The sequence below is a fragment of the Rattus norvegicus genome, chromosome 9 (assembly GCF_036323735.1).
Source record: "Rattus norvegicus strain BN/NHsdMcwi chromosome 9, GRCr8, whole genome shotgun sequence".
In the NCBI taxonomy this organism is placed as follows: Eukaryota; Metazoa; Chordata; class Mammalia; order Rodentia; family Muridae; genus Rattus; species Rattus norvegicus.
The window spans coordinates 48,653,870-48,725,958 of NC_086027.1; the positions used below are offsets into that span (position 1 = coordinate 48,653,870).

Here is a 72,089-nt window from a genome sequence, read left to right on the forward strand (position 1 = left end):
CCCGCTCCATGAGATGGAACCCATGCCTGCTGCTGCTTGGGTGACCAAGAACCTGAGATTAGATAGCCCAGGGACCTACAGAACAACCAGACATTAGCGTTCTACAAAAGGAATGTAGCGATAAAATGAGACATTCTGCTGCACTCATAGATCATTGTCCTGCTCAGTCATCTTCAGAGAAGCTTCCGGCTGCAGCCGATGGGAACAGAGACCCCTAGGGACCCACAGCCCAGCATTATGCAGAATGAGTGACCTTGGAACATTCAGCCCTAAATGGGATCAGGGAACCCTGTGAAAGAGTGTGTGAACCAGAGGGGACAGAGGACACTGAGAAATCCAAACCTTCCGAATACAGCAGGACCCTCACGGGTACGAGCTCACAGAGACTGGGGCAGCATGCGCAAGGCCTGCACCGGTCTGTAACAGATGGGGCCCTAGGCAGAAAGAAGTTAACATTCCTAACCCAGAAGCTATCTCTAACTGATAACCACTTGTAAATGAAAAATTAGTTTCCTCCAAGGCAGTCTCACTGGGGAAACAAAGTACGGTCAAGGGTAGACAGCAGCCCGGCAGGAGATGCCGACAAAAAATGAACTCAACGCCCTCTTTGGAGCTGCCTTGTCCCACAATGTCATGTCAGAGAGTTTACGCTTTTTCGTATTCTTCTTCTTCTTTTTTTTTTTTTTTTAACCCTACAAGCTTTGCGTGCACATTATAGCTTTCAGGTTTGTGTTCTTATGGGATTCCTAAATATGCAAATGAAGATTTTTGGCCGTTTTCCCTTTCCTTCCTCTTGTCCTATTGCGATTTATTCATTTTTGTTATCTTTTTATATTTTTATATCTTAGAAACCTGTTTGTTTTCTAACAGGGGACAGAAGTGGGTGAGGGGCAGGGAGGAGGAGCTGGAAAGAGAGGAAGGAGGAGAAACTGTAACCAGAATTATTATATGAAAAAATTATCTATTTTTAATAAGAGAATCAAAAATCAATCAAAAGAACAAATACATTTAAGAGCTTTTAAAGTCGTTAGTATAAGTTTTTTAAGTGCATAAACAAAGATAGAACTACACTGGCCTATTTGTTTTGAGATTTGGGCAGACATTAGCCTGCATGGACCAGATGTATCAACTTTACAGGGGATCATCTCTCTCTGATTTTATATCCTTAGAATGCCAAATCTCAAGTATGAAGTTTCAGGTGAATACTACATAGACAAGATGGGGGTTTGGGTCTGGATAGTTTCTATTTTTAGGGGCAAAAACATGACCCCTAAACCCTAGAGGTTTTTTTATTTACATGATACTAAATACCCATGTATTAAAAATATTTTAAGGGCTGGAGAGATGGCTCATTGGTTAAGAGCACTGACTGCTCTTCCAGAGGTCCTGAGTTCAATTCCCAGCAACCACATGGTGGCTCACAGCCATCTGTAATAGGATCCGATGCCCTCTTCTGGTGTGGCTGAAGACAGTGACAGTGTACTCACATATATAAAAATAAATAATCCTTAAAAAATTATATTTCGGTTGGGGATTTAGCTCAGTGGTAGAGCGCTTGCCTAGCAAGCGCAAGGCCCTGGGTTCGGTCCCCAGCTCCGGAAAAAAAAAAAGAAAAAAGAAAAAGAAAAGAAAAAAAATTATATTTCAAATATTTTTCTCTTTCCAATGTTACCTGAATACAAAATGCTTCCTTCAGCCTGATGAACTTTAGAGTATGATAAACAATGAATAAAAATCATTTTGGGGGTTGGGGATTTAGCTCAGCGGTAGAGCGCTTGCCAAGCGAGCGCAAGGCCCTGGGTTCGGTCCCCAGCTCCGAAAAAAAAAATCATGTTGATTTGGGGATGTTTTAAGTTCCCTCTGTTTCCCCGTCATGGGTCTTAGGCGTTGAGATGCACAGACAAAGTGTATTCTAGTCCTCAGGGAACTAGGAGATCAGTAAAGCCGGAACTTAACCTGGCTGGAGACGATGGCTGACTGTAAAGTAGGACCTCTCAGAAGATCATGGAAATTATTGGGGGGGCAGTAGGATGAGAGGTTGTTCCTAACTACCGTTACTGTTTTGTTAATTGTGGTTATGATGATCACACAGCAGTATGATCATCTAATGCATATTTGTGTTTTAAAATATGACAGCCAATAAATATGAAGTAACCTGGGGGGGGAGGAATCCCAAAATAAAAGCAGACAAGGAGGTTAGAAGAAGATACAGGCTGCGTCAGGTGGGAAGGGAAGAGAGAACATTCAGGTGGGCGGAGACAGTGTCAGCCAATGGGAGAGGCAGGCTGCTTCTTCCACCAACCGGCTTTGTGGGATTTGACCGTCAGATTCTGAAATAAATCTTTCTGAGGATGCCTGCTCTTCAGTTAGATGGGAATATGCCACCCGGAAACATATGACTGCAGGAGATTGCACTACCCTGCTCCAAAATAAGCCTCATTTGCGTAGAGAATATTTTGAGCTAATTATTCTGGGAAACGGTAATCACAACGGATGCTCTTAAAACAGCAGTTATCTCTGTATAAGAGAAATTCACATTAATACAGGAAATATTCGTGTGTAAGAGAGTGTCTGCAGCCAGGAGAAAGGATGCGTAAAGCAACTAACCAGAATCTCTTCCTGACCCACGCCTAGGAAAACATTGCATTTCTTGGGCTTCTTCCCATAGCCAAGTCCTCATAACCAGCCTTCTTGGGATCTAAACTATCTATCTGAGATTTACTCACTTTCCCAGGTACCTCCTTGTACAGAGGGATTAGTGCATAATGTATTAGTGCATTGGTAGTGCTATAACAAAATACCCAGGAACAAGGAAACTAATAAGGAAGGGAAATATTTTTCACACATTGTCTGGCAAGGCCAGCTCTCTGCATTAGCACCTTTACGCTTCTAGAGGTGGGAAGCCCTGCGTCTTTACATGGATGACAGGGCAAGAGACAATTCTCCATGAACCACAAGCCCTTCAGTAAAGAGGCTAATCCAAACCCACCATTTAATACTTTTGTTACATGGATTTTGTTTGAACATGAACTAAGCTGTTCGAATATGAATTTTTAAAAAGTGACACCGTCATTAAAATCATAATGCCATGTCACAAAACTTCGACTTGCTTTTCTTTGGTTGATTTGTCAATCTTTCTTCATAGGTGTCTTTCTGTCCTAACTAGGCGAAATTATTTTTTCTTTTTCCTCTCTTAATTACTTTACTTTGAACCAAAGGTAACTTAGCAAGTTACCTCAAGAACTCAGCAAGTTATACTTTGAACGCAGAAACTTATCATTGATTTACGAGTTAAAATTTTTACATCCTGCAGATTAAAGCCATTTCTTGAAAGCCTTTTGAGTTTTAATATTACAAACATTTATGAAGGAATCCAGTTTAATGTGAATCTTTCTTCCTTTAAGTTGTTTTAGTCGGATACTTTGTCATAGAGACAGGACAGAATCTCACATAACTAGTGGGGTACAGTTGTGACTCCATGAGTTCCAGATATGCCAGAAGAACCACTCCCCTTGGAGCCCAATCTATGTAAGGACTGCCCTCAGAGTCCCACCCATGTTGTAAGGCTTGCCCCATGGAGCCTAGCCCATGTTGTAAGGACCGCCCCCTGGAGTCCCAGCTCTTGCTGTAAGGACCGCCCCCTTGGAGCCCAGCCCATACGATAAGGACCGCCCCCTGGAGTCCCACCCATGCTGTAAGGACGGCTCCTGGAATCCCAGCCCATGTTGTAAGGACCGCCCCCTGGAGCCCAGCCCAAGTTGCTGACACGATTATTTAGATGGCTTGCTTCTGTTTGTATCAGAAGCTGATACCAGAGCGTGTAGAGTGCAGTTTTTAAAATAATTTGTCTTTATTAGTTATGCTATTAAGGACTTACTCCATTAACGCATACAGAACCTACTTAGTCTCTTAAAGAGCTGCACATGTCAATTAATTTATGATTTTGTCTGTGATGTGCAATTCATCCTCCATGTGATTATCAGGATCTTTGGGAACTCCTAATACTTATATATCTCATGCCTGCCTCACATTAATTATGTAACCCCGATTAATTTTAAGTTTTGCTAAAGAGCAATTTTTCAGAGGTCAGGCAGCTTCAATAAAAGACTCAAGCTGAGTTCCCAGCACCCATGTTGGGCAGCTGAAAAGCAAAGTGTAAATCTAACTCCAAGGGATCCAAACCCCTCCTCTGGTCTCCACAGACACAAGTCCAAGGACAATTTCTAGTCAGTTTGCCCTCCAGCCCATGTGAAGCAGGGACCCTCTCACTGTTGGCAGCCATGCTGAGTGCTTCAGCTGGGCTGGCTCATAAACTTCTGAAGGATGCTTTGGTCTCCATCTCCCAAATCACTGTAGGAGCTCATGGATTGAAGACATATGCCTCACACACCACCTTTTTAAAGAAAAATAAATAAAAACGTGACTTCTGAATGCAATTCATCAGTTTTGATCAGCACATCCTTTTTAGCAGCTAAGCATGTCCCTGGTCCCACCCCCATTTTCTAACATAAGATTTTATACATGTGTCCACACATCTCTGTCTTTTCTATTTTCTTTTTCCAGCTCAGGGTTGCATGCATGCTAGCCAAGCACCACGCCGTTGAGACACACTCGCAGCCTTTATATTCTCTGAAGTGCTAGTCAGTGAGGGAGGCCTCGAGAGACGATAGGACAAAACAAAGGTTACACAAAGTTTTGGGTCAGCAAGATGACTTGGAGGCTAAAGATGCTTGCTGTCAAACCTGATAACCCAAGTTCGATCTTGGGGCCTGCATGGATGAAGGGCAGAAGCTGCAAGTTGTCCTTTGATTTCCCACACATGTGTGTGGCACATAGACACAGACTCTCTCTTTCTCTGTCCGTCTCTCTCATAGATACAAAGGGAAAATAATTTAAATAAAGTTTATCTTACAAACAATACCAAACATGACTTTTTTGTTAGTTTATGATCATATAAAAGCAACCCATGTCCAATAGAAACTAACTCTTAGTTTGAGTTTTGATCCTTTCCTGAGCTAGCAGTATGCTGGACACTGATAGACATGACTCCCTGTCACCCTAAAGGGTGTGCAGTTGCCAATCCAGGATGTCTGGTAGGTTGGGTATGCCAAACACATTTTCAACTTATGTGATTTTTAACCCCATCCTAGCCAACATATATCTGTACTTACCTGCCCTAGATACAAGAGGCATGCTCTTCCACAAAGGAGCATGTGCAAAGACACCAGCGTGGACAGGAAGCAGAATGTAGAGATGAAGGTAAATCTGAAGCTAATGTCTTCTCTGGGGCCTCTGAGAAAAGGCAAGGCAGAACTGTTGAGAGGCACAGGGCACCAGAGTTTAGGAAATAGTGGTACCTCCTGCATGTCTGCTACATCCCTCTGGAATGCTGAAGACAGAGCATTCTCTGCAGCGTGTTGAGACCAGATGGAGTAGGACCGAATACTTATGAGCTCTAGATTGTTAGTTTGTACATGAAAGGCACTTGTTAGTCAGTTTTCCATTCAGCAACAATGTAGCATGAAGTTTTTGTTACCCTGCTTTAAGCTCCAGGTGGACCAAGCTACCAATCCCGCCAGGTTCCCTCCCATCAGCGGATCACACACATACCCCCCCCCAACACACGCACGCATGCACGCACGCTTAGTTTGTTTTTTAACCTGCCTTATTGGTTCAGTTGCTGGGTGCTTCTAATCTCCTCTAATCTCCCACGACTAGCGTGCCATTCCCAATACTCTTAGCTCAGCACCCTAAATCTGCCCTTAACTTTATTTGCTCAGTTTCCTTCTCCTTCTTCAGCAATCCAAAACTGCCCTCAACTTAGTCGCATTTCTAATCTCCCAAGATCTCACATGCCTGGTCACCTTTTCTCCCTCGAAAGCATGGTGAAATCCCCCTTTCTCTTCCTATGTCTCTTAGCCTGCCTGTGGGGACCTGAAAGTCCCTCCTCTTTCCTTCCACCCAATAATTGGCCCATGCCATCTTTATTGTTTGATGAAGAACTAATTAGCGTCAGAACTGCCCCCTACACAAAATAGCCAAGATCAACAACCAAAAATAAGGCTAGCTTGGCCCCATTCCTTTGAGGGTATGGTATAAGAAAATGTTTACCTCCAAGAGACCAGGATCTAAAAAGACAGGAAAGAGCCTCTGATTTCCTCTTCAAGGACAGACTCCCAATGGCCTGACTTCTTTTTATTAGAGTCCATCTCCTAAAGTGTCCACCACCTTGCAGTATTGCCATAGGCTAGGAATCAAGCCAACAAGTCATGGGTCCTTGGGAAAGGAGACATTGCAGATCTAAGCTGCAGCAGGCTGGCTCCTGGCTGAGTCCTTGTGACATTTGGGAATTGGGAGCCATGGGAAGAGGGCTCTCCAGACATAACGTTGGGGTTTTAATTTATCTTTTAATTTTTGTTATGCTGGGTAAGTACCTTGTCACGGAGCTGTACCACAACTCCTGAAGAGGTTCTGAATGTATCAGTCAGCATAACGTACAGAAAATAGAGAGGCGTTCACAGTATTTGTGTGTGTATGTGTGCATGCACACAAGCGCATGTCAGGTTTAGTTCATTAATGTGCTGAAATTTATAGCATGCAATAGAAAATGGGGTTTTGTTTTTGGAAAATAATTGGCCACTTGTCCATAACATCATTTACTTTGGCATTACCACAGATTTGGATGGTCACCTTTTCTCCATATTAAACTGATGAATGGTGCTTAAAGAGGCTCTATTCCACTTTATTACCTATTATTCGTGAGTAGAGCAATAACAAAATCACCCACAATGGCACAATTATTGCTACTTTGGAGTGCACTGGGACATTGGTAAAAGGTTGATTCTCCCCTTCCCAGCTCTGCTAAATGTTCATATATTTCTTTCCCAAATTAATTTTAGGAGTTTTAGAATTTGGTGAAACAACATTTTGAATTTTAACTAGGACTATGCTACCTTTCTAGATTACTTGTCATTCATAAAACCTCTGGTAGCATCAAATCTTTTAGAGTAAACACTCCTTCCGTTTTCACTCTCTCTTGCATGCCCTTCCACAAAGCCTTGCAGTTTTGTCAGTGTCCTTTACGTTCATCTTTCCACTTAGGCCTTGGTCTGTTGCTGATTTTAAAGCTATCTGTGGGCACTGGAGAAATGGCTCATTGGTTAAGAGCGCTCTTCTAGGAGATCTGAGTTTATTTCTCACTACCCAACCATCTGATGGCTCTCTGCCTGTAACTGCAGCTCCAGAAGATCCAGTGTCCTCTTCTGGGCTTTTAGGGTACTGCACTCATATCCTCTCTCTCTCTCTCTCTCTCTCTCTCTCTCTCTCTCTCTCTCCTCTCTCTCTCTCTCTCTCTCCTCTCTCTCTCTCCTCTCTCTCTCTCCTCTCTCTCTCCTCTCTCTCCTCTCTCTCCTCTCTCTCCTCTCCTCTCTCTCTCTCTCTCATACACATAGACTTGAAAAAAAAAACTATTTCATTTATTTGAAAGCTTACTTGCTCTCCTAAGAAAATTACACCTGAAATAGTTTTTTTTTTTAAATCTGATCATTTTGATGAGCTTTCAGTAATTTGCCAATTGATTTCTTTTACTTCCAGACAGTCACAATTTGGAAGCAGTATGAGAGTTTCTGATTTTAACTTCTTGATTTTACCCTTTTGTTGATTTAACTAGAAAATCCCTTTGTGTCTGCTTTCTTCTGCTTGAATTGCTATAATAAAACTCCATAGATTGGGGCCTTCAATAGAAGAAATCAATGTTTTCACAGCTACGCATGGTGGGTTTTTGGTAGGCTGCTCTCCTTGGCTTATGGCTGGATGATTTCTCTTCCCACAGTGGGCTCTCATAGCCTTTCCTATGCATGCTTGAAAGACTGAAGAGATCTTTTTTTTACAACTAACTCCATTTAACATTCTAGTGAAGGTTCCAGATCTCTGTACAGTTACACTGTGGCATAGACCAATATAAATCATGGAGGGCACACAGCCCATAGCAGAGTAGCAAGGAATGGTAGAAAAACTGCAATTTTTCTTACAACTTTATATTTCTGACTAACACTACGAGTGATAACTTACATCTTGTCTTGAATATCTGAGAACCAGTGTGGGCCAGATATGCACAGGCAAATCAGCAAAAGTCTGAGAATTAATATGGACAAAACATGTTGGTTTTTAATTATTCATCATAGTGGCTTATTTGGAAAAAAAATGGGTATCTTTTAGACACAGACCGGATGTCCAAGGAGCACCTGCTGATAGACAACAGAGCTGCCACAAATGTTTGTTGCTATGTGTGTGTGGAGTCTCAAGTGCTTGGAAGTGGTTTATGCCTAACCAGTACTTCATCATACCTGCCTTTCATTCAGCCAAGACTTTCCTTCAGGCAGTGATCATATTTTAATATAAGTGGCATGGTCCTATAACTCCCATTCTGTTATGAATGGAAACCCATTTGGAAAATGTGCCATTTAAAGACACAAGTAATTTCTTCTGGGCAATTCTCACTCAAAGTTATTTTTAAAAATAATATCTGTATTAAGTTTTTAAAAGAATTTCATAGAATGTATTTGGATTATACTGAACTTCAACGTCTCACTGTAACTCCAGCCAGATCCACACAGTATTAGTCAGGATTCTCTACAGAACAGAACTCACAGAATATCTATCTATCTATCTATCTATCTATCTATCTATCTATCTATCTATCTATCTATCTATCTATCAATCATCTATTATCCCTCTCGTGTGTGTACACACATAATTTATTAGAATGACTTGCAAACTCCGGTCCAGGTGCCAACAATGGAGAGCCCAAGACTCAAGGAGTGTTCAGTCCATAGGGCTGGATATCTCAGCTGGTCTTCAGGTCTGAGTCTTCAGTTCAGTGTGTCTTCCCACTTCACACCATTTAATCAAGAGAAAATACCTTGTAGGTGGGCCCCGTCATTTGGGTTTGGGGTAATTCTAAACATATCCAAGTTGACAATCAAGAATAGCCATCATACATCCCTACCTCCTTACCAACTTTGTGTTTGGTTTCTTTTTAAATAACCCAACAATTCTAATTTGTGCTTTCCACACACTGCTGGGTGTAGGGCCATCCACTGGAGCATACCTACCAGGAGCCACAACCTTAAAGAAAACGGATTCTCTGCCAGAAGTGGTCAACTCTCCATAGCGCCCTCGTGTGGTTGTGAACTAGAGTGCTGACTGGCTTGATCTTGTTTAGGCCTTATACAGGCCATCTCAGCTCATGAGCGCAGTGGTCCCGGATGGCACATTTTCAGCATGCTCCTCCCAACCTCTGGCTCTCACGGTCTTTCCCTCTCTTTCTCTGTGGTTCCTAAGTCTTCGGGGCCAGGAGATGATCCATTTGTGACTGAGCGTTGCACAGATACACATTCTCTGTATTTTGACCAGCCATGAGTGAGTCTCTGTGTTGACTGCCGACCACTGAATACGCTTCTGAGATGAAATCTGAGAACTGCACTGACTAGAATTGTTTTTTCTTTTCTTTTCTTTTCTTTTCTTTTCTTTTTCTTTTTCGGAGCTGGGGACCGAACCCAGGGCTAAATCCCCAACCCGAATTTTTTTTTTTTAATAAAGCTCATTCTTTTAAAATGAAATTGGGTACATTGAACTTTTAAAACAATTTTTAAAATTTAGAAAATGCATTCAAGAAAGATAAGTGTTAACACATTTGAGGTGTATCATAATGATCAATTGACTATCTTGTAACTTCTAGAAGGGTAAAATTATATATATATATATAGTGAAAAGACCCTATATATTGAATGACATATGTGTGATCCTGATCCTTCTAGCAAGAAGAAAAGATTTCACTAATTTACTTCTTTCTGTCTCATTTAAATCTCCACAGGATTCATTTTGGAAAAAGCAAATTACCAACCCAAATCCCATTGTCTATAGACTCACACACAGACTCAACTGCCCTTCCGGCCAGTTTCTTGCAGCAGCTGAGTGACCTCTGGTGAGTTCCTTAATAATTTCTAGCTCCAGTTCCCCCATTCATAAAACTAGAATAGCGTCTGCATACTGTGAGTTTTCTCTGTTAATTGTGAACTAACCTTCCTGCTGGTGGGAACCGCTCCCAGCGTGTACACACTCAGCACATAACACCAATTCATCTTCATTATTAAGTAACTGTGTTACCATGGTTTTAAATTATTGACTTAATTTGAAATATTAACTTGTCTGTAGAAATGAATCTAAAAATAATCTTAAAGAGGCAAATTTCTAACCATGACTATTTGTTTTATTTGGTTTTGAGACAAGGTCTCAATGTAGCCCTGGCTGGACTGGAATGCACAAGAGTTCCGCCTGTCTCTTGCCTCCCAAGTGCTGATATTAAAAGAGTGTTCTGTCACACTTGCCTGTGACTGTAGACAGTGGTATTTTGGTTGCTCAATTACTTTTCTTTTCTTTTTTTCAGAGCTGGGGACCGAACCCAGGGCCTTGCGCTTGCTAGGCAAGCACTCTACCACTGAGCTAAATCCCCAACCCTGCTCAATTACTTTTTAAACAATTATTTCTTTTACTTTTTGAATTCATAATACAATCAGACCATTCCCTCCTCTTTCCCACTCATCTGTCCACGCCATCCTTCAAATCCACGGCACCGCTTTTTAACTAAATGTGTATGTATGTATGTATATGTACATATATATATGTGTGTGTTTATATATACATATTTAAACACATAAAGAAAACCTCCTCCATCCATAGGTCATTTGTATGTATGTATTCAGGAGTAACCATTTAATATTGGATAATTAATTGTACTCTTCTCTGGGTCAGACTATTTCTCCCACTCTCCACCTTCCTTAGTTGCCCAGAGATCTTCGTGTAGGGTTGAGGACTCCGTGAGGTTTCCCCATCCGCATTAACATGCCTGTTGGTATCACCCTTGTTCAGCTCATGCTTAGGCAGTCATGTTGATGGACTACTTTTTTTTATATAAAAGAGCTTCCCATGAGTCAGACATTTGATAATGAAATATTCTCATTGAACTTTGGCCTCCTGCAATGTTATATCCAGAATTTGTTCTTAGATGCACCGAAAACCACAAGACGGCATTTGTCACTGTGAGAAAATAAACAGCTTCTTAGGAACGCATGTAAGGGTTTACAGCTTTATGTCCAGCTTTATGGTTTAGAAAGAAAGGAGAACAGGTCTTTCCTGAGTCAGAAGTTTTTCTCAGACCATTATAAAATAACAATTATGACTCTCCACTTCTTATTTGTATTGCTGGCTTGAAAAAGATGACTCTACAATGCTTACACTCGGTGGATATTATTCTACAAATAAGGGCCCAGCATGACATTTATGAGAAAGCCAGGGTCCTCCTGCGCAAAGCTGATTGGTGCTTAGCCAATGGGCTCTAGGATTCTGTCAATAAAGGTTCCTACTGCCCTGGGCTGGACAGATGCAGGGCGAGGGTCAGCTCTGCCTCTGGACCCTCGGGAAATGTTCATTACCTCTCTGAACAGTACTCATCTGTGGTCTGCAAAGAGAAGCCAGAGCTTGAAGATGAAACATCCGTTCCCTCAGTTCCCTCCAATCCTGGTCATCTACTGCTTCTGTATGCTACAGATCCCCTCCTCAGGTAAGGGGACTGAGTTCTGTCGAAGACTGAGGCAGATCTTTACCGTCAGGGTAGTTCTCAAAGGAGCTGAGCTTTCTTCCTTTACCTACCTTCACTTCTATCCTCTTGTTTTGAGGAGTGGCACTTGTGTCTAACCTTCTATTTCAGAGATACCGGAGAGGAGAACACAGGGAGGAAATCTGGGTTTAAAGTCCCCCAAACCGAAAGCTGATGGGTAGCTGAAGAGAGTGGAGAGCAACTGTGCAGACCTCGGACGCTGTCCGCGGTGCTGACCGAATGCTTCCTCTCTGATTTCTGGGCAGCAGTTTGTAGGAAGTCAGAAATGGGGGGAGGGTCTGAAGTCCCTGATCAGATCAGCACCTCCAGGGTGTTGCCATAGTGTGCAGAAAAGTAGGCTATTAGTGGAGCGCTTGGTTGGAAACAAGGACTATTTGCATTTTTCCATTAGAATTTTGGTTTAGAGGCATAGAGAACCTTGGGAAAATATAATGTGTTTGTTTTCTCCTAAAGAGTAATTGCAACACTTGGGCATTATGAGACATGATATCAGCTTAACATCCCCAGAGTGCCAGGTCTCCTCTACAGTTTCCCAGCTCGCCTTCTGGATTCTGTCCAGTTACTTTGTCTAACCTTCAGTTCATGGCCAGCCCCCCACAATTAGCGACTGGCCCTCTGGATTCCTAGAAAATCTTGTTTCATAGTTTGCTTTTGAAAAATTGGTTCTGATTTAATATTTATATCCACCTCCCTATTTTTCCTATTTGATTTTGTTTCCTGACGGTAGGGTCCTGTGGTCTTTATCTTTGTATTAACATGGATCTCTAAATAAGACCTCACGGGATTGGTTTGCAGTACCTTGCATTATCAAGAGATCACAATCACAAAAAATATCTTTATACTAAGCTGTAACATCCTAACATCTGACTTCAAATCAGGCGTTCTTGTTGGGATCTGCAGGTGTGATGATTTCTTACTTGTGGAAGTTCTCAAAATGATTAAAGGGACTTAACATAGACAACCTAATTTGTTTTCCTCAAGAAAACTATATGTACCTTTAATTCTACGTGGTCTGGTATTCTTTCAAGTCAGGTATTACTTATTGAGGCTTGGACACTGTTGTTAAAATATGCCAGAATATTGCTTCAGCTTTCTCTTGACTCATATTTCAGAGACCAAATAGCCAGCCCTGTGTGTGTGTGTGTGTGTTTATGCATGCATGTATGTATGTTTGTATATTCTTATTTTTTTTTGGTTCTTTTTTTCGGAGCTGGGGACCAAACCCAGGGCCTTGCGCTTCTTAGGCAAGCGCTCTACTGCTGAGCTAAATCCCCAACCCCTGTATATTCTTATTAAAGTAAATTTCTCTTGAGCCATATAGCCGCTGTCCCTCATTTTAAGATATACAACTTCAGGGCATTATGTGTATTTATTTAATCTTATTTTGTTGGTGTTGACCTACCTCATGGATTCAACTACATAAACGTCTGAGTGTTATATCATGTGTAAATGAAAAGATATGTTTGTTTACGTCAGAAGGGAGCTGGAAGGCTCCAACTCCATGCTAGTAGCAATTCTCTCCAGAACTCGGTTCTTCAGTGTGTGTGTGGGATGGGGGGTGTGGCTAATGGAACAGAGGCAGATCCCTGCATGTCCTTAAAGTCCTGACTAGATGCACATACTTTGTTGGAATTATTTTTTAATACTCAATCCTCACAAATTCCACCAACGTTAAACTTACTTGCCCCCTAAGTGTTTTCCCTTTCTTTCTTGATTTGCTAACAGACGAACTAGAAACTCCCATTTAATTGAACCCATGCAGTTTTAAAATAATGTTGCTACACATCGTGGATCTGAGTGTATTAGGTAGAGGTAGCCTTTCAGTTCCTCTTATGGTAACTTGTGTTATCTTCATTGTTTTTACCTTCTCAATGACTTCTTTTGCTCAGCACTGTGATGGATTCTATTAAAACCTCTGCATATTTTTTTTATGGCACGGGCACAGAAGCAAATGCTATGGCCTCTTTCTGGAGCTGATGTGTTGACTATCTTTTGTGATAGGAGCTTCTCCACCTTTAGCTGGTCCTCCTGATGGTTTGGATGCTGTGGACCCAGAGGTATGCTGTTATGCCACACTGTGAGCTCTGCATTTATTTCAAGCTTTGAAAATATCATGTGGTTAATGTTCACTTAAATAGCTTAAGGTCCGATATTTAGCTGCAGCAAAACCTCACTGCGGTTGCTGCATGGCCTCATTTATGCCATCCTGAGAGCCGAATTGAAATTTGCTGTGTTGCATGAGGAGACAATTCAAGGTTCACAAATGGAACAATTTTAGAGTTTTAAATATGCTGTAAGAGAAGTCTATGAATGAAAGAATTTATTCTTGTAATTGGTTTATTTTTCTCATTTTGTCTTTCAGCGACTGGCACACTTTCTGAACCAGAGGGAAACATGTTCTAACCAACCTAAGGTAATATATATATATATATATATATATATATATATATACATATATATATCACAACCTATTAATAGGTGATGCTTTAGCTGTCTACTAGAGAATGTTTTGCATGTGTGTTTGTGTGAGTATCAAATACAGTCTTAGGAAAAATCAAGTTTCTCTATTCAAAACAAATTACCACAAAATATTGGCACTTCATATGTATTCTTAAGATTATATTATCTAGGGCTAGAGAGATGGCTCAGTGGTTAACAACACTGACTGTTCTTCCAGAGTTCAAATCCCAGCCACCACATAGTGGCTCACAACCATCTGTAATGGGATCCGATGCCCTCTTCTGGTGTGTCTGAAGACTGGTGCTACAGTGTGCTTATATATAATAAATAAATACATCTTTTTAAAAAGATTATATTATCTATATTATAAATGTAATTATATGCCCATGACATGTATATAATAGATAGACGCATTATGGTGTAACAGTTCTCCAACACAGTGGATCTTGTGTAAAGGGCCATGTCTAACAGTAACTACAGTAATCACAATTAAAGGAGATCAGTGGATACAAAGTCAATGCTGACTAATGGAGGAGAGTGGGATAGCTCACAACTCTCAGTGTAGCCTATCGGTTTTCACTCTGAGCAACAATTCTCCCCAGGACACTTCCCCAAACCGCAGCACCACTCACTCCGGCCACACCCCCTCATCTCAGTGTTTCCCAAACACACCACACCCTTCACATCTTTAGATGGCCTCCTCTTCAGCCTCCCTCAGAGCTTGTAGCCACACCCCGGGCTCTCAGACTAAGATGTTCAACCCTGGCAGTGTCTTGATCGCTCTGCGCCTTAGTTGGCTTGCCTGGTCCGTGGGTATAATTGTTGCAACAACCCCAGTGATCCTGACTGAGTGCTTCAGCACCCGGGACATGCTTTCAGTCCCACAGCAGGGTATGTGATGGCCACTGGGTGCCTGTTGTTGCAGCTACTTCCCACTCGAAATCCAAGTGCCACCTTCTCTCTCATGACGTCTTCGTGAAGATACGAGGCTTGCATCTTGTTTTCAGTTTGCTACTGTGCATATGTTTGGGAATGATTACTAAAGCCATTTTTATTGTCCTGGTATCTAGACCAAGCCTGAAAGCGAGAGCTTGGCGTTCTCCACCTCTTTACTACCTCCCTGCCTCGCACCATCGTGGCTTCCATGTTCTTCACGTGAACACTGTGGTGTCCCCACATAAGCGAGGACAGTGGGCATGTAGCTGTCCCTGCCAGCTGTGGCATTCAAATGATTGTGGGGTTTCCAGATGCAAGGGCCTAGTTGGAAAGGATTGCCTTTTATGGTTTTTCATTTCCCCAACACCTACCTCACCTGTTATTTCTGGTTACAGAACAAGTAGTTTATGAATTAATGAGAATGCCAATATTATCGAATCATGAATAGAAAGGCAATGGCTCTTCTCGGCTTTATTGTTGTCCCAACTGTCCTGTGTCCTGAATGGGTTACTGGAGCTCCTCATGTACTCCCTCTCTGAACCCCCACAGACCAGGGCTGTGTCTTTAGGAGATGGCCATGATCACGCAACCTGGAAGTGGTTCTATTCAACAACAGATGTCACCTGCAGACACTCAGGCTCCACTTTTCTGGTTGCCGTCTGACATCAGGAGGACATTAGGCAGGAAAAGGCTAATAGGTTCTGGCTAGAGAGCCATTTATTCATTGACTCAGAAGAGATGCTTGAAGTCACAGCAGTGTCGGGTCCTGGGGATGGAGTAATGAGCCACACAAAACAAGCCTGCCTCAAGACGTATGTACCTTAGAGTTGGGGGAAATGGGTGAATGAGTAAAACTTGACAGTGATTTTTCTATGAACAGAAGAAAGTATGAAGGATACATATGAAATGTGGAGAAGGCTGGTTAGCATCTGGAAAAGAGTTGAACAGACTATTAATCTTTATGGAATACAGGAAAGGGTTTTCCTCCCTGAGACTGAAAGGATATAAAGAGATAAGCCGTAAAAGTCAACATCATCCCAAAAGCCTGTGCCAACTACAGTCTCAACTGGACTGTTTTATATTTGAGTAAATCCAGTTGGTCTCATGGCATGGCCTACACCAAAAACTTCATCAGATACCTGCTCGAGTGAAACTCCGTATCACCTTCCTTTCCGTTCTCTTCCAGGAAAGCCGGGATGTATACAAAAGGGTGAGGATCTTGTGGCATCTAAAACATTCTCTGTGTCATGTCTGGGGAAAGTGACACGTGGTGCTAACACACCTTTCCTTTTCCGTTCAGTTTTTATTTCACTACTCCCGAGCTTGGAAGTCGACACATCCAGTTAACTCCGAGGTCTGTGCTTTACGAACTTCCTGTAAAACCCACGTTCTTCTGTACACCTTCCATGCCTTCGGAACTCGTGCATACATAGCTGCATAAAGGCAGGAAACCCCTAGACACAGGTGCTCCCCTTCCCTGCTCAGGGCAGCAAGAGAACTGTCTCTTTCTCATCACATATCTTCACGAAGACATCCTAAGTGTGATGGGTGACAGACAGATCTGAAATGTTAGAGAAGGAACTGCAGAAAAAGGAAATGACCTAAGATACACGTGCCGTGTTTCATCAAAAAGAAAAGGGAGAACTGGGAAGATGTTTGGTAGAGTGAGGTATGGTGTGGGGAGAGTGAGAGAGCAAGAGAGTGAAACAGTAAGTGCAAGAGAGTGACAGAGCAAGAGAGTAAGAGAGTGAGAGAGCAAGAGAGAGGAAGGGGCAAGCAGGACCTTTTATAGTGAGTCAGGCACCTGGCTGTTGCCAGGTAACTGTGGGGCAGAGCCTAGAAGGACCGCTAACAATGTGTACTTGGAGCCAGAAGCACAAGAGCTTGGTAAGTACTACGCCCATTTCCACTGCTCCTTACAGCTTTCCACCTTTGTGTTTTGAAAAGTGCTGTGTGGCCTGTAGAGTGCTGCCTCCCGAGGTGAGCCTCTCCTCACCTGTGGCTGTCAGACACACAATGGGAACAAGAGCAATGATCTCTAACCTGTGCTTTCAGTGCTGGGGCTCAAATCCTAGTGCATGCGGAACGAGCACTGTATCATGATGCTACCTGCAAACCCTTTTTTTGACACAAGTTCTTACTATGTAGTCCAGGCTGGCCTTCCCCCTACCTCTGCTGCAAAAATCACAGATGGGCACCACCATACCCAACTAACTTGTTTAAAACTCTGAGTGACCCTCAGGAGCAGCTTGCCAGGGCAGATTTATGTAGGGCAGCATTTGAGAAACACTAGGAGAACTTTTTTGGGGGGGATCAGATGCACTATCACAATCTCCTGTGGGAATTCCACCATGAGAAACCCACATATTTATATACTTAGGGTTGCCCAAGTCTTCAGCAGGATTCTTTTTTCCTTTCTTTTTTCCGGAGCTGAGGACCGAACCCAGGGCCTCGCGCTTTCTAGGCAAGCGCTCTACCACTGAGCTAGATCCCCAACCCTTCAGCAGGATTCTTAAAACTGTCAAATACTCAGAAAAATATGTTTCTCCCAAGAGGCAGAGTCATCCATGGTCTAGGTCTAGGGATAGAATTAGATAAGGAGGGGCCGGCTACCACAAAGCATCAAAGAAGCCAAAAACAAGGAAGGGAAGAGGCCATAGTTTTTCCACTTTAAACGAACTCACCTGGGGAACCCATGAGGGCCAGGAAAGATGTCCTTGCCTGAGTGTGTGCGGCAGGTGCAACCAAGAGTGTAGGATGCCCCCGAGTGGGTGGGCCGCTTCCCACCCCAGCACTTCCTCTCTAGAACAGAACAGCACACATGAAGAAAGAGAAAGGATCCAGAGCAAGGCTACTTCAGGGATAGGACGGAGTGCTTAGGGTTAATGCCAGGAAGCAAACGACTTATCCTAAGGGGAGATTTCTAAGTGGTGTTAGAATTGAAACCAGCAAGCTTTTTATTAAAAACATAAACATTTCGAGCTGGGGTTCCTGAACTGATTTTAGTCTGAAAATTAAACCCATTTGTAAGAGAGAGGAGTCAAAAAGCATGAGCATGGTCCCGGGGCTCTGAAAGATTCCGCGGCAGTCAACAGCTTACGGCCAGCGCCTTCCTGAGACTCACAGCACCTCTCTGTTGCAGTTTGCTCCCGTCCATCCATTGATGCGCCTGGCCGCCAAGCTTCCCAGCAGAAGGATGAAAAGACTACCGCGATTGCTGCACACAGTAGGTGCTTCTTTCCTTCTGCCATAGTTCTACGTAGGAACATTACACACCGTGGCAAATGTGTGCTAGCGCCCCATGCGGCTCATTTGAGTTCTCTCCTTAAACCTCAGTCTCCAGATCTGGGGGCAGAACACTGGCCACTTAACCTTGCCAATCTCTAACCCCACCCTGTTGCAACCGGAAGGACCAAGGAGGGACCGTGTGGCCCAGTGCGGTCCCTTTCCTCTCAGCTCATCGTATGCTTTGTATCTGTTTTGTGTTATATTCCAATTTCGTCCCTTCGTTCCAACGTGAAATTTGCCTTAGTGGTATCTCTGTTTCCTGTGGCCTTATCTCAGTACGGACAGTCATAGCTGATCCTTTTCAAACTATTATTTAAGAGATTATCAATCAAGGTTTTGCTGCACAACATAAAAAAAAAAGACAAAAATGTCTTTTGGCTATCTTGAGCCCAGTCACAGTGACCAACATGGCCTGTTTTGTCTAAAACCTTCCTAGCTTTAGACCTACAAGTCCGTAGACTTCAGGAAATTGCTTGGCCTCTAGAACACTGCCTGAGCTAGCCTGCTGCCTGCACAAAGGGTTCCAGGTCTATCCTAATTCCATTCTTAAATCAAGTTATAACCAGAAACACGTTAAAAATGCTAAAATGGCTTGACATGGAGAATTGTCTTAAAGCAGAAGTGCACTTCAAAGTTGGGGTTATTTGTAAGCAAATTAAACTACTTGGATCCCAAACTGCAACTCTGGTTGAGTGAACAAGCTTCCCTTCCTGACCTTGTAACCGGCTCTGATATCTGCTATCGTGCTCACTGCCTCTGGGCAGCTGTCTTCTGACATTCTTAGAATGAACCAGGAAGGACATCACCACACAGTCTTGAGGTTATGGGTGTGGTTCCTGATTAATTAATTTATACTTCATTCCTTCCCAGGATTCCAGGATGGCTACTATAGACTTCCCTAAGAAGGTATGTGAGCAAGAATGTTGACTTCTAGAATTCTCTAGAAAGAAGGGCAGGGAAGTGTCTGGAACCTGCAGTCCTTCCAGCTCCATTTGGATAGAACAGATCTCCCCAGAGGCCCTTGACTATCTTCTCTAAACAATGAAGTTGATTATTCCCTGGGCTTAGCCTGAGGTAGAAAGAGATCATTGAAAGATGGCTAATGCCTTGCATGGTTAATATTTCCATTTCTTCTCTCCTGGATGAGTTGCATGAGCCATCTGTTATGTGGGACTTGCTCTCTAGTTCAGGGCCTCACGTACAATTGCACAAGCTTAGAGAAAGGAAAAATTCTTCTGCCAGTGCCAACCTCAGAGACCAGTGAATCTCAGACTTGAGCATGCATTAGAATACGGTTAAAATTGGGATAGCTGGGTTCTACCCTGAGATTTAATAAGTCTGAGGCAGGTTCTGAGAATTTTCATTAATAACAAGTGCTCTGGATCTCTCTCTGCCGCTGCTCTGGGACCATTCTTTTTGAAACCTTCTCATGGACTTTGAAGAACCTTTGACTTAGAATGTAACTATGTAACAGTTTGTGGTTTTGCGTTGTAGAATTTAACTATGTAACAGTCTGTGTTTTTGTGTTACAGGATCCTACCACCAGCTTGGGGCGGCCATTTTTCCTTTTCAGGGTATAGCAAATTTCCTTGTTTCTATTTCTAACTGTCACTGTTATCCCAACTGCCAGGACCAGATGGGCACTGCTCACCTCCAGGGAGGGTGTGGTGCAGTGAAAATTTCTTACCAACTTGCAGGAGAAAAAGACATAAGCATATGACATAAGACATAAGCATAAAGCAATAAGACATAGGCTGAGCATGCCTTTATTCTAGGAGCTTGGAGGGCAAAGGGTTGGGACTTCAGTTGATGGAAAGATACTCGGTAAGCCAGAGTCCACGTCCCAAACATTGCATTTCAGGATGTGTGACCTCCAACCACACTGCACAAGGCGTCCAGGTTCCATCTTTCTTCCCAAATGACAGAGAGGTCCTTGCCAAGGACATAGTGTTTTCAGTTTTGCTCTATTCATTAACTGCAAGAAGGTCTTAGCTTTTCCATGTTTGCATCCCAAATGTGAGAGGATCTAACTAAATCCATGACAACCTGAGCTGTATGCTGTGGATCCCTGGTTCTAGTATCTTGGAGGAGGATGATGATGGTGGTGGTGGTGGTGGTGGTGGTGGTGGTGGTGGTGGTGGTGGTGATGGTGATGATGATGATGATGATGATGGTGGTGGTGGTGATGGTGATGATGATGATGATGATGATGGAGATGATGGTGGTGGTGGTGATGGTGGTGGTGATGATGATGATGATGATGATGATGGAGATGATGGTGGTGGTGGTGATGGTGATGGTGGTGGTGATGGTGATGATGATGGTGGTGGTGATGGTGATGATGATGATGGTGGTGGTGATGGTGATGATGATGATGATGGTGGTGATGGTGATGATGGTGGTGGTGATATGAGATTAGAAGACATAGCTCTCAGCCTTCCTGACAATCCACAGCACACCTGGCTCATCGAGGGCTCTGGAGAATGTCATGGAAAATCCCACTGATCTTTATTTCCCTAACTTCTCTGACCTGGGGAGTCCTTATCAGTTCTCCCCAGTTTCTGCCTTTTTGATCTTCCTGATCAGGTAACGTGTTGGTTTCTGGAAAGAGCTCTGAGAAGCAGTTGGTCACTATTGTGTCTCCACCTGAGAAGTCTGGAGAACAGATCCTCTCACCTGAGCTGAGTCTAAAGGGGAAGGTGAGGTAGGAAATGGGTGTCAGGTTCCAGGCAGCAGTGAGGGCCTAGATTATTGCCCAACAGGATGTAGGAGAACTTGCCAGGTAAGTGTCCAAGGATGGGAGTGAAAGCTCAGTTGGGAAAGCAAGGCCTTCATGTTTAGTGGAGAGAAAGCCCAAGCAGTTGTATCTCAACATTTATAAGACTTTCTCCCTCACGTTTGTTTTTCAGCCTAGGAATGGAAGATACACTGACAAAGTCCAGTAGACGGCAAGGTTTGCTCCATTTCCTCTTTGTTATTCTATGCAAATATTCTGTGTCTGACTTGGAGGTGTTGGGGCAGAAGGTGGGGCTGCTATTGTTCAAAGGAAGGGCGCTGCTTCTCTATAGCACCGTAGAACCTTAACCTGATCAGGCAGAAGCAGGCTGCTCCAGAACTGTTACAAGCCTTTGCTTTCACACTGGCCCCTAGGGCGAAGGCGGCAGGAGCAGCAAGCAGGGTTTCGCTGTCTGACTAAAGAACCTCCAGGAGTGAGCACCAGAGACGCAGCTCATTTTATTGTTCCATGGGGTCATGAATTTATATACCAGGGGAAAGGTATATAAGGGTTCTTGGGGTTACAGGCAGGAAGGACAGATTGGTCATAACATGGTACCTAATTATCATGTGGATGGGAAGGGCTGATTGGTCATAACAACACCTAATTATCATATGGGTGGGAAGGGTTAATTGATCATAACCTGGCATCTAATAATCATATAGGCAGGAAGGGCTGCTAATTATCATATGGTGGGAAAGGCTGAGCGGGACTTATGTGCTGAAGCAGGCAGAATTGCAGGAAGCTCTGTGTGTGGTCATCCTCTAGATAAGGTCAGGCGCCTGTGCACAGAGATACTCTAGATGAGGTCAGTGGAGACAGGGAGGCCCTGCTGAGAAAAGGGGTCCTGTGGTTTGTGCCGAGGTCAGAGAACTATCCAGATGTGGAGGACTGTGATTTAATAGCGGAGTCCTCCAACACTGGTTTTTAGAAACACTGGTTTCTAGATAGAGTTGTGATAGAAATGAAGGTACAGCCTCATGCGGTCCGAGTTAACCTTCCACACCTCCCACCCCTGCCATTTGACTCTTACTGTGAGGAAAACAGTACCCTGGTATGTTGAGGTGGTACCTTCAAGGAGGCCCTCAGACACGGAAGTCCATGCATAGAAGTGATTCTAGTTTGCCGTCTCTCCAGAGGATCTAGTCCCAGGAAGGTATGAGCATTGTCTGCTGCCAGCATCAGAGTCCAAGGAGCCCAAGGAAGCTGTCCTCATCCTGGCAAAGACAGGAGTAAGGCATTCTTAGAGGCCAAAAGACTAATACAAATGCAATGACCTAATAAAACACCAAACATAAATATCATAAGTCCGATGTAGGAATCTGTGGCACGTCACACCAGTGGGTAGCTGTGGAATGTGCCCACAATTGCTTGCATTTGGCCCTCATCTTGACCCTGAGGGGGAAACTGCACTTACATTGAACACATCTTTTGTTTTGCAGAATCCTATGTCACAAGACAGTGTGCATCTTTGGAGGAAACGTCAAGCTAATTTATGTGTACATTTGACCATATTTCTGCTGTCCCACGCTCTCCAAAATACTTAGTCGTAGAAAGGACAAGGAGGCACCATTGTATCATCTTCATTTTCCTTGGAAGACTGTGGGAATGGGTACGTTCCCTGAACAGGTTCCTAAGAATTTACTGATTTGGGCGTGGAACAATCTACCTAACTTGTTGACAACCAAACGCATAGATTGAGGACAAGCTAAGTGCTGACATCAGATCCTAACTCTGTTTGCTTTCTAGATGGGTGGCTTTGATTATCAGTCAACTTCCATTTCTGTAGTAAATACCTAGTGTATTAATTAATATCAGTTTAATATTAATTAAAAGTATGGATGGCTTGTTTGGGGCGTGGCTTCTTTCCTTGTGGTCTTCTTGGCCTGCGGCTTTGACTCTATGGCCTCAGCGTACACCATGGAGAAAGCATGTAAGGGAAGGGATTGTTTACCTACCTCATGGCAGATGGGAATCAACAAGAGGGAGGAGATGGGGGTTCCACTAATTCCTTAGAGGACAGGGTTCCAATGCCCTAAGTTCTGCCCCTAGGCTTCCCTTCTTAAGGTTCCACTATTGTAGCACCACAGACTGGTAACCAAGGTTTGAACGGGAATCTCTGGGTAAGGGACACTCCAGGGCTAAACCAGCGCACTTGCTTCTGCTTCCCGCTTGGCAAGACGGGGTTTGTAAAAGTAACATCTTCTTGAGATCCATTTTCTGAGAACTTAAGAGACGGTGCACACAAGGGCGTGGACTCACGTTGGTATCGATGCGTTGGCTGTAATTTTACTTGAAAGGCTCTTCATTCCACAGTACACACAAGGAACTTGCTCCATCCACTAGACACACAAGTCAGCTGGCCCCCACACAGCCACTTCCCTATTGTTAACATCAAGAGGTTAAGGAACAGCAGCTCCAGATTGCTGGGGAACCGTGGGACCTAGGCCTTTACTCCTCAGGCATCTTCTCTGGGAACATTCTGGAGAGCAAGCCCAGCAGAGGGTGGTGCAGGAGATGGGTGCGCAGCATGAAGAGTGGTCATCGCACCAGCCACCCTCTTTTAGTTTCTCCTGTTCTTCTTCACATATTAAAGTCTTCCCTTGAGACATCTTAGTTAGGGTTCTGATCTTATTCTTAGCATTCCTAGGCCTCTTTCCTGAGTCTGAGCCCTGCATTCTGAAGTCTCCCAGTAGATCTCAAGTCCTAAGACAGCATGGTTGGAAGAGATGAGCAAACCAACCTCTGCCTGGCATTGGCCAGTGAAGGGACACAGTCACGTTTCTGAGGTGTAGCATCTGAGTTGAAAGCTCTCTTGCCAAGCCCTCTCTGGTGATGTGGAGTAGAGTGGACTTGTGCTTGGGTTCAGCCTGGAAACGAGTCATCAAGGACTATGGATAACTGGCAGGCAAATAAAAAACACACAATTGAGATACAATACTGACAGACGCTCTTTTTTGCCAAGGGAGACCTTGAACTCAGGAGTCAGGGTGCTCACTTAGATTTGACTCAGACCCAGTCTTTTATTGAAATCATACAAGGAAGTTGGGTTGCAAAGTTCATAGGGGGTGGATAAATGCTTCTCTATTTTCCTGTGCCAACATTTTCTTGTGACACAGAATAATACCGATTTAGAACAGGAAAAAAAGGGAACTATACAATCTCAAACATAAAAGTTTTACAGCAAGCACATTTTTATATATCTCCCTGCCACCAGTCTCTGGTGAGGTCAGGGGCAGCAGTATTGCAGTTGGCTTCATTAAAGGGCAAACATGAGGCCATACTGCTGACCCTGCAGTCTTTGTAATTTTTGGACCCCATCTGTCTGTTTACAAAACCATCCTAAGTTTACCTGTAAGGAGACTGCCTAGGGGGTTGCCACCATCGTTCCTAAACTCAAGGAACCCAACCATCCTGTTTTTAATATACAGAATTGAAAATAAGATTGGAGAAACAACTACAAATTTGCTCATCTCTGCCCGTGTCTCTAGGTTACTTTCATTTCCACCCTGAGGGAGTCACTGTAACATACATTACTCTTGAATTCATGAACAGCCTTCACTTTAATATTATTAGGAACATCTAGTCCCTGGATAGCAAACAGGTTCCTACTAGGTCTTGCCAGGTCACCAAATAACAGTTTAATCAGGAAGGGAAGAGGAAGAACAGTAAATAGATAAGGAGGGTGGTAACTACTAAGGACCATCACAGAATGACATCATGAGGTGCTTGTGCCAAAGAAGAAAGCCTTGGGGCCTCTCAGTACTCATACTGGGGCCCACAAGAGGCCATAGCCTCAGGCTCTGAAACATGGTACCCTCGGCAGGTGTTTCTTCCTTGTCATCAGGGGTCCCAGGCATCTCGAGCTTAATGTGAGGTGCCTCCAACAGACTGGGTCTTCACACACAGTCATTTGTCCACAGCAGTCCAGCAAGGACCCATCAGTGGGCCCCCCAAACAGTCTTAAAAACTAAACCAACCAGCAACTTCTTCCCTCTAAGGTGAGACCTCTGGCCTGTTCCCTGACAAACAATTCCTTATGAAGTCACTTTAAGCAAGTGCCCCTTCTAAGTAGTTTGAGTGCTAGGCCCAGATGAAGTCTCTATGTGGATAACGCTCATCTTCTAAGCACAGAAAGTCGTTGACTGCAGCCCTCCACAGGACGAAAGCAAGGGTGCTCTCAGCTACCATGTAGGCTCAAGCAAGGTCAGTGAGAGAGGCAGAGAGAGCTAACTGGGAGTTGTGAGAGCTTTTGGAACCTCAAAGGTCACCCCAGTGACACAGCTCCTCCAACAAGGCCACACCGCCTAATCCTTCCTAGACAGTTCAACCAACTTGGGATCAAGCATTCAAACATTTGTGCCTGTGGAGCCCATTCTCACTCAAACAATCACATCAATCATTGTCCCAAACCTTCAAGTTCCTTTGGGTTCCAGAAATTGCAGAGCTTCATGATGGGGTCTTCCCTATGATGACATCATCCAAACAGGAGTAATCATCTTGTAAGAATCAACTTGTCACCTCACGCAGCAATGTCTTCTTCAAGCCGCCTTGCAGATCCAGACCTGAGATAATGATCAACAGGCCACACTGTGAGCAGTGCCATTTAACCAGATGCCTCCTGTTCCCTGCCCAAATTCTTCTATTTAAGCCTAAATCTCATATCAGTATCCCAAGGATGAACTCAGGGTCACTGAACTCTTTTATCTGTTTATGATGCTTTCAGTTGTCGGCTTGCAGGGTCTATAATCAACAGGGAGATATGTAGTGGGTTGGCCTAATATTGCTTGTAGTCTAATGCTAATTTTGGGCCCCCAAGAGTGGTTGCCCCAGGGATGAGAGAATCTGCATGGAGACACTGAGTGACCCTGCCCCCAAGTTTTTTCTGATTGGTAAATAAAGATGCCAACAGCCAATAGGTGGGCAGAAGAGACATAAGTTTTTGGGGCTTGGGGTTGGAGGAAAGCAAAGAGGAGAAGAAGGTGGATGGAGGAGAGAGAAGCCACCATGGGTTATGAGGAGGAAGGAGGAGCCATCATGGGTTATGAGGAAGAAGGAGGAGCCATCATGGGTTATGAAGAGGAAAGAGAAGCCACCATGGTTTAGATGAGTCATAAAACATGGCCCTCGGGGGGCTGGGGATTTAGCTCAGTGGTAGAGCGCTTACCTAGGAAGCGCAAGGCCCTGGGTTCGGTCCCCAGCTCCGAAAAAAAGAACCAAAAAAAAAAAAAAAAAAAAAAACCAAAAACATGGCCCTCGGGCTGGCCAATTGTAGTTAAGAGCATCCCAGATGGAACGCAGTAAATAGGAAGTAATAACTCAGGGTTATTGATAGGAGAGCAGATTCTAACAGCACAGAGGGCAGGCAGGTGCCCAGCTATTGTGCTGTTTAGGATTTATAGTAAACACAAAGGTTGTGCGTGCCTTTTATCCTGGAACTTAAATGGTCTAAGGTGGGGTAGAAACTTCATGCCAAGATTTAAAGACAACACAGATTGGCCTCTGGGCAGGTCAGTGTCAGACTGTCTTGATTATGTTGAATGACGTGGAAAGATCCACCCAGTGTGGGAGGCACCCTCGCCCAGGCAGGGCATCCTGACTGTATAAGAGAAGCACACTGAGCATCAGGATGTATGTACTCGATGTTCTAGTCTTACGACTGACGATGTAATATTACTAACCTCACTGAGTCAAGCTCCAGATGCCTTGATACAAGTGTTTACAGTGAAAGGGTATGACCACTGGCCCCCAAGTCAGGATGTCTAGGCTTGAATTCTGACTTGAGATCTTGCTCAAGTTACTTAATCGCTCTCCTCACTCTGTCCCTAGCTTAATCTCACCTTTGGAATGGGGCTAGTGCTAATTCAGACACTCATTTAGCGCCTGCTTTCAGTAATATAGATAAGGTAATGTATTCAAAGGGATTGAGTCATAAAAATTTGTAAATACAGTTAATGAGATAATAATAATGTCTAAACCATCCCTTCTTAATAGAACTGTGAAATACAAATATGTATATATACACACACACACACACATATACAAACACACACACACACATATATACAAACACACACACACACACACACGTGTGCATGGTATCTGTGCTGCCCAATATAATTAAGGTATGGAGTTTTTTTTTTACTTTTTTGTTATTTTATGAGTATGGATGTTTTGCCTACATGTGTATCTGGGTGCCATGTGTGTACATTGCTCATGGAGGTCAGGAGAGGACACCAGATCTCTTGGAACTGGAGTTACACATGACTTTGAGCCACTGTGTGGTTGCTAGGAATCGAACCAGGGTCCTCTAGAAGAGTAGCCAGTGTTCTTAACTATTGAGCCGTCTCTCCAGCCCCAACAGAGATTAACACAAGAAAAACAGAGAAGTGGGACTGTGCAGGGAAAGTTTCAATAGACAGAATGGCATGATTATGTCTTCATACCTTCTTTTGGCTTGGCCTCCTCTACCCCCACCCACACAATATGCTCCTGTGACCCCTGCCTCTGTCCATTTCTCTCTGTGTGTCTGTCTTTGTCTCTGTCTTTGTCTCTCTGTCTCTCTCTGTCTCTCTCTGTCTCTCTCTCTCTGTCTCTCTCTCTCTCACACACACACACACACACACACCACACACACACACACCCCAAACAGACCTGTGTCCAAATTCCTTTACATGTGTCATGTTGAAATATATACCTTTTGTGCTTTGGTTTCCTTACCATTACTATGAACCCAATAGCAGAAACCACCTAATTGGAGTGTGTGCATGTGTGCATGTGTGCATGTGTGTGCATGCATGAATATACACAAACACACACATGCATGTGAAAACCAGTAGTAATCTTGAGCACCATTTCTCAAGTTTCTGCTTTGTTTTTATTTCTTATATATAAGTGCACTGTAGCTGTCTTCAGACACACCAGAAGAGGGCATCAGATCCCATTACAGATGGTTGTGAGCCACTATGTGGTTGCTGGGACTCAGGACCTCCGTAAGAGCAGTCAGTGCTCTTAACCACTGAGCCATTTCTCCAGCCCTCTACTTTGGTTTTTGAGACAAGTTCTCTCACAGGCCTGGAACTTGCCAATTTAGCTAAGCCAGCTGGTTGGCAAGCCTAAGGACCCCATTGTCTTTACCCCCTGTTTTAAAAGCAGTAGTCACCATATAGAGCTCCCCTACCTTGGTTCTAGGGAATCTGCCTCAGTTCCTTTGGCTTACACAGCAGATACTTCACTATCTCTTCATAGCATGTTAATCCTTTATGGAGAATCTGACTGTGGCTGACACCTTCTGTGCACGAAGTGTTTGTTAGTTACCTTCATTGTTGTTTTATGTTGAGCCCACTAGCTCAAAGAGAGTCCGAGGCCATGCTGATGGAGTCCCACGACTGGGCTTTGAATATCTTCCTATCTGATACCAAGTTATTAATCAGCCTTCAGGCACACTACAATTTTCTGTTTTGTTGACATTTTTTTTTTTTTTTTTGGTTCTTTTTTTCGGAGCTGGGGACCGAACCCGGGGCCTTGCGCTTCCTAGGTAAGCGCTCTACCACTGAGCTAAATCCCCAGCCCCGACATTTTTTTAATATAGTGTGGTTCAGATCCAAGCCAGGGTTCAGCTCGATCATCATTCATTAGCTGAGGGTCTTTTGCAAAACTCATCTATCTTCTCTGAGCCTCTTTTTCTCATGCATGAGCCTTGGAAGACAACTGTCAAATGGGTGCTGCTGGGATTAAGCTCAGAAGCTGTCAGTGAGTGTGCTGCACACATGATCACAGACACACATCTGCATAAGCTGTTGCTCTATCATAGAAAATTTACCATGGGTTTCCACACCTGGAAACCTGCAATAGTTCTACTTTCTAAGTACACGCTCTTCTGGGCACCAGAGGGAGTGCATTTATTTAGGCCCCGCGGTTCTGGAAGTAGCATGTTAGAATCATGCTGATTTCTGCAGCACACAAACCATAGACCGTCAGGAAATTAGAATTTTCAACTCTTCTATTTCCCATGGCAATGGCTTTGTCATATAGGTTCTTCCCAAGATAGGATAAATAGCCCCCATGTACCCACCAATGGGGAATGACAAAAGATGAGAGGGAGAAGTGTGAGGTCGGGTCACGTGATGAGAACTCAGTCACATGACCACGTCCACTGCGAAGGAGCCTAGAAATGGAAAATGGATGTGTGGCCTGGAGGAGGACCTGCAGGGCTTTGTAAGAAGGTGGCTGCTCTCTGCTGTGCTGGGACTATTACCTCTGGGAAGGCGAGAAAATAGACGTGGGAGTTAAGCCCTCTTGTGACGTCTTTCACTATATGGCAGACATATAATTAAAATCCAGGTCCCACTGGCTCTGGTGTCTTTAGTTCTCACAACTGAGACTATTGGTCACAGACATGGTATTGTCCCTGGGCTAAGTACAGCAGTGGTATAAAGTGAGGGCATGAAATGTTGGGCATGAAGTTGCACAGTTACAATCCCTATCATCATATCCCATGATTCATTGTGTGTATAGACTATATCCTGCGTAAGCATGAGGCAGGAGTTGACTATGCCAAGTAGTAGTGCTGGGCTATGTCTGATGTAAGACAGAGGGGAAATGGGGCGGACAGAAAAATGGGGACAATTGAGCTGGCAACAGTTGAGCTAGCATTCCACATTTTTTCTACTCAACATGTTGAGTAACTCTGGCTTCCTTGGTCTTTATAGATGTATTTATCTTGAGTAGAAATTTTTCATTTCTCGACAATTTTTGTTTTTGTTCAAATCTATGATCTCTTTTCCAACTCCTGGTGTTTTTGTTTAATATTAAAGCCATCCATTTGCTTCAAGAAATGAAGTCAGGATCAATAGAATCCTTGAAGAAGGACACAGTGGGGCTTCTTGATTCTGTTAGTATTTGTTTTCTGGAAGCTTGTACAAGGGAATGCAGGGGAATGTTCTAACCAAACAGTCTTGGTGAGAAGCAATTTCTGGGGCATGAGAGCTATCAGGGTTTTGGGGGTGCTAGGTGGTACTATGGTAGACGATGAAGCTGTAGAACCGCATGTGGATGTGGCTATGGTTTGTTTTACCTTCAATAACCTTGATTTCAAACAGCTGACAAAGAAGGGGGCATGTTTGGTGGAAGGGAAAATCACAAGAGAGTGATTTTATGGGTATTTTTTTTTGACACGAGCAATAAGGCAGGATATGGCTTTTGTATAAAAAAAAAAATCAGTGTAGGGTCCCCACTCAGGTAGAATATAGGATATGTTGGTAATGAGACTCATATTACATAGATTGAAAGGACCAACACGATGTTTTAAGAAACACAGGTTTGTCTCTGTAGTTCACCATGTGAATGTGGAGGACCTGGGTCTCCAGAGTGACTCAGTTTCCACTTGTTGTCCTATTCTTCTCTTCCTGTCAAATCCAGTTGACAAGAGCTTGTTCTGCCTTGGTGACATGCATGCCCTGGACCCAGGACTCGAAAATGGAAACTATCACTTGCCTGCTTTGGAGAAGAATGGAAGAATGGTAAATAGATTGGTAAGTGATAAAACACAGTCTACGTATGAGTGTTCATGTTCAACAACAACCTTAGACTAAGAAGAGGAGAAGGGCCTTGGTGGGCAGTCACCTGATTTACTAGACTGCAGTTTGGGAAGGGTGAAAGGATTCTTCTAATCCCTTGATAGTGATGCTCTGATATGAGGGGGCCAAAGAAGGATGTGAATAGTGGGAATGCCAGTCAAGAATTTGGCAGATGATCTGCTATCAAGAGTCAGAATCCCTTTCCACACATTGTACCTGAGAAGACTGTGACAACTGTCTATTGAACCCTAGAGGCATGGAGAAGAGACCCCATCCTCTCAACCAGACACTCAGCAGAGGAAGGAAAGGGGGGATGAGGAGAAGGGCCCATTGTCCAGTGACTGCAGGGATGGGTGGGGAATTGGAGCTGCCAGAATGAAAGACCTGTGCCTATGGAAGAGATCCTGGGTGAGAGAGGGCTGGACAAACAGTCAAGAGCCTCTATCCTGGAACTCTCTGTGACTGTCCTCTGAAGGAATATGAGGGTTTGACTACAACCTCCAACAATGACCTGCTTTGACGAGATTTAGGATATTCAGTGCATGGGTGACAAGTTTAAGAATGAGCTGGTTTGTTTCCTTCCATTGCGATGAGGGGCCATGGTACTAGGTTACCCATCTCAGTGTCAGCTTAGTGAGGGTTCTCTGTGGAGATCAGATAAGGTAGGTTTCTCTTGACACTTTCCTTCTCATAGTTTTTTACCCTCGAGACTCTACCATTATTCTTTTAATTCCTGATTTGTCTTCTTCTATCTCACATATAATGAGATCAGGAGGACTGTGTAAGTCAGTGCTATGTGAAGTGGAAACTTCTGGGTTCTTTGGAAAGTTAGTTGTGTCAAACGATGTTTTGCTGGGGCACACAGGTGAAAGGAGGTTTTTGCTGAAGTAGACACGTGGAAGAATCCTTTGCTGAAGCAGACACAGGTGAAAGGATGTTTGAATGGAGCAGACACATAAAAGGATGTGTGGTGAAGAAATATAAATATGACCCCACAAAGAGCGGGAGCTACAGTATTGGTTTGGTTTGCTCCACCTCACTATCCTTTGCTAGCCACAGGCAGGCACCAGTTCACCTTACATTGTGTTGCTGAGCTCTGCTTGTGGTGACTCCAGAGAAAAACTCGCCAAAGAACTTCTCCTGAGGTTCCTGTGGCTTCTTGCCACCTCTGTGGCCTCACCTTGGGCCATTTGACGAGCCTTGCGGTTTCTTCAGGATTGGCCTACAGTTGCTGATTCATGCATGGTGTCTGCCTGCTGAGAGGACTGACAGGCAGCTGCTGACCCATATTTGATGTTTGCTATAGGACTGAACTGCTGGTATCCTGACAACCAAGATTGGACTCATCCCCAGAGAAATATTTCTAAGCAGGTCCAACGTCCCCTGTGCCCTAATATCTTTTCTCTTCCTTTACCTTTGGTGGGTGGTGGGCTAGAGGTTCTTAAAGGAGGTTGGAAAAGTTATGCCTATAGCTCTGCATAAAATTCTTAATAGATGCTCAACACACAGTATGTGGTCAACTTAATTTAAATTCATTAAATAGAATTCCTATATGTCCCTGTGGTTGCTGCCAATCAGAAAGGCTTGAGGTGGCACTTAAGGAGAGGCTGACATTTAATGAGGCTGCTATCCTGACCCGGAGCGTCCAGAATGCTCCAGGGTGGACAACATCGCCTCTTGCCTCTGCCTGGGTGAACATAAGGCATTTAAAAAAGGCTTGGTCCAAACTTGAGCCTTGGAACCACAGGTAGGACCAACTTTTCCCCTGCAAGAAACCTGCCTGGTGAACTCAAGACACAGGCCCACAGGAACAGCTGAAGACCTGTAGAGAGGAAAAACTACACGCCCGAAAGCAGAACACTCTGTCCCCATAACTGGCTGAAAGAAAACAGGAAAACAGGTCTACAGCACTCCTGACACACAGGCTTATAGGACAGTCTAGCCACTGTCAGAAATAGCAGAACAAAGTAACACTAGAGATAATCTGATGGCGAGAGGCAAGCGCAGGAACCCAAGCAACAGAAACCAAGACTACATGGCATCATCGGAGCCCAATTCTCCCACCAAAGCAAACACGGAATATCCAAACACACCAGAAAAGCAAGATCTAGTTTCAAAATCATATTTGATCATGATGCTGGAGGACTTCAAGAAAGACATAAAGAACTCCCTTAGAGAACAAGTAGAAGCCTACAGAGAGGAATCGCAAAAATCCCTGAAAGAATTCCAGGAAAACACAATCAAACAGTTGAAGGAATTAAAAATGGAAATAGAAGCAATCAAGAAAGAACACATGGAAACAACCCTGGACATAGAAAATCAAAAGAAAAGACAAGGAGCTGTAGATACAAGCTTCACCAACAGAATACAAGAGATGGAAGAGAGAATCTCGGGAGCAGAAGATTCCATAGAAATCATTGACTCAACTGTCAAAGATAATGTAAAGCGGAAAAAGCTACTGGTCCAAAACATACAGGAAATCCAGGAATCAATGAGAAGATCAAACCTAAGGATAATAGGTATAGAAGAGAGTGAAGACTCCCAGCTCAAAGGACCAGTAAATATCTTCAACAAAATCATAGAAGAAAACTTCCCTAACCTAAAAAAAGAGATACCCATAGGCATACAAGAAGCCTACAGAACTCCAAATAGATTGGACCAGAAAAGAAACACCTCCCGTCACATAATTGTCAAAACACCAAATGCACAAAATAAAGAAAGAATATTAAAAGCAGTAAGGGAAAAAGGTCAAGTAACATATAAAGGCAGACCTATCAGAATCACACCAGACTTTTCGCCAGAAACTATGAAGGCCAGAAGATCCTGGACAGATGTCATACAGACCCTAAGAGAACACAAATGCCAGCCCAGGTTACTGTATCCTGCAAAACTCTCAATTAACATAGATGGAGAAACCAAGATATTCCATGACAAAACCAAATTTATACAATATCTTTCTACAAATCCAGCACTACAAAGGATATTAAAGGGTAAAGCCCAACATAAGGAGGCAAGCTATATCCTAGAAGCAAGAAACTAATCGTCTTGGCAACAAAACAAAGAGAAGAAAAGCACACAAACATAACCTCACATCCAAATATGAATACAACAGGAAGCAATAATCACTATTCCTTAATATCTTTCAACATCAATGGCCTCAACTCCCCAATAAAAAGACATAGATTAACAAACTGGATACACAACGAGGACCCTGCATTCTGCTGCCTACAGGAAACACACCTCAGAGACAAAGACAGACACTACCTCAGAGTGAAAGGCTGGAAAACAACTTTCCAAGCAAATGGTCAGAAGAAGCAAGCTGGAGTAACCATTCTAATATCAAATAAAATCAATTTTCAATTAAAAGTCATCAAAAAAAGATAAGGAAGGACACTTCATATTCATCAAAGGAAAAATCCACCAAGATGAACTCTCAATCCTCATCTTCGATTGGTTTATATACAAGTGTGCAATTTCTAGGCTTGAAAGTAAAATGATGCTATCTGGTGCTGGATAGAGGAGCCTTATTTTTTATTATGGCAGCTTGCTATTTTTGTAACATGGTGATTTGGTTGAACACAATAAAGTACAGTAGTAACTGATCTCCCCCTCTTCCTGGATGAGTGAGGAGATGATTAAATGTTGATGTCAGCATCCATGAGCATATTCAGATGAGCTTCTGCTTCTGTTGAAAAGGATGCTGTGTTTGATTGTGGTCCGAAGCTTTGAAGCACTACTTGGCATCTTCTTCCTTGGAGGTCTCACTGTTTAAACATAACAGATTTGATAGCTTGTTGGTAAGGTGAGGTCCAGCTTGTCTCCACTAGGTCATCTTCATGTGAATCCGGTGGTTATACGGTTTTGTTCTAGGGATATTTCATTTTTTTAATAACGGTTTTAGCTGACATTCATGGAGAGAATGAATCCTTAGAACTGTGCCACTAGTGAAAGGAAATCCTGTCTAGAGTATGTTTCTTTACAAAGCTGTGTCACACCATCCTTTGGGCCCTCTGCTGGAAAAGTAGAATCAAGTCTCAAATAATGCCTTTTAAATTGTATCTTCTAGTATTATAGATGTAGGACAGTACTGTATCATACCTCTGTGGATGTAAAATAGCTTGTACCTGCTTTATGATACGTAGTAGTGACCGTGCTTTATCAGAGCTGTTTTTAATGATGTTGCTCAGAATGTTTTCTTTCCAGATGATGATTGAGAAGCTAATTTAAAAATAAAATGGTGCCAGGTACCACAAGAGTAACAGAACTGTGCTGTTTTCTCGGGTTTTGTTTTTTTACTTTTTTTTTTTAATGGAGTGTGCTGGATGTCTCTACAGTTTTGTTCAGATGACTGCAGAACCTGGAAAAGCTGTTGCTGCTGTTGATGCATAACACACTGCTATTATTGGTCTTTTTATATAAATATAAATATATATATACAGATATATAATTTGAATTTTTTGAAACTTTACCTGTGCTGTCAACTTTCGAAAAAAGTATCCCCGTTTACTGTGTTGAGTTGGCACTGTACAGAAATTAACAGCCATATTGGTCTAGAAATGTTGAACTTAAGTTTTTTCCATTTGTACAGGGGTAACACACTGTATTAAATATGTAAGGTCTTATATACGTGGGTTTGATTACAAAAACTAATAAAGTATTCTCTAAATTAAAAAAAAAGGGAAATGCAAATCAAAACAACCCTGAGATTTCACCTCACACCAGTGAGAATGGCTAAGATCAAAAACTCAGGTGACAGCAGATGCTGGCGAGGATGTGGAGAAAGAGGAACACTCCTCCATTGTTGGTGGGATTGCAGACTGGTAAAACCATTCTGGAAATCAGTCTGGAGGTTCCTCAGAAAATTGGACATTGAACTGCCTGAGGATCCAGCTATACCTCTCTTGGGCATATACCCAAAAGATGCCTCAACATATAAAAGAGACACGTGCTCCACTATGTTCATCGCAGCCTTATTTATAATAGCCAGAAAGTGGAAAGAACCCAGATGCCCTTCAACAGAGGAATGGATACAGAAAATGTGGTACATCTACACAATGGAATATTACTCAGCTATCAAAAACAACGAGTTTATGAAATTCGTAGGCAAATGGTTGGAACTGGAAAATATCATCCTGAGTGAGCTAACCCAATCACAGAAAGACATACATGGTATGCACTCATTGATAAGTGGCTATTAGCCCAAATGCTTGAATTACCCTAGATCCCTAGAACAAACGAAACTCAAGACGGATGATCAAAATGTGAATGCTTCACTCCTTCTTTAAATGAGGAAAAAGAATACCCTTGGCAGGGAAGGGAGAGGCAAAGATTAAAACAGAGACTGAAGGAACACCCATTCAGAGCCTGCCCCACATGTGGCCCATACATATACAGCCACCCAATTAGACAAGATGGATGAAGCAAAGAAGTGCAGACCGACAGGAGCCGGATGTAGATCGCTCCTGAGAGACACAGCCAGAATACAGCAAATACAGAGGCGAATGCCAGCAGCAAACCACTGAACTGAGAATAGGTCCCCTGTTGAAGGAATCAGAGAAAGAACTGGAAGAGCTTGAAGGGGCTCGAGACCCCAAAAGTACAACAATGCCAAGCAACCAGAGCTTCCAGGGACTAAGCCACTACCTAAAGACTATACATGGACTGACCCTGGACTCTGTCCCCATAGGTAGCAATGAATATCCTAGTAAGAGCACCAGTGGAAGGGGAAGCCCTGGGTCCTGCTAAGACTGAACCCCCAGTGAACTAGTCTATGGGGGGAGGGCGGCAATGGGAGGAGGGTTGGGAGGGGAACACCCATAAGGAAGGGGAGGGGGGAGGGGGATGTTTGCCCGGAAACCGGGAAAGGGAATAACACTCGAAATGTATATAAGAAATACTCAAGTTAATAAAAAAAAAATGAACTGAAACAAAAATAGAGGAAAAGAAAGATGTTAAAGTTTTTTCAAAAGAACAATCTGTCCTATTATTCTTCGGAGCACACTGTAATCTAAGTTTAAATATGAATGAAAATTTCTGAGTGTATCAAAGATTACTTTAGGGTTAAAATCAAGACTTGTGTTTTCACAGGGCAAGTTCATTATTTTTTTGCTGGAAAGGAAATATTTTAAACAGTAGCACAATAAATACTCTATTAAATATAAAAAAAGGCTTGGTTCACCACAATTTTTCATATCTAGCAACCTGGTTATGCAGATCAGTCATGACTGAGGGTTCAGAATGACAACTTAGCTTAGTGCATTAGCCATTGTGACTCCTCCAAACTGACCAACTTGGTAGACTGTGGACCGACTCACGCCTTACCCTCACGGTGACCACATATCTTACTAGCAGTCTAGTAGAAGAGGGGATGGCCACTTGCCTTTTCTCCAATTTTAGTCTCACAGCTCTGCTCTCCTGTGGTGTGACTTCCTTGGCTTCTAGGTCATTTAAAACTGGTTTCTAGCACTATCTACTACTTTCCTTTTCCCTGAGAAGGGGTAGTAAGATAGGAGGCTGTTGAGTATCTAGTCTACCAGATATTTTAGGATACCTCGCAGAGACATATTTCCAGGCCAGTTGCCATCCAGCTGTCCCAGGAGCACCACATTCCTTAGGAGCTCTTTTCATCCCCTAAGCTGCCCTATACCCCATCAGTTCTACTATCTACACATGTCCAAGCTGACCTTAGTCTCTCCTTAGCAAATGTGGCAATGAATCCAGTCTTCCTGTGCTGCCCTGATTGATCTCAGTGTGCCTGAAGACACCTGTCACACTTTCAGTGTTCAAGCACTTGGTTTCCTTGACAGTTTCCCTCACTTTCTTTCAGCTGCTCACAAGATGTTTTCCCCCAGGCTCATGTGAAATGGTTTGAGTGTCTCCAATAGCTTTCTAAGTACTGAGTCCCCAGGATAGCGTTTGCTTTCACAGGGCTCTGAATAAACATTTGAGTCGATGATTGAATGAGTGGACTCTGGGCAGGGGAGATGAGGGCTTAGTCTACAGTTGTGGTCAGCCATAATAATCTGATTTAATCATTTGGACAAACTACATTGCCCAAGTAGCAAAGCTCCGAACTCTATCTTGCTGCAATTGCCTGTGTAGGTTTGATACATGGCAAAGGCTAGCGTCGCTTGTATCTTTAGACGTGGTCGTTTGATTCAATATGGCTCCACAGACCTGATCTTACTGTTCTTGATATATAATGACACTACTGGATCGCTGCATCTTATAAGAAAATACATAGTGAAATGGGAAGCAGGAGGAAGGGCCTAAATTGATATTTAATAGGAATCAAGCATGGACCAGTTGATTCATAGAGAAGATCGGAAAATTACCTTCATATCTGAAAGCTTGAGAATAGGTTGTCATATTTCATAGGTAACTACTTCTACAGAAATGACCTTTGGGTTCCTTTTCTGAGACAGAATATCTAAGTAGTTTTAAAATTTTAAATGTATTTCAAATAAACAAATCCATTATCCTATCCCATCCCTCTAAATACAGGCCCAAGGGACCCTCTTCTGTCTGATAAATATTAGAAAGGCAGAGACCACCATGCCTTATGAGCCTACAGTCCAACAGATATCACTTATGACTAAAATGAGCACAGGCTTCTGAAGGTGCTGCGAAGTGTTGTTCTACAAGAGTGAGGTTTTTAAGCCTCGACTTCCCTGAAGATTCTGGGGTGGGGAGCTGACTCACTTTCCAGATACTGTTTCTGAGACAGGTTATGTAAAGATCGGTACTGCCCTGAGGCAGGATGGCTCAGTATTTGGACATCTGTAGAATAAATGAGTGTAGCAAAAGAGCTCTGGTAAGTGATAAGAAAGCAGTGATCACATAAAGGTGACTACAGCCGCGTTTTCCAACTGTACCACCATCTTGAGAGATGGATTTTCTCTGGATATCGAAGCTGAGTTTATTGAAGTCTGTTTTCCAAGCTGGAACTACCACAAGGCCTATACCTTGGTTTCACTGATGCGGAAGCCACACCTTCAACAACGCCTGGCTTCTCTGTAATTATGAGCAGCATGAGCACACACGGGATCCATGGCCTGCCAAACCTAAGTCATGCACAGAGGAACTACAGGATGGCTCGTTAAAGCAATTGCAACCATTTTCAATGCAGGATAACGCACAGTGTGTGTGTGTGTGTGTGTGTGTGTGTGTGTGTGTGTGTGTGTGTGTGTGATTCATTTCTCAGAAAAGCAGAATTCGTGTGATCCTCGGTGTGAGCAGTGTCTTAGGACCAATGTTGGGAAACTGCTCTCTCCATCACAAGCCTAGCATTCATTGAAAGAATTTGTCTTTTTTTCTTCACTCCCATTTATTAAGAAATAAAGCAGGGCTGGGGATTTAGCTCAGTGGTAGAGCGCTTGCCTAGGAAGCGCAAGGCCCTGGGTTCAGTCCCCAGCTCCGAAAAAAAAGAACCAAAAAAATAAAAAAAAAGAAAGAAAAGAAATAAAGCGGTGGGTACTGCTTAGCATTTGAGCACACTCAGATCCTCATTGGATTAAACATCCCCCCTGACACAGTGGCTCTCAAACTTCAGCGTGCTTCTGAAGCATTTGCTGAGACTCAGCTGCCACAATCCTAGATACATGAGTCAGGAGGCCTGGGATGGGGACCAGGAGTCTGTATCATGAACAGGTTCCCTGGCTATTCTGTTGATGCTAAACCGTGCTTCTCGAGCAAACTTTCAGTGCTGGGCATTCAAAACAGGCCTTGTGCTGGGCCAGAACTCTATATCTCTAGCCCTTATTGTCTTTTATAAAATTGCTTTTCTAATGGTGTGTGTGTGTGTGTGTGTGTGTGTGTGTGAGAGAGAGAGAGAGAGTGTGTGTGTGTGTGTGAGAGAGAGAGAGAGAGAGTGTGTGTGTGTGTGTGTGTGTGTGAGAGTGTGTGTGAGCATGTGCATGTGCATCTATGTATTGCACACGATACAGATTTCTATCACAGAGGTCAGAGGAAGGTGAAAAGAACAGAAGTCCGTGTATGTCCGTTTATGGTTGGACACTGTGGCACTAATCTAGATATCTGATGCAGAACAGATAAGCAAACGACTTCAGGACATCAATAGCTTGATTTGCTACAGCAGCTCTCTACAGTCCAGTTTTCAAACAGTTCTAAGAAAAGTACAGAAACAAGGAAGTGTGATCATTGGGCTGGAGAGATGACTCAGTAGTTAAGAGCACTGACTGCTCTTCCAGAGGTTCTGAGTTCAAATCCCAGCAACCACATGGTGGCTCGCAACCATCTGTAATGAGATCCGATGCCCTCTTCTGGTGTGTCTGAAGACAGCATACTCACATAAAATAAATAAATTAAGAAATAAAGTGTGATCTCTCACACACACACACACACACAAAGCAACAGAAACTCTGCCTCTGAGGTTTAGGGGCTGAGGTGACGCAATGGGTAAGCACAGACTAGAAAGTAGCTATTACAGATCTTGTCAGATATACAGCGGGGCTAGAGAGATGGCTGAGCAAATCTGAGAGTTTGTGTGAAAGCATGAGGACCTGAGTTCAAATGTCCAGACCTCACATAAAAATCTGGGTGTGTCTGTGTGCCTGTGAGCCCAGCATGGGGGTAAACAGAAAGAGGGGGACCCCAAGGCATTCTAAACACTGACTTAGCTCCGGGTTCAGTGAGAGAGAGCCTCTCTCAAAGGAATATGGTGGAGAATAATGGAGCAGAATACTAGACTCTTCTGGATTCTGTGCAATCACAGGCATACATGTCCCTAAATATGCATGTCACAGACACACAGACACACACACATGCATACACATTAACACTCATACATACACGCGTGTGTGCACACACATACACACACATGCATGTGCACATGCATACAAACATACATACACACAGATGCACACACACATACTCTCTCACACACATACACACAGAGATACTTAAAGGTAAGAGAGATATAAGGGAGAGTATTCTTAAAGATTAAAGGGTAGTAAGATAGCAGTGCCTTATCAAAAATAATATCAATTAGATGATAGGAATTACTTTCTTAAATCACAAATTGTAATGCTAAGACTGAAAGATATGCATGAACGGGCTCCCGGTATGTGAGGTGAGGAAAAATGCGGTTCATGGCTGGAGAAATTTATGGAGGGGAAAAGCATGGTGAGAAATAAGTGGGGACACTCAGGCGCTTGCTATGAAACATGCCAGTGTACAGAAGATGAGGGCACCCAGAGAAGGGACTAAAAAATGAACTGAAAGATGCGCTCAGAAATAACATCCACAAAATCCCCAAATCTGATGATATTAAGCAAATATGCCAGAAGCTCCACAGACTTCAAGGAAGACAAAGAAAATAAAGAGCCCATACTCAATTGGTAAGTTGAACTAGTAAATGTTAAAGAAGAAAACCTTGGAGTCGGGAAGAAAAAGTGAATCTTCAGGTGGATTGAATCCCGAAACCATTGTCCATTTATTCTCTCCAGAAACAGCAGTGACAAGAGAGAGGATGCAGCCAGAACGATGAAGGGGAAACCCCATAATCACATCCAGAAGAGGAGGAGTTCCAAACAGAGGGGAAGAGCAGGCAACACACAGAGGATTCTGAGGGCAAGGAAGCGTCTGGAAGACGCCACAGTGATGGGAACTTGTTCATCAGAGCCATCGAATGAACTGTACCAACACTGAACTCCAACATAAAAGTGGGCTTTGGAAAATAATGACCTGCATGTGCCAATTTGCCAATGGTGACGATTGTAGCAATATGATGTCATATAGCCTGTGCACCATGATGTCAGATATAGCCTGTAGCACCATGATGTCGGATATAGACTGTGACACCATGATGTCAGATATAGCCTGTGGCACCATGATGTCATATAACCTGTAGCACCATGGTGCCCTGTGTGGGAGGCTGTGAATATGTGGGGACAAGGGGTTCGCAGGAACCCTTTCTGGTTGTTTTCCTCTTTACTTTGCTGTGAGCATAAAGCTGGCCTAAAACTTGGGTTTTGAAAACTTTAAAAAAAATCCTCTGAAACTTGAAATCACTAGAGGAAAACACTACAAAACATAGTCATAGGCCAGTGTTTCCGAAAATCTCTCCAGTAGACCAGGAGACAATAGCAAGACCTGGAAACGGGATTGTATGAAAATTAAAGTTCTCTGTGGACAAGCCTGAGCACTTGAGTGAGGGCCATGATAGACAGAGCTTGCCAACTCCCTCAAGTTGTCCTCTGACCTTCACCCGCTGCAGGTGTATGTGCAAGCACATGCGATCACACATGTAAGTAAATAAATAAATAAAATCTAATTTAAAAAATTAAAGCATAAAAATGTTTAGGACTAGCAAAACAAGTACAAAATAGAGCAGAGAGGCAGCAAACAGAAGGAGAGAGGAGTCTCCAGCTACTTATACAGTAGGTATTTTAAAAAACACAATACACATGGAACTTAAAAAAAAAATCAAGCACCCACACCCATCCCCAAATAACCCAGGCAAATGAACTGTGAATGTTTTTCCAAAAAGTTCAGATGGCCAATAATTACATGTTCAATGCCCTTAGCCATCAGGGAGACACATATGAAAACTATATTGAGACCCTCTCTAACTCTGGTCAGAATGACTACCATCAAGACCAAACAGGGTACTGGTGAGGACTGAGGGAAGCTAGGGATCTGGCTACATTGTTTTGAGAAAGCAAATCAATCCAGATGCTGTGGAAATGAACATGGAGACCCCAGGATGCAAACCCAAAAGTATCAAAGTCAACATGCTTGGATACCCGCCACATGCCCATATCTGTCATGGCCTGGGTTGTGGGGTGTTCCCCAGAGAGGACTGCTCAGACATGGGTCAAGCCAATAGAAAGTTTTCATTAGCCTGCCAGCAACTACATCAGGGGTTCAGGATCTCAGTGTAGCTCGCAGGCCTTTCTCGGGGTGAGCTTTTAAGCACTAAAACCATGTTCTGGGTTGACATACTTCAATGAACAAGAAGAATTAGCCAGAAGTGAAACTATAGAAGCCCAAGAAAATGCGGTTAGCAGTACATTTAGAGATCTTCCCCGAGCTACGGGCTTCGATGGATTAGGTCTTTGCTTTAGCAGATGGTGCTGTCTACATGCTGAACTGTGTAGCCTGAATGGCGCTTCCATTATGAAACAAGCTGTGCTAAGGTCGGGGCCCTGCTATAGCTGTTCCAGTCAGCATGTTAGAGATATTATAATATCAAAGAAAAAAGAATTAATTAAACAAACCTCTGATAATCATCTGATCATCAGCATCTCTGTAGATTTCTTGTGGCTGTAGAAGGTTGTGGTGGCTGTGACAGTTTTTCTGTTTTTGTTTTGTTTTTGTTTTTGTTTCTTTTTTCCGGAGCTGGGGACCGAACCCAGGCCCTTAGCGTTTGCTAGGCAAGCGCTCTACCACTGAGCTAAATCCCCAACCCCTGTTTTTGTTTTGTTTTGTTTTAAGTCAGACCATGAAGGTTTGCTAAATGGGTTGACTCTTGGTTTCATAGGAGCTTTCTCCAGTGAAGGCTTCCAGTTAATGACCTAAGTTCCTACTTCAAGAAATTAGACAAAGAGAAAGACTAGCCCAATCAAGAGCAGGAAGGAAATACCAAGGGTCATAAACACATGGAATTGTGAACAAGAAGAGCAAAGAAAAACCAAGAAACAAAAGTTGGGGCTTTAAAAAAATTATTGAAATGAATGTTTCTCTAGCAACAATGAAAAAGTTTTAGGCTGGGAGCCACAGTCCTTAACTCCCCAGGGCAAAGAGGTATGAATAAATAAATCTGCTTCCACTCTTTGACCTGAGTGCAGAGGAAACACCCCCTGTGTCCTACCTCTGCTATCATACTGAGCCTTCACTTGGACTTGATGACGTTCATTTCTCTCATGAGCGCCTTGCAATCTGCCTCTTGGAGTCTTCCCTCTTTACTGTAAGTGCTCAGGGCACCCTTACCTCCCAGGACTGCTGAGACGATTAAATCACCCGATGGGTACCTGTGTCCAGCTCAGTGGTTAACATAGAAATGATTTGCTTGTGCATTAGCAGAAAACAGTCGAGCTCATGGAAGAGCAGTCCTAAAGGTTACCTTCAGAGACAAAGGATCTCCCCAGTGTGGGATCTTTAATGTGCTTGGATTCTCCTCCTGAGCATACACTGTGGGTGGGGTCTGGAGTTGGAGAACCTTCCTCACCTGCTCAGCTAACACTGAAATCTCGTCCCCCAAATACTCGGCATTCTGTACCACAATGCTATGAGACTTTTAAAAATAAAATAGTGCCCAAGATCCAGCACTAGCGACTTTCCTCCCCCCACCCCTCTGGTGGGCAACCAGAGCCAGTAACAATAGTCTGTAATCATTTGGGAGTCTCTTCGACATTCATGACCAACAACTCAAAAAAAGGCTTCTCGTGCCTGGTGTTGAGGTTTTTGTTAGATGGCCTATGGCCTTTGGGGGTGAGAGGAGGGAGCATTGTAGCAGAAAGAGTATCAGAGCCAGAGGAATAGAAAGTTTGGGGTGGGAGTGTGTCTCATAGAAATTCGAAAAGCTACACTCATGAAGTCTCACCAACATGGCTGGAGCCAAGGGATGATACAGTTAATCTTCATTGTCAACATGACTTAGAATCACCTAGGACAGAGGTTCTCAACCTGTGGGTCACAAACCCATTGGGGATTGAATGATCCTTTCACAGGGTCAGTTAAGACAATTGGAAAACACAGATGTTTACATTATAATTTATAACAGTAGCAAAATTATGATTGGGGATCACCACATCATGAGGAACTGTATCAAAGGTTGTAGCTTTAGCAAGGTTGAGAACCACTGATCTATGATCTAGAGAGAGGTTCCACTGGGTGTATTTATGGTACATTTCTAAAGAGAATTAGCTGATGGAGGAGATCTATCCTGTCAGTGGCATCGACCCGTTGGCTGGGCCTGGGTGGAAAGTTATTTGAGGGTCAGCCTCCCCTTCTCTGCTTCTTAGTCCACCATGACACAAGCTGTTATCTTCTGCTGTGACCCTGCCTAACCCTGTAATGGAGAGATCCTTCTGAAACCATGAGCCAAAAGATTAACATTGTCCCTCCTTGAGATTTAAGACACCAAATAAGATGGTGGAGTAGGTTTAGCAGGACTGTGTTGAAGCCCAATAAGGACAGTCTACCTATTCCTCCCAACGAAATGAGTAATGGATGTTCCTACTAGAAAAGCCACACCCGTATGACAAATTATACAAATTCATTGATTATTCATTGGACTTCACCATTGTGGAGAATTAGAATATTACAGATCTGGAGCCAAATTACCCTTTGTTCCCTGGATAGTCATTTATTGCCCACCTCTGAGTTTGATCTATCATCCTTGTAACTATTAGGTAAAACCTGTTGGAGTGTTCTAACAGACACTGTCACCAAACCCAAAACTAAGAATACCACAATATTTGAAGCCATAGCAGAGGTGATTTTCTATAACCTGATATAATAAAATTTATATGCATATAAATTTTATTATTTCTAATTATGTATATATCTGTGTTGTCAAGGGGCATCAGAGGTAGGTGTGGTGTGGTGTGTGTGTGTGTGTGTGTGTGGTATGTGTGTAGGGGTATGAGGTGTGTGTGTATGTGTGTGTGTGTGTGTGTGTGTGTGTGTGTGTGTGTGTAGTATATGTGTGTGGAGGGAGTAGTGACAATGCCAGTAGAGGCCAGAGGATCCCTTGATGCTTGAGTTACAGGTGGTTGTGAACCACTTGGTGTAAATTTTGAGAAAATCTAGGTTCTCTGTAAGAGTGTTACATTCTCTTAACTGCTGATCTGTCTCTCCACTTCTTGCTTTGTGAGACAAGATCTCATGTATCTCAGGTTAGCCTCAGACCTGCTATGTACTGGAGACCAGCTTTGGTTCTCTTGTCTCCATCTCAGACACCAGGCTCACAGGTGCGGGCCACTGTGCCAACCTCTTTTCTGTCTGCTCTGTCACATGATTTTTGGTTGATAGGATGTAGTCTGAATTATACCTGTTGCTTTCGGTTGAAATCATGACTTTTGGAATTACTAGGAAAAATATAGGTTACTCTCTTGTGGGAGACCTAAAAAAGGACAAATACAGACTGTTGTCACTCAGCCCAAAGAAACCAGGTCATACCCTCTGGGATCCAATGGGACTGAGTGTTAAAACATCATGCTACACAATATACTCACTGATTCTTCTGCTTAAATCTGCAAGAACAAATTGTGGTCGAGTAGATTAACTGGTTCCATGCATAAAGTCACATAGGTAGACTAAATCACATCGTGTGGAACTTCCTGTCAGGATACTTCCCAACAGGTCTCTTTTTCCTTCAGGTTCTTGGCCTTCTTAGCCTTGCTGTCCATGGGCCTCTCTTACTCCTTTATGACATCTCTCAATAAAACTCTTTTAAGAAGGATGGTCTTTTCTCATGCCATCTGTGATGTGATGTACTATTCCCAATAATCTGTATTTCCTTGGGGTCTATTGTAAAATCTCTCATTTTTGTCTCCAATTTCATTTATTTTGGTGTTCTCTCTCTCTCTCTCTCTCTCTCTCTCTCTCTCTCTCTCTCTCTCTCGGTTTGTTTGGCTCAGCATCAGCCGTGTGAACCTTATCAAAGAACCAGCTCCTTCTGATTGATTCTGCACAAAGTTCTTTGACTTTTTAGTTCATTAATTGCTGCAGTAACCTTTATTATTTCTTCCCATCTACCGACTAGGGGTTGGCTTCTTGTTTTTCTAGAGCCTAAAAGTTCATTGCTGGATTGTTTCTTTGTGAACTCTCTCCTTTTTATGTCTGAGTGCTTTTCCCTACAATTTTTGTCTGCCTTCGCAGCACCAGGGGAGGCTGGTAGTTTATTACATATTCATCTTTCCTCATTTCTAAGAATGTACTCATTTCCTCTCTGACTTCTGAAAGGAAACATGGAGCACACAGTAGCAAGAGCCCATGTGTACCCTCAGACTCAGAGTAAAACACAGGCGTGCTTCACCAGGTGAGGCTTGAGATGCGTCGTGTGACACTCTGCCTTTGTTCCTTCAGAGGCCAAGAAGGGGCACCATCATTTGGTCTTTAGACTAAGTGCAACGTGTGAGAAGGTTATAAAATAAGGAGTAATATTTGCCAGGAGACTTCTGTCTCTCACCCTGTGGCCACCGAGTGGAGTCTAAGTTAGACATGGTAAGGGACTTACTGCCTTGCTGAACTCGTTCTGTGGGATTCAGAAGTAAAGAGGGTTGGAAGAACAAGAGGCCTGTGGTTTGAATACTTGCTCCCTCACTGGTGGCCCCATTTGGGGAGGCTTAGGGCATGAGGCCTTGCTGGAGTAAGTGCGTCACTGGGAGCAGGCTTCAAGCATTTAGAGCCATATCCCATTCCCAGTTAGCTCCCAGGTTCACCCACATGGCTTGAGATGTAAGCCCTCATCCCCCAGCCTCCAGCTGCAGCCACCACACCTGAGCCCGCTGTCCAGGTTACCTCAGACCCAAACTTTCTAGAACCAGAAAACCAAAATAAAGTCTTTCTTCTATAAATCACCTTGCTACTTGCTCACAGCAATAGAAACCCTCAGACTTTAAGATCGTAAAAGAAGCTACAGGGGCTGGGGATTTAGCTCAGTGGTAGAGCGCTTGCCTAGGAAGCGCAAGGCCCTGGGTTCGGTCCCCAGCTCCGAAAAAAAGAAAAAAAAAAAAAAGAAGCTACAGCAGTATATTCCTATATACTGTATATTTGGTCACAGTATAATTTTTTTTAAACGGAGAAATAGAAGAAGAGGGAAAGTGCCACACCCACTCCAGTGGAGTCTGTGTGACAGGAAGCTCTTGTGCTTCGTTTCTATCCAGAACAGAGGCCTGTGCCTGGAATGGCTTGGCCTCCTGGAGGTCCCTGGCCGTCTCCCTACAAATAGATGATGACCAGGGTCTATGCTTGCAGTGGAGGTGCCTTCTGTGTTCTAGACTTGGTGATTTTAGCAACTTTAAGCCTGTCAACAATATCTGACTTTAAGAATAGAGCAGTGTGGGAAGATGGTCATGTACCTTTAGATGTCTCAGGAGCTGAAAGTTCAGAGACGGAAACGTCTCACACCGTCATGATCCTGATGAACTCAACGGCTGCGATGAATTCAACTGCTGCACCCATTAGCTCCCAATAAATAGGAGAGAAATTAATTACAGTTACTAACAACATGATTGTTCCAGAAAAGCCATTCCCCCCTTTTGAATAAGTTTTGTTTAGCATGATTCAAAACAGTTACGATTCTTTTAGAAAGATCATAGACAAGTTCCAACAAGTTGAACAAACTTATCAAGAGTTAACGATGGTTACAAAAGTTTCATTACTATTCTGAGGGGCCATAAATATAGAGTTTAAACTTTATTAAAACAAAGGTAAATGATGAATACATACCTGGTGCCCACAAATCTGGCAGTATAACTGCATTTTTCTAAACTATTGTTTGAGGCTGAGAATTGTTTCCTAGACTGTACGTTCTGCTTTCCTCCTCACAAGGGACATTTGGTGGGGTGATGAATAAGAGCTGGATGACTGCCAATTATGATGTACCTGTTCTAACTGCTTAAATCTATGCCAAGAAGTAAAGCTTTTTGCAGCAGCACACACCTCGAGTTTGTGTCTGTCTGTCACGCCGAATCCGTTCTCTACCTGAAATCCAAGCCTTGGTCCCTCTGCTGACACACTCCCCTTGGTGGTCTGCATCAGGAAAGGATAGAAAACACAGGCAACTGTGGCATTGCAGTATTATGAAAATGTCTCTCACGTTGGAGGAGCTGGGAATGCTTGCTGGACCTCATAACCAGAGTTAATAGCACACCTTGAGGTTATGTAAGACTGCCCTTCCACTGTGTACACAGCCTGCTTGCTTAACCTAAAACGATCCACTGACTTGCTTTTGATTGTCCTTGCAATCAACTTTTACAGGCCAAGCTGATCCACAGGCACAACCTTAAATTATGAACTTGGCCATGCCCCGGACCCATAGTGAAGTACATGTGTTATTTATTGAACCCATCATAAATTATGAATGTGGAATCTAGACATTGCTCGATCATTTTAATAATGTTTGTTTTGGGGGTGAGTTGGGGTCATTTGGGCTCTCGTAAGGGTCATTTGTGATTTAATCCCTTGGCAAGCTGTTAGACATTTCTGTAAGCTATCTTCCATTCTTTCTCCAGGGAACGCCTTCTGCGCTGTTCAGTAATTACAGAGCAGAGCCCTTTGTCAGGGACAGACACATGGACAGGGACAGATTCCCAAGACAGCCTTCAGCCAGGCACAGATGCAAACTCATAAAATTGACAGAGGACAGAAGACACGGGAAGCTGAGCTGGAAGTAGAGAATTCGATTACGTGCTCAGTCTTGTTAAGGGACACAGAAGAGAAGTGCTTTGATTCCATTCCTTAATACAATACTGACACATTAATGGTGACTCTGAGTTTATTACAGTTTTTACTCAATTATTTATATACATCCCGATTGATGCTTCCCCTCCCTACCCTCCTCCCAGTTCCTCCCCCTTACTTCCCTCCCCCCCACCTCCACTTCTCACCTTCTCCTCAATAAAGAAGAGGCCTCCCACGGATCTCAACCAGCCTTGGCATATCAGGTTGCAGTTAGATTAGACATCTTCTTCTATTGAGGCGAGACAGGGCAGCCCAGTTAGGGCACAGGGATACAAAGGCAGGCAACAGAGTCAGAAACAGCCCCTGCTCCTGCTGTTAGGAGTCCCACATGAAGACCCAGCTGCACAGCTGTTACATGTGTGCATAGAGTCCCCTGCATGCTCTCTGGTTGGCAGTTCAGTCTCTCTAAGCCTCTATGGGCCCAGGCTAGTCAATTCTGCAGGTTTTCTTGGGGTGTTCTTCACCCCTCTGACTCCTTCAATCCTTCCTCCCCTCTTCTACAGGATTCCCCAAGCTCCACTTAATGTTTAACTGTGTCCTTACATCAGTCTCTATCAGCTGCTGGGTGAAGCTTCTCTAGTGAGAGTTATACTAGGCTCCTGCCTACAAGTATAGCAGAATATTATTAACAGTGGGCTGTCTCTCACAGCACGGGTCTCAGGCTGAGTCAGTCATTGGTTAACCCTTCTCTCAAACCCTGCTTCATCATTTACCCCTGAATATCTTGTAGGCAGATCAAATTGTGGGTCTAAGGTTTTGTGGCTACGTTGGTGTCCCAATCCCTCCATTGGAAGTCTTGCCTGGTTATAACCTAGATGTCCCTCAACAGAAGAATGAAGAAAATGTGGTACACTTGCATTAAAAAGAGCTACATCATGAAATTTTCAGGCAAATGGAGGGAACTCAGAAATAACATCCTGAGTGAGGTAACCCGGAGAAGGAGAAGGAGAAGGAGGAGGAGAAGGAGAAAGAGAAGGAGGAGGAGAAGGAGAAGGAGAAGGAGGAGAAGGAGAAGGAGAAGGAGAAGGAGAAGGAGAAGGAGAAGGAGAAGGAGAAGAATGAGAAGGACGCACACCGTATGCACTCATAAGTGGACATTGCTGTAAAGAAACCATGCCACAGTCCACAGACCCAAAGAAGCTAAGTAGCAAGGATGGCCCAAAAAGAGAACCTTATTTCCCACTGAGAAGGGGAAATAGGTAAGACATTGGTGGGAGGGGGACTTGAGGGTTGTACTGCCTGGTTTTATGTGTCAGTTTGACACAAACTGGAGTTATCACAGAGAAAGGAGCCTCCCTTGAGGAAATACCTCCATGAAGTCCAGCTGTAAGCTATTTTCTCAATTACTGGTCCAGGCTGAGAGGCCCATTGTGGGTGGTGCCATCCCTAGGCTGGTGGTCCTGGGTTCTATAAGAAAGAAAGCTGAGCAAGGCAGGGGAAGCAAACAAGTGAGCAGTTCCCCTCCACGGCCTCTGCATCAGCTCCTGCTTCCTGACCTGCTTGAGTTCCAGTCCTGACTTCCTTTGGTGATGAACAGCAATATGGAAGTGTAAGCTGAATAAACCCTTTCCTCTCCAACTTACTTTTCGTTCATGACGTTTTGTGTAGAAATAGAAACCCTGATTAAGACAGGGATGAAAGGGCTGGGGATGAGAACAGGAGGATAAGGTTGGGGGAGGATGGAGGGAGAGAGTACTGAAAAGGACAACTAGATTGGGACAAGCTAGAATCCCAGGCCAGTGCAAACTCCCAGGAATCTATTAGGGTGACCTTAGCTAAGACTCCTGGCCATGGGGGATATGGAGCCTGAACCTGCCGTCTCCTATAACCAAGTTTATTATTAATGAGTCCAAACCCGGTAGAATTGTGCAATGACCAGAAAACAATCACAGACACAGAAGTTGTTTATCTAATTGTCCTAATAATCATGTCAGCAGAGATCATATAGAAGACAATTAAAAGACAGATTATCATAGGAAGTAAAGAGCAAGACCAAACTCTATGTTCTCTGTAGGGCACCCACTTTAAGTATGTAGATTCAAGCAGCTGAAAAGAAAAGACATAAGGAAAGGTATACCAGGCAAACGCCAGTCAAATAAATTATGTTATGTTAACTTCAAACAGTGCAGATGTCATAGAAAGTCAAAATACCAAAAAATAAAGGTGGTATGAACTAAGGATTTCACCATGATAGACATTCCTGACAACATCACTGATGAGGAATTTAATCATGTCGTATGGAAAGTAACTGGGAGAACTGCAGGAAGTCTCTTCACTCTTACGCTTGAAGATTCTGACACCTGTGTTAAGTCGGTAGCCAACGCTGGGGCTGGGACATGAACTCACGTGGTAGCATCCTTGCTGTGGATGAATGCATGACCACTCACAACCCCTGGACAAACGCTGGGTGTGCTGGCATGTGTTTGTATTGAAAAGGCTGAGACAAGAGGCTCTAAGATGCTGCCCGACCAGCCCAGTCAGATGAAAAAGTTTTAGGTAAAAATGTGAGGCCCCCTCTCAGCAAAGAAGATGGGGAGCAACTGAGGAAGACACCTGATGTTGGCCTCTGGCTCCATACATGCACACGTACACACTGCCACCAAAAATAAATAAATAAACAGTTACAGATAGAGTAGGTTAAAAATCTGTGAAGATGTAGCCGAAACGAAGAATAAATTGCAAAGATTTGTATCGCACAGCTAAAGCAGTGCTTAGGGGATGTATTAGTCAGCTTTCTGTCCCTGTGACAAATTGTCCGAGACAAACCATTTAAAAGGGAAAAAGTGTATATGCTGACTCATGGATTCTCCATCCAGCTGCTCTGAGTCTGTATTAGTACAGCACATCATGGTGGGAACACACAGCAGAACAAGCAATTCCTCACTTTCCGTGACACAAAGAGAGGAGTACTTGAAGTCCCAAAGAGCATGCCTGTGATGGTTTGTATATGCTCGGACCAGGGAGTGGCACTATTAGAAAGTGTGGCCCTGTTGGAGTAGGTATGTCACTGTGGGCGTGGACCATAAGACTCTCCTCCTAGCTGACTGGAAGTCAGTATTCTGCTAGCAGCCTTCAGATGAAGATGTAGAACTCTCAGCTCCTCCTGCACCATGCCTGTCTGGATGCTACTATGCTCCTGCCTTGATGATAATGGACTGAACCACTGAACCTGTAAGCCAGCCCTGATTAAATGCTGTCCTTATAAGAGTTGCCTTGGTCATGGTGTCTGTTCACAGTAGTAAAACCCTAACTAAGACAATGCCTCCTGTGACATAACAAGACTTCTCCGACTAGGCTACCTCCTAAGACTCCTCCCACTGGGGGGCATCTCTTAAGACTCCTCCCACTAGGCCACCTCCTAAGATTCTTCCACCTCCCATAAACACCGGGGGCTGAAGACAAAGCTGTAATAAGTAAGCCTTTGGGAGATATTATAGATAAAAAACAGCAGAGGAAAACCTAGATCCTTAAATATTCTTACATTTACAATGAGATCTATAATCAATAATCCAAATTTCTGCCTTAGAAAGTGAAGAAAATAAAAACAGTATAAACCTAAGTGAAAAGGAGGAGGGGAATAGATAGATAAATGATAGATAGATAGATAGATAGATAGATAGATAGATAGATAGATAGATATTAGTCTAGAAATCAATGACACCAAAAAGGAAATTAGAACCAACAAATTCCAAAACTAACACTTTGGGGAGGCTGTCCATGTCTTCTGATGTCCTCCAACTACCTAGCAGCTCGTTAAACTTCTGATCAAGCTAGCCAAGGAAGGAGAGTGAGAACGCAGTGCCAACATTAGAGATGGACAGTTGGCCGCCATGATTGGTTCCTTGAGCCCCCAAAAGATAATGGGGATGTTATGAAGAATTCCACCCTTACAAATTTGCTGTTTCTGATTAAATGAGCTGCTTTTCTAAATGATAAGAACAGTCAGAATCCCCGAGGAGACGCAAACCAACTGGTAGGTTTATGCCTGTTAACAGAGCTGAGTCAGCAGCTAAAAACATTTCCAAAGGGAGGACGCACATATGGTTTCATTGATGAGTTAGACCAAACATTTGAAGAAGAAATGTGATGATTCTCCAAAATATCACCCAGCTACCAAAGCCTGTGGAACACTTCTTCATGGGGCTCCTGACACCAATACGAGCCCAACATCACAGTCAGCTGAAAGAACAGCATCTCATGTTACATATATATATACATATATATACATATACTTAAATATATTTATACATATCTATACATATACATACAAGTATGCATATATACATATACTACATATACATGCATATATTAAATTTGCTCATATGTACCTCATTGAGAATATATACATATATACATATCTGTATACATATACAAACATATATGCATGTTGCTTCTATTAGATGGCACACTGGAAATAGTAGGGTAGAGACCAAGCTGTCTTTAGTTGCAGGTAGCCTGTCATTTTAAAAATATATGTATGTGCATATATATACATATACATATATAGTGTGTGTATAAATATATATATGTTGATAAGGTAAGTATTAGCAATTTCAATTCAATAACATATACAAATAATTATATACAACAAGAAGTGGGATTTGTTCTATGGAGGCCACAACTGTTTCAACACTGGGTAATCAATGTAATCAGTCCTGGTTAGTATTTTGTCAACCAGGCACAGCTAGAATCATTTGAGAAGAAGGAAGGAACCCCAATTGAATAAATATCCCCACCAGATGGACCTGCAGGCAAAACAGTGGGGCATATCCTTGATTGATGATTAATGCAGGAGGGCCCAGCTCTCTGTGGGCAGTGTCTCCCCTGAGCAGATGTTCCTCAGTTGTATATCAAAGCAGGCTGAGCAAACCAAGAAGAACAAGCCAGTTAGTGGCGCTCCTCCATGGCTTGTGACTTAGTTACTACCTCTAGGTTTCTGCCCAAACTTCCTTTGATGGAAGACTGTGATGTGAACGTATAAGTCAAACAAACCCTTTCTTCTCCAAGGTGCTTCTGGTCTGTGTTTTATCGCAGTGACATAAACCCTTCGACAACACCTTTAGAGTAAAGAAGAAAAACCCACAGATCCTATCAACAGAGGGAAACAATTATCAGAATCCAATACCCACTCTTGAAAAAGACTCCACAAACTAGGAATAGAGGCTGACTTCCAACTTCATACATAGTGTACCTCAAGTTAGTGTTACGTTTAATGGTGAGAAGCTGGGTGGATGCTGCGGGGGTTTGAATGAGAATGTCTCCCATAGGCTCATCTATTTGAATACTTGATCCTGATTGGTTAAGCTGTTTGGGAAGAAATAGCGGATGTGGTCTTGTTGGAGGAGGCAGGTCACTAGGGTGGGCTTTAAGGTTTCAAAAGCCCATCCGTGCCTTTCCAAGTTACCTTCCTGTCTCAGCCTGGTGCTTGTGGGTCAGAGTGCCATGCCTGTCTGTCACCACCATGCACCCTCCAATGATAGTTATGGCCTCGAATACCGTGGAGCCCCCAAATTAAGTGCTTTTTTTAATACGTTACCTTGGCCATGGTGTTTAGTCGTGGTGTTAGAAAAATAACTAAGACACATTTCATCCTTAACAAAGAGCAAGGATGAGGAATGTCCTCATCTGTTGCTTCTGTTAGACGGCACGCTGGAGATAATAGTTACTGCCATAAAAATAAAACAAAATAAAAGTAGACAGAGACAGAGCTGTCTTTAGTTGCAGGTAGTCTGCCCTTGTTAAAACTATAATCCCCCAAATTGACACAAACGGAATTATAAATGAACACGAAAGGTCACAGGATAAATGGCTAAGGTAGCAAAGCGGCTTTGTTTTCTGACTGTCACTAGGGAATAGTTAGAATTTAAAGTCAGCAAAGTAACTCACTTGAAATAGAGAAATAAACAAAAGCCAGTACAGATATAATAAAATGTATAGAATCTATATGTTAAAAAGCAGACAGGAAACATAGATAAATCACCATGGAAGCAAACTCTGGACAGGTCTGTGGGGCATTATATAGGTTGGTTGGGTTAGATTAACTGAGGGTGGGTGTGGCTGGTAGGTACTGTCCAATGGACTCAATCCTGGAGTGAATAAAAGGAGAACATGTCTGGGTATAGGTATTTTTGGCTCCTGCTTCCTGACTGTGGTCTTTAATTTTCCCCGTGCTCTTTAGACTTTGAGAACAAAGCTCTAGGCAACAGGAAATGCTGAACCCTTCCCATTACCCTCAAATAATCACAGCAGTTTGGTGCTGCTTGCTTTTTGTGAGAACGGGGGCCCAGGGGAGGCTGGGGGTTGATTAGTAAGAGAGCAGGCTGGGTGTGGGCAGTGGAACACTGTCAGGTCCTCACTGTACCTCAAAAGCAGAGTGTGAGGCTGACTTACTGTAGCAATTTCTGATTCACCTGTACCTTTCAATTCTGCTATGACTAATCTCAGGACTTCACAGACTCACAGGGCTTCCATGCCCCCTTCCCAGGCTCAACCGTGGATGACTAACAATTCTGGAGGCTTTCAGAACCATTTAATGTGAAAAGGCTGCCTGTGCTCATTGCTATAAAAATAGATTCTAGACTCTCAAAGGTCCTGTTCCTAAAGCCTACTTCCTGGAGGCCTGTGACGGCAGCATCCTCTAGAGGGGCTGTGTGAATAAGCAGGTTGAGTAGCCAGCGTGAATCACCATGACTTCATAGGTCAAGGTGTGGATATATTCTTAGTTCTTCCTGCATATCTCAAGCTGCCTTTCTGCTCGGAAAGAAACACAGGTTCACAAGGGAAAACATCCTACTTGATGCTTCACAGGTGCCTTCTACGTACTGCCCTAGGATCAACTCTAAAAGTACCAGCAATTCAAACACATTTTAATATCCGGTAATGCTCATTAATAGCATAACATATAACTTATATTCAGACAGTCCCTGTGCAGCACTGAACATGGGAGTACTCTCAGGTCTTCGTGGGAGCCTTGGGTTTTCCCACCATGATGCTGGACATGAGCTCTAGAGATGCGAAAGTGTGGTTGTTAGGTATCTTCCAGCACAGTGATTCTCAACCTTCCTAATGCTGAGACCCTTTAATACACTTCTTCATGTTGTGCTGACCCCTAACCATAAAACCATTTCCTTTTCTACTTTATAACTGTAATTTTGCTACTGTTATTAATTACAATGTAAACATCAAATATTTCCAATGGTCTTAGGCAACCCCTGTGAAAAGGTCTTTTGACCCCCAAAGGGGTCACAACCCATAGGTTGAGAAATGTTACCCTAAAGGTATACATGAAAAAGATGTTCTCCCAAGGCAGTGGTGTTCTTGAGTGTTATAGGACCATTGAGAAATGGTTATAAGTGGGAGGTTTCTAGGTTATTAAAGATATGCCATCTGTCATACTCAAGCGGAAGACAAAAGGAATGGATTCATTTGATCATAGATAGATTTTCTAAAACTTCGACCTAAAGTTTAGGTCTTTACAAGTTGATTATACCAGGTATCTGTTCTAGTCACAGGAAGTTGAATGGACCTAGAAAAGTGTTTTATGGTTACTGGTAAGTATAACTTGTTGAGTACCCCATTGATGGGTACGGTCAAGGTGATTGGACAGGACTTCATTTTAGTGTGCTGGATGGATGGTTTTATATCAGATTGACATAAACTAAAGTCGTCTGAGAGGAGGGACCCTGTCAGAAAATGACTCCATAAGATTAGATTGTAGGCAAGCCTGTAGGGCATTTTCTTAATTGGTGGTTGGTGGTGTGTGGTCTACTGTGGGTGTGGCCACACCTAGCTAGTGGTCTTGGGTTCTATAAGAAAGCAGCAGGCTGAGCAAGCCACGAGAAGTAAGCCAGCAAGCAGCACCTCTCCACGGCCTCTGCGTCAGTTCCTGCCTCCAAGTCTCTGCCCTGCTTGAGTTCCTCTCCCTTTGATGATGAACAACAATGTAGAAGTGTAAGACAAGTAAGCCCTCCTCCCCAAGCTTTTTTGGTCATGTTGTTTCTTCACAGCAATAGTGACCCAATCTAAGACACTTGGGTATGATCACTCTGCTCTTCTTGGATGGCAGAGCCTCACTCCTGACCAGCTCCTGCACTTGGGTCAAGAGCTACTAAAGCTGGCAGATACCTCTAAGTCTGCTTCTTGAGTATAGATGCCCCTCTTTGGGTAGCTATGAATATCACAGGGGGAGGAATACAAGGATGTATAGAAGACTTTGTTCCACACTTTTGGCTCCTGGATCCTTCTAGACATAAAAGGCGGGGCTGGAGAGATAGCTCAGCGGTTAAGAGCACCCGACTGCTCTTCCAAATGTCCTGAGTTCAATTCCCAGCAACCACATGGTGGCTCACAACCATCCGTAAAGAGATCCAATGCCCTCTTCTGGTGTATCTGAAGACAGCTACAGTGTACTTATATATAATAAATGAATAAATCTTTAAAAAAAAAAAAGGCACAGCCTGTAGACAGATGACTAGAGAAGAGCAGATTAAACCAACAAGGTCTCCTTCTACAAATACTTGACCTTTCTGTGGATATAATGGAAAATAATCTGCCCCTAAGGGGCTGTCACACCAAGGGGAGACACAAAGAGACGGATGTTGCTTAACGCTGCAGCTACAAGGAGGAAGTATGCAAAGTCACCCATGGGAGAACCCAGCAGATTCCTGTAAGAAACAGGCACCAGCACACCCCGTATCCCATAACCTATCCTTCTAAATGTCCTGCTGATTTTCCTCTAAGTGGCTCAGGTCACCACCAAGGGCAAGGTTCTGGGGTTATTTTTTAAAGCTTGGTCTCCTCAAAAGCTAAGTCTGTTCCTCCAGGTGCCCAGGAATGTGTAGCAACACCAGGGAAGAGAAAACTTAATCCTCCCTGGCAAACTGATGCTTTTAAGTACACGCCTTATTCTCTGTTTAAAACAAAAATAAGCAAATAGGGAGATACCCCAGGGAGGCCAGCCATCAAGAGATCACCTTCTCTAAGATCCTCATCTTGATAGAATGCTATTTCTCCTCACCCGACTCTAACCATATTCCGGGCACCAGTGATCTCTTTATTCTGGGGAGAGTAATAGGCTTGGAGCACGACTGAGAAACACTAAGCAGAACTTTCTTGTATCTCCTGCCGGAAGTGTACAGAGTTGCTCGGAGCATTCAGTAGGAAGCCAGCCTAGGGCAAGAGCCACTTTATTAGACACAGGACAGAGAAGAGGAGACTGGGCAGTGGGATTGTGCTCACTGAAGCAAAAGTAGGGATGAAGACCTTAGAACAATTATATCGTTCAATGGATCTACTCTGGCTGGGGTCTTGAGCGAGGGGAGGATCTGACAGACCTCCACCGTTTGACTCCACTGTTTATGTAATTTATCTTCTACTCACCAAGTTGGGGGTTGACATAGGAAAGGAAGGTCTTGACACTTTTTGAAGAACTTTGAAAGAGCTTGTGCTGGAGACTACCTCTTCCCAGCCATGCTGTTTTGGGGGTTTGTTGCTCCGTGGTACTCTGCCTGTGTAAAGCAGGATGCTGTAATCTCTTGGACCCTGAGATGAGTGCACGCTGGGAAGTCTGACTGACAGCAGAAGCCATGAGCTTCAAAGTGTTTGTTAGGACTCTCCTCCTGACCAACAGATACATCCTCTAAGTTGTCAAGACATACCTCCCATTTTTGGCTTACATAAGTTCTTTGGCTCAAGGAGGGAATGCCCCCATCCTCTTCCTACAACTGTAACACGACTTTTACAGTGTGCAGTGTCATTCCAGCCCCACCAACTGCATGCAGTTATTTAAAGCCAAGTTTGAGTTAAATAAAACAAACCATTTAGTTTTTCAGACACGTGGGTTGCATCCAAGTGTTTAACAGCCATTAGTGGCTGTAGCTTCTGGAATGGACATTCTAGATTCGATGACTGAGTGGCAATTTGTCAGAATACAGAATCACCAAACAAGCCAAGCCTCTGGGCATGCCTGAGAGGTCTTCTAGTCTAGATTAATTGATGTGGGAAGACTCATCCCAATTGTGGGTGATACCATCATTCTGTGGCTGATGCTGGCTGAAGCTAGCATTCTTTTCTCTCTGCTTTCTAGCTGTAGATGCAGTATGACCAGCTGCTCCAATCCCCTACCATCATGATGCCCTACTATGTGGCACTGTACCCTCACAGTGTGAGCCAAAAGAGACTGGAGAAGATAGCCAGTTCTTCCAACAGAGACAGAAGCAACACCAGAAGGACAAGGGTTTTCCTATTCTGTGCTCCCAGAATACAGTCAGCACCTAGCTGTAAAGGGAGGTCCGGGAGGATAGTTTTCTATCTTCCAGCCACAAGGAAGCCAGATTCTTAGGAGCACAGGTAGGAGCCTGTGATGGTTTATATATGCATGGTCCAGGGAGTAGCATTAATAAGAGGTGTGGTCTTGTTGGAGTGGGTGTGTCTAAGACCCTCATCCTAGCTGCCTGGAAGTCAGTCTTCTGCTAGCAGCCTCCAGATGAAGATGTAGAACTCTCAGCTTCTCCTGCTCCATGCCTGTCTGGATGCTGCCATGCTCCCACCTTGATGATAGTGGACTGAATCTCTGAACCTGTAAGCCAGCCCCAATTAAATGTTGTCCTTATACCAGTTGCCTTGGTCATGGTGTCTGTTCAGCAGTAAAACCCTAAGACAGAGCCTCTGCCCATAACTTACTACACTCGGTGTGTGTGGATTTCGCCTTGCTTACCTGGACTAGGACTCAATCCGTTTCCAAATGTAGAGTCTCATTTGGCCAAACCGTTTTACGTCTTGGGATATTTTTTTCCTCCTTCGCAGTATAGATCATAAGTCCATTTTTGGTTTTGTGGGCTATTTTTCTTTTAAGCCCCACACTGGGGCTAGCTTGATATGAAAGCTTCTTCAGAGCCCTGTTAGCATGAAGACCTATGCTCAGGATCCTTACTACAGCATCCTCTCACTCCCGCAACACCCCAGCCAGGTCCTATTTGCTGTTTTCACGTCAGACGACTCAATCGCCTCATCTTGCCTTCCTTTCAAACTTAAAATCCTTATGTCAGAACCCTAAAGATGGAGTTGGGGGTCGCTAGACCTCTTTATTCCTGTTCCCAATGTGGTCAAATAGAATAAATCTCCCTTTGCAGGTCCTCAGGGATCCACGGGGATCCAAGGGGACCCACAGGTTCTGGCTGAACAGGAACAGCCAAAGAGCTGTAGCTTACCGAAAGGAATCGGAGCAAGTTGGGCTGCTGGGCCTCTCTGCTGCAGCTGCAGCTGTCCTGGAGTCAGTGGCAGGCAGTGAGACAGTGGGCAGCTAGGGGCCAAGGTTGGGGGCCACCGAGCAGGAAATGGCTGGACTCAGGCTCACATATCCAACTGGTTAAGCCAGGTCGAGGTCCAGCAATGAAAGCTTCAGGAGAGAAAGCTCTTCTCTGGAGTGTTGCAGCTCAATAAGACAGGCACTCTCAGACGATCCTTAGTGAAATAACTCATGCATTTTAACCCTCGTGGATAGGACCTTATAAACATTTGGAGGTGGGATCTAGAAGTAGATGCTATCTATTGGTTTGGTCTGAGATATTAGGAATGCCTCAACTGCATGTGGAAGGACTTCAGGTGTTGTCCCTATGTGACTAATTGTCACAGTCCTCCCAATGGGGTGTCAAGGCCACATGTTCCGGGACAGGACCCTAGTCCAGTGTAGATTTAAACTCCTGCCATTCTCAATTATGAGAATTGTTGGGGTTCCTGAACCTGCTCGAACTCACCAGGTTTTCTGTCTGGTGGCACCGTCCATTGCTCCATATCCTCTCTCTGCTTGTCTATTGCTGCGGACAGCCTTACCTGAGGGGTCAGGTGACACTCTGCGTCTAAGAGCATCTGACCCTCAGCACACTGAGGCCATGATTTTTACAACAGACTTTCTATTTTGGAAGCCTGGAATGTGGTTTTCTGGAGATGTGTGGGCTTGCTCTGTTCCCATACATTTCTGGCTTTATGCTTGTTCTCCCTGGCTATCTAGTTAGCAGAACCTTCTATACCTTATAACCATGGTTTAATGATCGCATTGTATCTTTGCATGTATTGTTCCTGATGAACGCTCAGTGCAGGAGGCACTCTGCATCCTTAGGGCTTCTCTCATGCTCTTTTTGTCCCCAGCTTCCTAAATCTTTAGCTTGGTAAAGATTCACATTTTAGCCTCCAAGTCTCATTTCATGAACTGAGCTCCGATCCCCACAGTGATTGTTTACCTGTTTAATTGGCCTATCTAGGACAGGTAGCTGAGCATAGCTCGTTAGGGCTGCCAAGAGCAAGGCTTTGACCCTAAATACTCCAATAAGAATTTTGGTTTGTTGAGCCGGAAGAAAATAAACATTTGGGCATCAGCCACTTGCAACACCTTGACCCCAGATGTGGAGCTGCAGGAATCGTCTTATTTCATGGCCTTTATTGTCTTTACTTCACAGGGCTTCAGCCGTTTTAACCTCTACCTGGTGAAGCAGAGAAACCAATGTTGGAACGTTTGTTTTAGACTTTCAAGAGTCTGACACTTGGTAAATTCTCCCTAGTTGGGGGACCTTGGCTTTGATGTCCTGTTGGTTTGAAGACCTTCGAGCCATTCGGATGTATGGTAGTTAATGTCAATTTAACAGATTAGAGTCACCTAGAAGAAAAGCCTCTGGGACTAGCTGTGAGAATTATTAAAAACAGGTTAATCCAAGTGGGGAGACTTACCCAACTATGGGTGATTTCACTTCATGCACTGGGATCTTGGACTGAAAAGAAAGGGCAAAGTGAGCTGAGAATTAGTGTTGGCAGTTTCCTAACTGTGGATACAATGTAACTGCTGCCTCCCTCTCCTGCCTCTACGCTCTCTGCTCCTGCCAGCCACCACCAAGCCTTCCCCACCACAGCTGAAAACTGCCCCTCACTAGCAACTCTTCCTCTCTAAAATGGCGTCTTGTCAGGTGTTTTGTCATAGCAATCAGATGAACAACCAATGCGGGGTTCTTTTAGCAGCATTTTGGCAACAGGTTGCCCTCTAAGCTTTTCCAGGATCCTGGGTTTCTGTTGCACCATCTGGGCTGTTTGCCACTTGTTTGCCAATAACTGAAGTTCTGTTGAGCAGTTGAAATATCTGCCGTGTGTCAGGGAATATGTAAGTGTGCTGGTTTTCAATGTTCTTGTGAGCCATTGGGTTGCTCTTAAGCCATGTGGGGCACAGAGAAACAAGATGTTGAAGGTCTCTACTTTGATCTGTGAAGAATATTCAGTGTGTACTATCTTGGTTCCCCTCAGGAAGAATGCTAGCTAATTGATCTTTTGTAAACTCATGATGAGTTATCTAATAGTACACTCTTGAGTGATGGCATGGAAATATTTTAGCTGCCCCTAGAGTTCCTGAAAATAGTTTCAGTAGTGACTATGGATTTTTTTTCCATGTTTTGTTTTCTTTGGCATGGCACTAGGACTTCTATTCCTGGCATGGCTAAGTAACAGTGTGTGCACATGTGTATCTTTCTGTCTGGCCTTTAGCATTTCTTTATTGGATTCCATTTTCATATATTGAACTGACTTCCTTATTCAGCTGTCTTTTTATTCTCTTAGACGTCATTCAGCAGTTTAGCTATGTCTGTTTGATTATTTATTTTTTGAGCATACTCATCATCCTTACTTTGAATTCTCTGTCAGAAATTTCATAAGCATCACTAGGACCTGTTGCTGGGGGCTGGCAGCCCTTGAAGAGACATACATCACTTTCCATGTTCCTTGTGCTTTTGCACTAGGATTTGCGCATCAGGAGCTAACAGGTTCACTGGTTCAATTTTTAATTTAAAAAGTCATTTTTTAGTCCTTCAGTCAAGAGCGTGCAGCGCTTAGGAGGACGGGTTGTAGTAGCACTACGTCGTACTTTTCCTGGTTAGTTTAAACTGTCAGGCTTCACCCTCCTGAGTGCCCCGAAGCAATGGGCACTACCCAGATGGAATTAAAGCGCAGCAGGGTACTGGAACCAGTGAGGTGACTCCTGGGTAAAGACACTTGCAGTTAAGCCTGATGACCTGAGTTCTGTTCCTGGAAGTCACGTGGTGAAAGAAGATAGTTGACTTTCTCAGGTTGACCTCCAAACATGGACTGCAACTCGGGGTTCCTTCCCTCTCTTCCTCCCTTCCTTCTTAACCTCCTTCCAATCCCCTTTCCTCCCTCCCTTACTACCCCACCCCCCCCCGTTCCTACCTATGTACACAAGAGTAAAAGTACAGCAATAGTCAATTAAGAAACAAGTACCATTTAAGGGCCAGTAATCTTAGGGAGTAAATAGCCACAGATAGAAAGAACTGTGTGCAGTAATACATTACTGTGCGGTATGAATCTGAAGGAAGAGTAAAAGGGGGAAGGAAAACTCTTAACTAGTATTGTGTTGCTAGAGAGGAAGTAGAGGAATGGGGTTCAAATAAAAGGGGGTTGTAGAGGCTAAACAGAGGGGGAGGGGAATGAAGGAGTTGGTGAGAAAGGCGGAGTGAAAAGAGACATCATTATCAGATGGCAAAGAACAGCAGTTTCATCTTGTAGGAGGCTGAGCTGCAGAAACCTCATAAACCAGAGCAGCCTGTGTTCTTTGGGAGTTATCTTAGTTGGTGTTCTGCTACTGTGAAGAGATATTGTAACCATGGCAACTCTCATATAGGAAAACATTTAATCTGGGGTGGCTTACAGCTTCAGAGGGTTAGTCCAGTATCATCATGGTGGGAAACATGACCGCAGATAGGCAGCTGTCACGCTAGAGAAGGACCTGAGAGTTCTACATTTTAACTTGCAGACAGGCGACTGATCCATACTGAGACCCCAGAGTGACGCACTTCCTCCAACAAGGCCACACCTCCAACAAGATCACACCCACCCCAACAAGGCCACACCTCCTAATAGCTTCGTTCCCTTTGGGCCAAACATTCAAACACTTGAGTCTACTGGGGGCCATTTCTATTCAAAAATATCACAAGAGAGGAAACTTTTTTTTTTTTAAGGAAGAAAACGAGTAAGAGACATAGAAAAGAGAGAGAGCAGTTCAGGAGGTAGACTGAAAAACGACTGGTCTGTTGACGGGATTTGGTGTCTCCTGATGTTCCTTCCCTGGTACTATTTCTAAGATTCTAAAAATCACTTTTATTCAGGTGAAACAATGGCGGCTGCGCTAAGCTCTGCTGCATGGGCACTCCTGCTGTGTGAAGCCTTCCGGGCATCTATTTACCTAGAGCAAACAAGTACCTGCTACTGCGTTCTGTGATGGACTCCAGCATCAGAAATGAGAGCCTGGCTGCAGTCACTACTATCACTCCCTGAGCTTTTAAGAGGCCAAACGTTTTAGATTTTGACAGTGCTGTAAACCCCTTATCCACTTGAGCCAGGGATGCTAAGTTTTGCTTCAATACTGAGTATGTTCATATAAAGAACTTCTGTGTAATGTCTCCTGGCTTCATCAGAGGACCCATATCCCAAAGCCATCAAGGCAAATGGAGTCACTTGGGACACCCCTTCTGAAAGTTACTAAAGCTGAGAGGATGTGGAGAGGTCATTCCTATGCAAGGCCACTTGACACTAAGTGGATGTCTTCCAACCTTGGCTCCTACTTGCAGATCCACGCGGAATAGAAACTCGCGGGAACCGGTGGTGCACGTAATTATACTGCAACAAGACCTGGGACAAGGAGCTGAGATGCATATTTAACATTCAAAAATAGAACTGGCCTCCAGGTTCTCCCAGCATCCCTCAGTTCCTACCTTTACAGGCCATGACTGGTGTACCACACCCTACCCTCTATGCTGAACTTTATCTACAGCCCAGAGCTGGGCTTCCTCTCACCCAGTAGCTCTTTACTACATAATATTTGGATATTCTCTCTCTCCTCTCTTCTCCTCTCCTCTCCTCTCCTCTCCTCTCCTCTCCTCTCCTCCTCCCTCTCTCTTTCTCCTCTTCTTGCTTTCCCCTCCCCCACGCCCCATTTCTCTGTGCAGGAGCTTTCTCTCTTTCTCTTCCCCCTCTCCTCTGTCTCCCTCTGCAGGGTGACTTCATTGACTCCTCTGAACCTCTCCTGTGTAGTCAGAACTCCCCCCTATAAACCTTCCTTTATACTTTAATTTTGGCTTCAACTGGCTTATTTTGTCTGAGGAGATAACTTATCACCTTTAGCTACTAGACTATTGGAACAGTGGACTTCAAGGAATTAGAGTTTCTGATATCACGATAGGGGAAGGGAAAGATTAGAGTTTCAGTGGCAACAGAAACAATTTCACAGTTCTGACAACTTGAGAGACAACCTTCCCTGAGAGCCTAGCACTGAGAGAATGCTGGTCAATGGTGGGTGGGACCACACCTCCAGCCTTGACTATTTAGTTACCATTCCTCACTTCACTGCATTTAACTCTTTAATTGGCCTGGATGACTATCAGGTTAGGGCTAACAGGTTTCCACCTTAAAAAGTCCTGTAAAGACTGTGTTTCTTATTTTAAAACTGTTCTGTTAAAAAATTTTGTTTCTTATAAACTTTATTTTTGGGATGTTAGAGAGAATGTGCATGGTGCTTTCTAGGATCCAAGACTCTGTGTGGTACATAAGGACAGCATGGTGGACACCATGTCATGTGGTTGAAATGGTAATTGTCCTGGGAGTCTGTTTGCATGGAGAGAACCTAAGAATTGGCAAAAACTGCACACAGAACCTAGCGAAGAAAGAGTAAGCTAGGTGGCTGAAAGGCAATAAAACCCTAACTAAGTCCTAGACAAAGAACCACAAGCAACTAATGACTCCTGAGAGCTACCATTAGGAAGAATCCCCTAATTGGTTATCCACAGCAAAGTGACTAGCCCTGAAATTATATGCACATGAGCAATAAAAACAGACCGAGTAGGTTGTGTGTACTTTTTCTGCTCGGCATTGCTTTGGGTGTTTGAGGTCTTCTGTGCTTCCGTATACACTTTAGGACCCCTCTATTTATTTCTGTGAAGAATGTCATTGGGAGCTTGAGAGAGACCGTATTGAATCTATAGATGAATACTTTTGATAACATTCTCGTTTTCTCAATATTGATTTTGCTAATCCATAAAGAAGATGGGTCTTCCCATCATCTGGTGTTTTTTTTTTTTTTTCCAATTTCTTTCTTAGTGTTTTAAAGCACCCATTCTATTCATTCAGGCTGTTATTACTATATAGAAAAGCTATGGCTTCCTGTGTGCTGACTTCATAGCCTGCTGCTTTGCTGGAAGTATTCTTTTAGAACTACAAGTGTAGGTTGGTGTCATTATGCAGTTGAAAGCAGGTTCAAGATAGAACAAGGCCTGTCATTGGACGAGAAGGAAGGATGGGCAGGAGAAAAGTTTTAGAGAGTGATGAGACCGAGAGGGGAGAGCAGCTGAGAGAACATGGAGGTGGATGTTAAGATTTCTCTCTACACATTTACAGGTTGTTATGACTATTTTTAGGAGATGGATGTGTATAAGATTTTGTTTGTCTAGATGAATAAATTATATTTTATCTAGGTGGGTGGTTTATATCCCTATCAAATGATTGTTAATTGTATAGATGTACTGGTTTTTTTTTTTTTTTTTTGGTTCTTTTTTTTCGGAGCTGGGGACCGAACCCAGGGCCTTGCGCTTCCTAGGCAAGCGCTCTACCACTGAACTAAATTCCCAACCCCTGTATAGATGTATTGTACATTGAACATTTAACACATAAATCTGGTTGTTGGGTTCAGTTTTCTGAGTAATTATTTCATTGGGTAGTTGGGAGTGTGAGCAGAGTCTGTGACAGGAAGCCGTGCTAGTCTATAGAATGCTTGGGGCTAGCGTGGTGTGGGGCCACACTAACATGGGCCACAGAGCATGATGTGAGTCTCAGGTGTGGTAACAACCACCAAGAAGACAGTGTGTGAAAGCAGTAACAGAGAAACAGCTAGAGCATGCGAATCCATGCGGAGTGGGAACTCGTGGGAACTCGTGGGAACTCATGAGAACAAAGTCGAGTGCTTTTTTAATTATACCACAACATACAAGTTTTCTGGTCAAGTCCTAAGGGTTATTTAAATATAGCATCACACTGCTTACAAATAGAAATACTTTGAGTTTTTCCCCCTTTATATTACTTTTACCTCTTTCTCCTATTTTATTGCTTTGTCTAAGAACTTTAATTGTTAGAGTGAGCAAGGCATGTGCAAGTGTGTATACTTGTCTCATTTCAGAAGAAATATTTCTGGTTTTCCCCCATTTAGTGTAACGCTGTCTGCAGATTTGGATTCTGTACTTTTTTTATATTCAGACATCATATGGAAGTCTGTTCCCTCTCTTGATTTCTCAGTGAGTACATTCATGAGTGAGACTTCTCCAAGGACTACTTTTGCTGTATTTGCAAAGGCTCTGACACATTGTGTTTGCATTTTCAATTAATTCTAGAAAAAAATTAATATCCTCTCCAATTTCATCAGAGACCCTCTAGTATATTTACAAATCTCCTTTTTTGGTATTATTTTCTGTTTTCTCTTGTCAATTTTTATTGTCTTATTCCATTGTCATCTAATGAGATACAATAAATTGTTTTAATTCTTTTATGTTTGTTTAAGAGTTTCTGAATAGCCTAAAATGTGGTTTATTTTTAGAGAGGGTTCCACGGGCTCCTGAGAAGTTTATGTATTAGGTGAACTCCATTAGATATCTGTTTAGTTCATTCAGTCTATAGTGCAGATTAACTTCAAAGTTTCCTTATTGATTTGTACTCTGGATAACCTATCTGCTGCTGAAAGGGGGGGTAGATGAGACATTATATCCATATATAATAGAAAACACTATTATTATCAAGACATATCTTTCCTTTTATGACCATTGCTGTTTATTATATTGGAAGCCCCTAAAGTTTTGTGGAGAGGTTTGTTTGTTTATTTTATGTATGTGAATACACTGCTGCTGTCTTCAGACAAACCAGTAGAGGGCATCAGATCCCATTACAGATGATTGTGACCCACCATGTGGTTGCTGGGAATTGAACTCAGGACCTCTGGAAGAGCAGTCAGTGCTCTTAACCACTGAGCCATCTCTCCAGCCCTTTACAATGTGTAGCCCAGGCTGGCCTTGAACTTGTGATCCTCCTGCCTCTGCCTCCTTCAGCAAATCCAGAGGAGTCTTAAGAAGAGGGTTGCCTAATGGTTGGAACTGGAAAATATCATCCTGAGTGAGGTAACCCAATCACAGAAAAACACACATGGTATGCACTCATTGATAAGTGGCTATTAGCCCAAATGCTTGAATTACCCTAGATGCCTAGAACAAAAGAAACTCAAGACGGATGATCAAAATGTGAATGCTTCACTCCTTCTTTAAAAGGGGAACAAGAATACGCTTGGCAGGGAATAGAGAGGCAAAGATTAAAACAGACACAGAAGGAACACCCATTCAGAGCCTGCCCCACATGTGGCCCATACATATACAGCCATCCAATTAGACAAGATGGATGAAGCAAAGAAGTGCAGGCTGACAGGAGCCAGGTGTAGATCTCTCCCGAGAGACACAGCCAGAATACAGCAAATACAGAGGTGAATGCCAGCAGCAAACCACTGAACTGAGAATAGGACCCCCGTTGAAGGAATCAGAGAAAGAACTGGAAGAGCTTGAAGGGGCTCGAGACCCCATATGTACAACAATGCCAAGCAACCAGAGCTTCCAGGGACTAAGCCACTACCTAAAGACTATACATGGACTGACCCTGGACTCTGACCTCATAGGTAGCAATGAATATCCTAGTAAGAGCACCAGTGGAAGGGGAAGCCCTGGGTCCTGCTAAGACTGAACCCCCAGTGAACTAGATTATTGGGGGGAGGGCGACAATGGGGGGAGGATGGGGAGGGGAACACCCATAAAGAAGGGGAGGGGGAGGGATTAGGGGGATGTTGGCCCGTAAACCGGGAAAGGGAATAACACTCGAAATGTATATAAGAAATACTTAATTTAAAAAAATAAAAAGAGGGTTGCCTAACTAGCAAATTCAAATCAGGTTTGCCACGGAGTTCCAGCTGATCTGGCATCAGCTGCAACATCCCACACATAACAACAGATCTCAAGATCCTGAATTTTCATTGTTCCTGTGGCCACTGCCACTCAGGTGGACCTTTATATATATATAGTTTTTGACTAAGATCAAACTGGCATTTTTTAGGTCAGCTTGCTATAAGAATTAACTCATCATCTGAAGAAATAAAGTTTCAAAGTTTCATAGACATGCGAAACAAAGTTATAAAAACAAGGCTTTGAGAAATACATCTGGTGGACAGGATGCCTGTGACAAACTTGTGACCTTTCTAAGAGATACAACTGACGTCATGATGCCCAGTGATATGAAATAGGTTTTGGTGATCAAGATTCTGATTAAGCTAATTAAGACAAAACAATAACAACTGTTCTTGGAAAGACCCCCCTATCCCTCCCTGTGGTAAATCTGGAGAACAACAGCAAGATGTCATCTTGACCCTACCTGATCACCCAGTTCACCCCCCCTCCCCCTCTAAGGGACTTGCCAACTTAGCCCTTTCCCAGTGATTCACCAAGGCCAGGTGTAGGGCTGGATGAGGAAAGTGACCAACTGAGCCAAGAACAGCCCCTTGAGCAGGCCAGCCAATACCTGACCAGATCCTTTGTCCTGTGCACCACCAATGAGAATGGGCCAGCTAACCCTGTTGCTGAAGTCTACCCTCTATAAGGAATAAAAGTTGTGTGCTTTTTGGGTTCAGTGTTGCCTCTCCCTGCATGGATGAGCAACCCCTGGTACGTGGATTTAAAAACCTCATGCTATTGCAGCAGTCACTTTGTCAATCTGTGCTCTGTGGGTTGCGTTCCTGAGGTAAGGCCACTATGGGGTCTTACAACACATCCTCCCATTGGCTTTCCCTAGAGGAAGAAGAAGCCATGGGTGAGCAGAATCATTTCTTTTTTTTTTTTATTACTTTTTTTTTATTAACTTAAGTATTTCTTATTTACATTTCGAGTGTTATTCCCTTTCCCAGTTTCTCTTGTATTCTGTTGGTGAAGCTCGTATCTACAGCTCCTTGTTCTCTTCTTTTGGTTCTCTATATCCAGGGTTGTTTCCATGTGTTCTTTCTTGATTGTTTCTATTTCCATTTTTAATTCCTTCAACTGTTTGATTGTGTTTTCCTGGAATTCTTTCAGGGATTTTTGTGTCTCCTCTCTATGGGATTCTACTTGTTTATTTATGATTTCCTGGAATTCTTTCAGGGATTTTTGCGATTCCTCTCTGTAGGCTTCTACTTGTTCTCTAAGGGAGTTCTTCACGTCTTTCTTGAAGTCCTCCAGCATCCTGATCAAATATGATTTTGAAACTAGATCTTGCTTTTCTGGTGTGTTTGGATATTCCATGTTTGCTTTGGTGGGAGAATTGGGCTCCGATGATGCCATGTGGTCTTGGTTTCTGTTGCTTGGGTTCCTGCGCTTGCCTCTCGCCATCAGATTATCTCTAGTGTTACTTTGTTCTGCTATTTCTGACAGTGGCTAGACTGTCCTATAAGCCTGTGTGTCAGGAGTGCTGTAGACCTGTTTTCCTGTTTTCTTTCAGCCAGTTATGGGAACAGAGTGTTCTGCTTTCGGGCGTGTAGTTTTTCTATCTACAGGTCTTCAGCTGTTCCTGTGGGCCTGTGCCCTGAGTTCACCAGGCAGGTCGTTTGCAGCAGAAAAGTTGGTCTTACCTGTGGTCCCAACGCTCAAGTTTGCTCGTGGGGTGTTGCTTATGAGCTCTCCTCGGGGGCAGCAGCCAGGAGGATCGGCGGTGCCGTCTCCGGGAGCCCCCGTGCACCAGAGTCCCAGATGGCGTTTGGTGTTTTCCTCTGGAGTCAGAGATGTGGGCAGAGTGTAGTCTCTTCTGGTTTCCCAGGCGTGTCTGCCTCTCTGAAGGTTTAGCTCTCCCTCCCATGGGATTTGGGTGCAGAGAACTGTTTATCTGGTTGGTCCCTTCAGGTTCTGGCGGTGTCTCAAACACAGCGGACTTGCTGCTCCTGTGCCCTTATCCAAGGGAACCCAGTGGCCGTATACAGTTTCCTCTTGGGCCAGGGATGTGGGCAGGTGTGGGCAGTGTTGGTGGTCTCTTCCACTCTGCAGTCTCAGGAATGCCCACCTGACCAGGCGGTGAGCTCTCTCTCCCACGGGGTTTGGGAGCAATCTAGAATCATTTCTATACTCAGACTCCTGAAAGGTAAAGACTCACAGTCACTGGACCCTGGTGCCCGCTACAGCAGCTTTTCAAGCAGGCCATGGAAGGGGCATAAATACCAGGTATTCCACCCAGAGAATTGCTACTGTGTATTAAAGCTGAAAGCCTCTGTAAGCTCATCCCAGGGAAGGAAGTCCTTGTGCGATAACTGATAACTGAGTTCCATTCTTCCAGGTGCCTCAGCGGAGTGGTGAACCGTCCTGATACTCGACTGTTAAGAAGTCAACACACTTTGAGTCACTTGAGAATTTGTCTCCCTTTCTGTTTGACTAGACCTGTTTATTATTTATAAGGACTTATAAGTAGCCACCCCATAAAGCAGGGGACTATTTGGGCATTGCTTGAGAGGACAGCCAGGCCAACCTTAAGTTTTCCACCTCTACTGTGAGGTTGGACATCTACCGGGACCCCTTGAATGAGACTCACGGAGGCAGTGATTGATGCAAAAACAAGAGGAGTTTTATTGTTCCAGTGTGTTGGGGCCACCCCCCTACCTCCCCTAACCCCACCCCTACTCCTGCTTCAAGAGGGAGATGGCCCTGAGCAAACTCCATGGGGTCGTATATACCTTTGATAAGGGCAGGTTTCAAACAATAAGGGCAGAATTCAAACAACAGTAACTGGGCAGGGGTTCTATTGGAGGAGTGAATCAACCTTCAAACTGACTTGTGGTCAGTAGACCATTTGGGACTTTCCAAAGAGG

The 72,089-nt window shown here is 43.6% G+C and overlaps 1 protein-coding gene across 1 annotated transcript; it reads left to right on the top strand.

Annotated features, from left to right (window-relative positions):
• Positions 1 to 11,528: 11,528 nt before the first annotated feature.
• On the top strand, positions 11,529 to 22,592 carry NMS (neuromedin S). The gene is made up of 10 exons (NM_001012233.1): positions 11,529 to 11,620; positions 13,679 to 13,734; positions 14,040 to 14,090; positions 16,260 to 16,283; positions 16,374 to 16,427; positions 18,216 to 18,299; positions 19,232 to 19,267; positions 19,894 to 19,935; positions 21,271 to 21,314; positions 22,580 to 22,592. The coding sequence occupies exons 1-9, from the start codon at positions 11,545 to 11,547 to the stop codon at positions 21,304 to 21,306; spliced, it is 459 nt and encodes a 152-aa protein (NP_001012233.1). The 5' UTR covers positions 11,529 to 11,544; the 3' UTR covers positions 21,307 to 21,314; positions 22,580 to 22,592.
• Positions 22,593 to 72,089: the final 49,497 nt, after the last annotated feature.

Excerpts from the sequence above, each read along its gene's own strand:
- NMS (NM_001012233.1), top strand. The coding sequence starts at position 11,545 with ATGAAACATCCGTTCCCTCAGTTCCCTCCAATCCTGGTCATCTACTGC. Across the intron at positions 11,621-13,678 it reads GCTACAGATCCCCTCCTCAG|GAGCTTCTCCACCTTTAGCT; the intron begins GTAAGGGGACTG and ends CTTTTGTGATAG. Across the intron at positions 19,268-19,893 it reads CTATAGACTTCCCTAAGAAG|GATCCTACCACCAGCTTGGG; the intron begins GTATGTGAGCAA and ends TTTGTGTTACAG.